Source organism: Podarcis muralis, chromosome 3 (genome assembly GCF_964188315.1).
Source record: "Podarcis muralis chromosome 3, rPodMur119.hap1.1, whole genome shotgun sequence".
In the NCBI taxonomy this organism is placed as follows: Eukaryota; Metazoa; Chordata; class Lepidosauria; order Squamata; family Lacertidae; genus Podarcis; species Podarcis muralis.
The window spans coordinates 15340258-15412346 of NC_135657.1; positions in this window are offsets into that span (position 1 = coordinate 15340258).

The window sequence follows — 72089 nt, forward strand, 5'->3', positions numbered from 1 at the left end:
GGTGGATACTGCTATCAGTAGCTACTATCCATGATGGCTATGTGCTGCCTCTGAATATCAGTTTCTGGGAAACACAAGCGGGGAGAGTGCTGTTGTACTCAAGTCCTGCTCATGGGCTTTCCATAAGTATCTGCTTGGGCACTAGACTAGACACAGTGGCGTAGCGTGGGGGGTGCCAGGGGTGCCGGCCGCACCGGGCGCAACATCTGGAGGGGGCGCGAGTCCAGAGGGAAGGGACAAGTTCCTTCCTCCGCCGGGCTCCCCGCCGCCACCGCCAGCCTTGCGCCCTAGCGCGTGCGCGCCCCCCGCCGCCGCTGCGCTCCACTCACTGCTCGCAGGAGGAGCAGCCGCTGCAGCAGCGCCGACGCCGCCACCGACGCCTGGCCGGGCACGGGCAGCCTCCGCACCCCGACGCCAACGCCAACGCCGCCATCCCCTCGGCCCAGCCATAGGCGGTGGCTGTGGGGGGGCGCGCTCGCACTCGAGTGCTAAAATCCACGGGTTAGGGGGCGCAAATTACTTGCCTTGCCCCGGGTACTGACAACCCACGCTACACCACTGACTAGACAAACCTTTGGCCTGATTCTATAGGACTCCTCTGATGTCCCAACTTCCCCTTAGTTGTAAAATATTGTCAGCACAGCAGTGGTGCGTGAAGGCAAGATGGAAGGAGGTTTTTTCCTGCCTTTGCACCCCCCCCCACCCAGAGTGCTTCCACACATTGCCTCAGGGAAGGGAAAGGACATACCTTCCTGTCTTCTCCTCTTCTCTTCCTGTGCGCTGCCACTATTCCCACACGATGGGTAATTGAAGTGAAGCAGAGGGATGAGAGTGTTTTTCTGAGCCCTCGGATTGGCTCCAAAAATGATCTGAGCTTTCCCAGTTAATCCAAGAAGAACTTGCTCATCTCTTTTAATAAAGAAGTATCCCATCACAAACGCCACCAAGGTCATCCGTTAATTGAATATAGACTTACTGGTGCTGCCTTAAAGCACAGACTGCAGTTGGTTTTGTGCACAGCAATCAAGGGGCAGAAGCACATTGCACACAAGTTCAAAACGTTGTTGTTGTTGTTGTTGTTGTTGTTGTTGTTGTTGTTGTTGTTGTTGTTGTTAAATAAATAACTTTCTATACCATCTTTCATCCACAGGGTGGTTTAAAATATAAAACCACCAAAATACCATACCACAATAACTAACGAAAGCAATAACACACATACAGGAAGGATAAGGGCAAGAAATTGTGGAGAGGCACTTGTACAAAGGTGTCTATTTCAGCCCCAAAGCCAAGGACCAGATTGCACAAAATGCCTGGAGATCCTAGGTATGTTTGTTTTCCTTCATGCAACTACAGTAGGGCAAGAACTAGGCAACATTAAAGGTAAAGGTAAAGGGACCCCTGACCATTAGGTCGTGGCCAACTGGGGTTGCGCCGTTCATCTCACTTTATTGGCCAAGGGAGCCGGCGTACAGCTTCTGGGTCATGTGGCCAGCATGACTAAGCCACTTCTGGCAAACCAGAGCAGCGCACAAAAACGCTGTTTAGCTTCCTGCTGGAGTGGTACCTATTTATCTACTTGCACTTTGACATGCTTTCGAACTGCTAGGTTGGCAGGAGCAGGGACCAAGCAACAGGAGCTCACCCCGTTGTGGGGATTTGAACCACCAACCTTCTGATCAGCAAGTCCTAGGCTCTGTGGTGTAACCCACAGCACCACCCGCGTCCCTTAGGCAACATTACAACCATGCAAAAGTCAGTAGTTTCTACATGCATGCAACACACACACCCCACCTTACCATCAGGGCAAAGAAAGAGTCACAATCAATTTTCAAGGACACCTTCAACCATCAAGGACACAAACTGGGACCAATGAGAAGCATGGCCTGGGAGGAGTCATGGCCTGAGAGAGTCCCAGGGGATGGATAGGAAAGTTTGGAGGGCCATTTTCATCCCCCCCCCCCCAGGACTGAGGTTCCCATCCCTGGAGTAGATTATACTGACATAAAGGAACAGATCATCTAACCTGGTACAAGGCAGCTTTTTGGGTTCCTCCCGTGTCGTTTCCGCAATTGAAATCATTCCACATGAGCACCTCTGGGGAGAAAGACAGCTGCAATACAAGCACCTTCCATTTACCCTCCGGTGGACAGTAGCAGCTGAACAGGGGGGGGGGGCAACTTGACCTGGGAAACAACATGGGAGGGAAATGGGTTTAAAGAGAGAGAGAAAACTCTGTCCCTCCTGCAACCACAAACCAATTTTCTTCACCGTAACTGCTTTTAAGCTTTGAAAACCACATTGGAATCTCCGTTTGCAGATGCCCTCCTTCACATTTAATCTCCTTCAGCCCCACACTTGATAACCCAGCAGAAGATGGGCAAGGGGGTTGTGTGAGGTTTGTTTTCCCTTCTCCGCTAATGCTGTCGCAGCTATGAATTTTGTTCTCTGATCCTCAAGTAGACAGTGAAATGCAGAGCCTAGTAAATTTATGGCTAGCTTCTTCTTTTTATAATGGTAGTTACACGAATTTCTAAAGAATGTTGCTGGAGTAATATGGATGAGGGGAGCGTGGTGCCTCTCCTAAGATGTCCTGCTTGACTTTCAAATTGCGTCCAGCACCTATCTCTGTCTATCAGCACTGAGCAACAAATGTCAACCGTATTTTTATGAGCTCAGCTATGCCTCTTCCCCCCTCCCCACTCCCCTGCCCAACACTTGCTACTTCTCCTCCTGACAAAATGATTATATAGTTCTATTTTATGCACTTCAGCTGTGGGCTCAGCCACTCAAAAACAGCTACACATGTTTATTTGAAAGCAGACAGGGTAGATATTAAGAAAATAAAGTTTTACAACTCAGCTGGGCTAGATTCATGATAGATCATCGCATGATGTTGGCGTTGATGGTCAGGCTGAAAGAAATAAGTCGTATTCCATAGGGTGTCAGGTTCAGGGCTCTTCAACATTCTCATGAATGAAGCTGTGGGAAATCACTCATCTATCTTATATATATTTAAACAAAAGAAAAAGAAATAAGTCAATAGAGAAATGGGCTCTGTTTGCAGAAAGACCAGCAGTAGAGTTCTGGGACCTTACAGTTCAGTGCCCCTTCCAGAGCAGATTATTAGAATAAATGGAAGCCCAGTCTGCTTAATGTTGAAGACAGATTTGTCGAGGTCCTTGCAAAGCTAATGTTGGAAGGACAGATCCTGAAGCTGAGGCTCCAATACTTTGGCCACCTCATGAGAAGAGAAGACTCCCTAGAAAAGACCCTGATGTTGGGAAAGATGGCGGGCACAAGGAGAAGGGGACAAGAGAGGACGAGATGGTTGGACAGTGTTCTCGAAGCTACCAGCATGAGTCTGACCAAACTGCAGGAAGTAGTGGAAGACAGGAGTGACTGGCATGCTCTGGTCCATGGGGTCATGAAGAGTCGGACATGACTAAACAACAACAACAAGGGTGGGCAAGGGTGCTCACATTTAAAGGGGAACCTGGCTAACTCGCAGCTTCGAAAATAATTCGAGAACCGAAACACAGCAGAACTTCGAGATTTGCATTTCTCCAAGCTTTGCAATCCAGTTTCCCAGCTGAATAATGTGTACAAAAATGCATATGCATCAAGTGTGAATCCAAGTGCATGTATTGCCACCATCCTGTCCTAGTCCAATTCAGAAGTGAAGCAGCCAGGCAAGTGTCAAGAGGGCAGCTGCACGTCACCACACATGCTGCTATTGCCAAGGGGCCAAACCAGCAGCCCTCCAGATGATGCTGAACTTGAATGCAGGACCTGAGCCCAAGAACACTCTCCCCACTTGTGATCTAGTTATCTCCCGCTTGGACTACTGCAATGTGCTCTACGTGGGGCTACCTTTGAAGGTGACCCAGAAACCTCAATTAATCCAGAATGCAGCAGCTAGACTGGTGACTGGGCCACCGGGACCACATAACACCAGTCCTGAGAGGTCTGCATTAGCTCCCAGTACGTTTCCAAGCACAATTCAAAGTGTTGGTGCTGACCTTGAAAGCCCTAAACGGCCTCGGTCCTGTATACCTAAAGAAGCGTCTCCACCCCCATCGTTCAGCCCGGACACTGAGATCCAGCGCCGAGGGCCTTCTGGCAGTTCACTCATTGTGAAAAGTAAGGTTACAGGGAACCAGACAGAGGGCCTTCTCGGTAGTGGCGCCTGCCCTGTGGAACACCCTCCCTTCAGATGTGAAGGAAATAAGCAGCTATCTTCTCTTTAAAAGACATCTGAAGGCAGCCCTGTTTAGGGAAGTTTTGAATATTTAATGCTGTGTTGTTTTTAACACTTGATTGGAAGCTGCCCAGAGTGGCTGGGGAGACTCAGCCAGATGGGTGGGGTATAAATAATAAAGTAGTAGTAGTAGTAGTAGTAGTAGTAGTAGTAGTATCCCCACCAACAGGTGTTCAGATCTGCTGCTTTATTAGGGTGAGCTGGTTTGGGATCCAGTCACCATTTAAGCTGCCTGCTGGTTTTCATCCCAATACTCAAAGCTAAGCAGAGTCCTTGTTTAGTGCTCCTTCAAACAAAACACCCAGTGCGGGTGCTTTTGCAAACACATCCACTTAGAGAGCAGCCCATTGCTTTTGTTTTCCCATCACAGCACCCTTATATATTCAGGCTGGGCAGGATGCATCATAAAATGTGACATTTTACACCAGCAGTTAGTAAATTTTACAGAGGCTTACAGCCTATAAATTACCCCAGCTTGTTCCTTTGCTGATTTTATTACTGCAAACTCAACCACGGATAAACTCCGTGCCAATTTCCTGGGGATTTATCTTTTTTTAATACAGACTGAGGAAATTCCTTCAAATATGCCTTCTCCTAACTAACAGCAACACTGACAACTTTTAACTTTTTTTTGATGCTCCAAGGGACTCTTCTTACCCCCATATTTGATTATTAGGACTCCCCTAACTTAGGGCACTTCCAGATGATTTGTTTGCTGGGATGTTAGATGATGTTGCATCAAAGCAAGCTATCCCACACTTTCCATTGCACTTTCCCCTTGCCTTATTGCAAAAAGTTAAATCTTTAGGGAAATGAGTTTGTTGCGCAAGTCTCCAAATCACCTATACTTGCACAACCTGGTATGTAACAAAATCCGATCCAAGAAGAGCAACATTCCAGAAACACCTTTTAGGTTGTTTGCTGATTCTGTTAACTGCTAATCCCTAACCTGTTTTTCTGTCCCTGTGTCTTCCACTTGCTTTGCCAGTAAGGAAAGGGGACTGGTTTTTCATACAAGAAGCCTCGATCGCCAATATATGCAGCAATCCTTTGGACCTTTTCGTGGGGGCGGTTGTTAGCTAAAAGCTATTTGAATATTCAAATAGAAACAAATGCAATTTTAATATCCACTCTGCATAGGAGAATATATTACAAGCCATGCTGGCGTGTACATAACCTACATAGGGGAAACCAACACACTTGTTCATACATTACACCAAACACTCCCCTTTGATGAAAGGTTGCAGCCTTGGGGACTTTTTACTTTAGAGGAAAGGAGAGTAAGAGGTGTCATGATAGAAATATTTTAAAATAATAATGCATTGCATGATGAAAGTGGAAGGAGAAAAAGCTTTCTTCCTCTCTCACAATGCCAGAACTCGTGAGGATCCAATGAGGCTGACGGTTGGAAGATTCGGGACAGATAAAAGAAAATGCTTCTTCCCACAGTGCACAGCGAAGACTATGGAACTCACTGCCACAGGATGCTTTAAACTTCTCTGGCTTTGAAAGAGGGTCAGACAAGTTGGTGGGGATTAAGGTGATCAATGAGTACTAGCCACGATTATTATGTTGCACCTGCGTGGTCAGGGGCCGAAATGCTTCTGAATTCCAGCTGTTAGAAACCAAAGGAGGGGAGAGTGCTCTTGGGCTCAGGTCCTGCTTGAAGAGGGAGCGTGTGACGCTGTGGTCTAAACCACTGAGCCTCTTCAGCTTGCCGATCGGAAGGTCGGCAGTTCGAATCCCCATGACGGAGTGAGCTCCTGTTGCTCTGCCCCAGTTCCTGCCAACCTAGCAGTTCAAAAGCACACCAGTGCAAGCAGATAAATAGGTACCACTGTGGCGGGAAGGTAAACGGCATTTCTGTGAGCTCTGGCTTCCGTCATGGTGTCCCATTGCGCCAGAAGCGATTTAGTCATGCTGACCACATGACCTGGGAAAGCTGTCTGTGGACAAACGCTGGCTCCCTCGGCCTGAAAGCAAGATGAGCACTGCAACCCCATAGTCATCTTTGACTGGACTTAACCGTCCAGGGGTCCTTTACCTTTACCTGTTTGAAGGTTTGCCAAAGGCATCTGGTGTGATGGCCTGGGAATCCGATTCAGAGGATGAACCGGAGGAATCCCAGCCTGCACAGGAGTCCCCGCCTCCAGGGCCGGCTGAACTGGGGCAGGGCCTTGATTCTGAGGCGCCTGCACCTGTGCCGGATCCTCAGGAGCAGGCACCAGGTGAATCCATTCTGGCTCCCGAGGTGGTTGAGGACTCAGTGTCTACAGGTGAGTCTCCCCCGGGGCCCAGTAACCCTTCAGCCTCTCCTGAACTGCAGAGGCTCAGGGCAGAGAGGCGAAGGGAACTGGTTTCTCCCAGGAGGAGTGCTCGCCTTAAGGCCAGGAGAGGCGGGTCTCCTGGGGGCCGGGACAGCCCCTGGCCTCAGAGAAGATAAAGGCCAGTCAGTCCGGTACCAGGTTGCGGGAGCAACGCCGTTGTTGAGTACCTGCTCCTGTCCGGACCCAGACCGGACCCTCCAGTGTTCCTGTCCCCGCTCGGCTTCCTGCTTCGGACCTCGCCCTGCTCCTTGCGAACTGTTTCCAGGCTAGTGACCCAGGACCGGACTTCGACTACGTCAACGGTAACCTTCCCCCCGGGACCAGCACATCTGGGTAGCCACTGTGAGAATAGCAGAGGTAGATTTAGGGGAGCATGGCTGGTTTGCCTGAACTGGGCACTGAGCCTGAAATTTGAAAACCCAAAGTCTTGCATCAGTTCCTAAATTGTAGGGCCCTTGAGGGCAGAGAGCCATCATCTCAGTCTTTGGGAAGCACCATGTACATTGAAAGCACATATAAATAGCAGGAGGAGGAGAAACAATATGCTTGTCCATAACGTCAAGTTTTCCCAGAGCTTAATTTAAAAACTACTGCTTTAGATGTCCCATGGATGAAGAGAACTGGACAAAAATTAGGCTCTTTGGGGTTGGAGGAGTGGGAAGAAAACGAGAATGGTTTAGCTGAGCTATTTCTTAAGGCACAGAGCAAGGGATATTTTAGGAGGGGAGTTCTCTGATCTATGAATTAGGGATTTCTCAAACACAACATCTGCAGCTTAATTTTCCCTAATAAGGAGACGGTGCTTTTCATAGTTCACGGTAAAGGAGGAGAGAGAGAGGTAATAACATCAGGTGAGATAGCAAACTTTTGAAATCATTACCTATTCTGTATTCCACGGACAATTTTTAGTTTAATTAGGCTTTTATGACACCATTGTCATTTTAGTAATGGCTAATTACAAGTGGTAATTACATAATTATGCATTTATGGCGTAAATGTGTGATTATGTGGATTTGCAGTGAATTTGCAATTATACTTAATTATGCTGTTTGCTTCAGTGTAAACTAACCTGTTGCCCCCCTCCAAAAAAATAGATGAGATCCTATAACAGTGCTGTACACATCCCCAGTCTCTGAGTGGTACTGTGCAAGATCTGAGGGGTCCCAGTGCAAACCCCACACATGCTTCCCTCACCACTAAGGTCTTTGGAGGCACGTGGAGGTTTTGTGAAGTTTGGTTTCATTTACACATTTACACATGGATTTACTGGATTGGCAGCTACAGTGGTACCTTGGGTTAAGAATTTAATTCATTCTGGAGGTCTGTTCTTAACCTGAAACTGTTCTTAACCTGAAGAACCACTTTAGCTAATGGGGCCTCCCACTGCTGCCACGCCGCCGGAGCACGATTTCTGTTCTCATCCTGAAGCAAAGTTCTTAACCCAAGGTACTGTTTCTGGGTTAGCGGAGTCTGTAACCTGAAGCGTCTGTAACCCGAGGTACCACTGTATAGATCAGGGTGGCCCAACTTTTCATGCTAAGTGGGCCTCAAGAGTGCTTCCACACACCACCATGTTGTAGGGGGGTGCGCAGAGGAGTGACGCCCACCATTGTTCTGCGTTCCCAAAGCCAGCTAAGCTGGACTCCAGGCTTTGGGAAGGAGGCACAAGGCTCTGGCAGGGTCCTAGAGCCCTCCCATCTCCTTCCAAAAGCTGGGCAAGAGCTAACTAGGCTTTGGGAAGGAGGTGAGAGGACTCTTTCTTCCTGGGTGGGAAGAAAGAAGGAATGGAGTTGAGCGCAAGGAGTCTTGACTTTAATTTAAAAAAAAAAAAGCTTTATGCATCTGTCTAATCTTGTCCCTTTCTAAAATTTATTTATTGGTGTCTGCTTTTCTTTTTGTAAATCTATCTACCAAAGAATAGAATACAGTGGTACCTCTGGTTATGTACTTAATTCGTTCCGGAGGTCTGTGGCAGTTTATTTCCTGGGGTAATATCCTTAAAAAAACCCTCAACAACTTTAACTTCATCAAATCAAAGTTTGGACACCACTGCACTACATGAAGCTCACTAGCTTTCTTTCTTTCTTTCTTTCTTTCTTTCTTTCTTTCTTTCTTTCTTTCTTTCTTTCTTTCTTTCGCTGTCTGTCTCTTTCCCAGCTGGTAACAATCCTGAGCCTCTCCACAGTGCCTGCAAATTGAACCCTCCTGCAGGTAGGACAACATCAGCATACAAAGTTACACTTTAGCTCAGTATAAGCTGAATTAAGAAACATGTTCTTCACCAAACAGGGATCATATTTTAATGTGAAACCTCCCTCTTGTGAGGCAAGCACTACCTTTTGTCTCAGTTCAGTGGCCCGTAACAAGAAATCTTGAGCATTGTCTCTTAATTCCCTGAGAAGCGTTAGACAGGCTGACGTACAGCTCTGTGGAAGCCTTCTCTTGATTATAAACTCTTAAAAATCCTCCTTAATTTAGGCAGGGTCATTGTGCAATTTCCTTCCATGGAGCTCTTCAAACTAGCTGGAGGGTCAATTGCTTTAACTACCCCTTTTGCGCCTTCCATCTCTGAATAACCACACTGAAGTCCTGCTTCAATCTGATTCAGCAGACTGGAAAAACCCAGCCCTTCCTTTTAATTCAGGGCCCCAAGCTGTCCAGACACTTTAAACTCTCTCCTCAACTGACTCACCGGGAAAGGTATGCTTAGCTGCTAACACTTTTGCCACATATTCCCATAGATATACTAGCTATGCTACTTTCATATGTTTATTGCTGCTCATATGTGCAAGGGGTTTTGTTTTTTGGTAGAGTCTGCATGACATTGCTGGCATCAGAATTTTCCCAGTTCCTTCAAATCTACCCAGTTGAGCGGGAAATCTGAAAAGTTTTATGAAATGCAAATTTCCCATTTGCAATATCTTTGCAGTATTAAGCTCTTGACTGAAAGCGCCCTTGTCTCTTAGACTGCATAACACAGTCCTTAATCTCTTTGGCCAAAGCCCTGTTTAAAGAGCATTCCTCCAAGATTTGCTTGCACACAGCTGAGACTAGGCTTGCTTCCAGGCTACCTGTTTATTGAGCATTCATCTAGATTACTTTGCACAAAGTCAGCCAGAATACTCCTTTCACATTCGTTCTGATTTGCTTGCAGGGGGAGTCGGTAACTTTGCATCCAGCAAATGTTCCCTCACACTTTCTAGTGCATTTTCCCATCGTGTTGCATGATGTGAAAAGTCACCTTTAACTGTGGAACCTGAATTTGACAGTGTGATTAAATCCCACCTCAGAATAGCAATGGTTTGGGCAAGTCCCATGTCCAGTCTTCACTGAGCATTTCCTCTCAGGGGTGGAGGAAGGGGGGGCAGGGAGGCGGTCCACTCCGGGTGTCATCACTGGGGGGGGTGACATTTGGCGTGCCACCTGTCTGCAACTCCCAAGCCTACCCCGAGCCATCAGGGGAAGGGGCAGAGCTGTGCCGGTGGCCTTCCCCGCTTCCCCCTTCATTTTGACAGCTTGGGAGGCTTGGGCGGGCAGTGGGCCATTGCCCCCCACTCCCGGGCTGCTTCCTGGGGTGGGAAGCTTCCCCCGAGCTGTCAAAAGGAAGGGGGAAGGGAGGAAGGCTGCTGGCAAAGCGGCTCGGCTCCCTCCCTCCCCCCCCCCCAGAAGCAGCCCGCCATAGGTGGCTCACTCCGCCCCCATGGGCATCTCAACCCCTGGGACACTCAGCCCGCCCCCATGGCCCCACCGCGGATGCACAGCAGGTGCGGCGCTCCGGGTGCCAGAGCATCTAGCTCCGCCTCTCTTTCCTCTGATTTGTTGGCAGGGATATGTCAACAAGAATACATCCTGATTTCATTCTGATTTCCTTGTGCAGTGTTTCTACGACTTCCTGTTCACCATTGAATCATCCTACACTCATCACCCTACACTGCTTCTTGGGAGAAAAGCAATGGCAAACCTAGACAGCAGAGACATCACCTTGCCGAAGCAGAGACATCACCTTGCCAACAAAGGTCCATATAGTGAAAGCTATGGTTTTCCCAGTAGTGATGTATGGAAGTGAGAGCGGGACCATAAAGAAGCCTGATCGCCAAAGAATTGATGCTTTTAAATTATGGTGTTGGAGGAGACTCCTGAGAGTCCCATGGACTGCAAGAAGATCAAACGTCTCCATTCTTAAGGAAATCAGCCCTGAGTGCTCACTGGAAGGACAGATCCTGAAGCTGAGGCTCCAATACTTTGGCCACCTCATGAGAAGAGAAAACTCCCTGGAAAAGACCCTGATGTTGGGAAAGATGGAGGGTACAAGGAGAAGGGGACGACAGAGGGTGAGATGGTTGGACAGTGTTCTCAAAGCTACGAACACGAGTTTGACCAAACTGCGGGAGGCTGTGGAAGACAGGAGTGCCTGGCGTGCTCTGGTCCATGGGGTCACGAAGAGTCACACACGACTAAACGACTATACAACAACAACAACACTCATCAATTGTTAAGTATAATTGGTTTAATTCACACTGAAAATGGGAATGCCTGTGTATTGGTGAATAGGTTTTAACATGGGGGTTTTCCATGGGGCTACATTAAAAGCAAAAAGAGCTGCCTCTGAGCTTTGACTAGTTGATAATTAACTACAGTGGTACCTCGGGTTACAGACACTTCAGGTTACATACGCTTCAGGTTACAGACTCCGCTAACCCAGAAATAGTACCTCAGGTTAAGAACTTTGCTTCAGGATGAGAACAGAAATCACGCAGCAGCGGTGTGGTGGCAGTGGGAGGCCCCATTAGCTAAAGTGGTACCTCAGGTTAAGAACAGTTTCAGGTTAAGAACGTACCTCCAGAACGAATTAAGTTCTTAACCCGAGGTACCACTGTATTGTTGTTTCCTGCTAGCTAACCCGTGAGTGAGTAACCTTAGATCAGGTGACAATGGTATTTGGTTGCAAATCTCCACTTTGAAGGGAGTTGCCTTTTAGTCTTCTCTCTCAAGACTCTGTGGAGGCAAGATTCAAATGGAGATCTCAAGGAAAACAGCTCCAGGAGAAATGGACACTGTTACAGAGAGAGAGAGACCTTTGCTTCTAGGTCTGTTTGGATTATTTCATATTTTCTAAGATGCTGAGTCTGTGCTGGACAGCACAAGTTACTGTGGAGATATTTTTTATGTAGCATCTGATGTTTCTGTTTTGTTTTGAAGAGTTCTGCAAGTAAAAAATTGGATAATATTTTAATGGATCTGGACAATAATGTCTTCCAAGAGGAGTCAGTTCTCATGCTTCCAGTCGCTTCAAACTACTCAAAATATTAATATCTGCAATATCAATGCCTTTCCTTCTCATTTTCCTAATCAAAAAAAGGTCATTTAAAAAAGTGGATTTGTTCCATCAGGGCTCAGAGTACTTTAATCCACTTTCATTGTGCAAGCCTTAATTTCCAGCATGTGCTTGAATCTCCCACAAATTACAGCAGGGCTGACAATGGAACAGACCGTTCTACAAGCCTACAGTCTCCTCCAGATGGGCTGTTTATTCTGATGTGCCTGTCCGCTCTTTATTGCATATCCCTTCTGATTTCTTTGCTGAGACCTTATAGAATGATGAGCATTCTGATTTGCTTGTGCAGTGTGTATATGACTTCCCGCTAACCACTCATGCACCCCACCTCTTTCCTAACCACCGATGGTCTGTTGTTCTTAAAAGTAGATCTGTTGTGCCAGCGTAACCCACGGAGGTGTATCACTTTAACAAGGTTGCACGTGCTCAGTGGGAGAGCTGAAGCAGGGAGCAACAACCATTATGAGCAACTAGCTTATATTAACTCAGAATGGTTGGGGTGGTGCCTGTTGTCTCCTTTCAGTAGGCCTTGAATACTTGGAAGCAGATGGGTGTTATTTTTGTACATGTGCTTGAAATGATGTGTAAAGACGCTCAGAATCAGAATTTTCTATCTAGTTGTGGTGTTTCTATGTTATAAGGGCCCGTAAATATTTCTCTGGGACACGGGTGGCACTGTGGGTTAAACCACAAAGCCTAGGACTTGCCGATCAGAAGGTCGGCGGTTCGAATCCCCACGATGGGGTGTGCTCCCGTTGTTCGGTCCCTGCTCCTGCCAACCTAGCAGTTCGAAAGCACGTCAGGTGCAAGTAGATAAATAGGTACCGCTCCAGCAGGAAGGTAAACGGCGTTGCCATGTGCTGCTCTGGTTCGCCAAAAGCGGCTTAGTCATGCTGGCCACATGACCCGGAAGCTATATGCCAGCTCCCTTGGCCAGTAAAGCGAGATGAGCGCCGCAACCCCAGAGTCGGCTACAACTGGACCTAATGGTCAGGGGTCCCTTTACCTTTACCTTTAATTATTTCTCTGGTGCTTGTTTGAAGAGCACTGTGGAATCTAAGATAGCAGAGAAGACCCAGCAACATAGGTTCAGACAACCTTGGTGGGAAATGTTTATGAATTATTATTATTTTTCAGCCACTTTCAAATATCTGAATGGCTTGTTTTCTCCTGCTACAGAAAGTAGGAACCAAACCAGTGGAGTCACATGACAAGAAGGGAGATTCCGACTAAACAACAGAAAATACTTTCTGATGGTAAGAGCTGGTCAACGGTGGAACAAACTGCATTGGTAGTTGGTGAACTCTCCTTCACTGGAGGTACAGTGGTGCCCCGCAAGACGAATGCCTCGCAAGACGAAAAACTCGCTAGACGAAAGGGTTTTCCGTTTTTTGAGTCGTTCCGCAAGACGAATTTCCCTATGGGCTTGCTTTGCAAGACGAAACGTCTTGCCAGTTCTTGCGAGTTTGTTTCCTTTTTCTTAAAGCCGCTAAGCCGTTAATAGCCGCTAAGCCGCTAAGCCATTAATAGCCGCTAAGCCGCTAATAGCCGCTAAGCCGTTAACAGCCGCTAATAGCCGCTAAGCCGCTAATAGCCGTGCTTCGCAAGACGAAAAAACCGCAAGACGAAGAGACTCGCGGAACGGATTAATTTCATCTTGCGAGGCACCACTGTATTCAGCAGAGAGTGGATGACCATCTGCCAGGGATTCTTTAGCTGCGCTTCCTGCATTGTAGGGGGCTGGACTAGATGACCCTTAGGGTCCCTTCCAACCCTACAATTCTATGATTCTATGATCCAGCAAGACCCAGCTTAAGTGAGAGAGAGATTGTGCGGAAGCAGCAAATAATTTTGTGAGGGACTGCCCTCATAAGCTACTCTTTTATTTTGATTTTTCTGATAGTGATTTAATTTGCATTGTGTGTGAAAATCCTTGTATATGCAATTTAGATTAATCACTGTTAGTGGTCTGCATCCAAGAATTATACTTTATTTGTCTCCGTCGCTGCCTTTGCTGTGAGCCCCTTCAGAGACCCTTAATAAAGATCTTTGGTACACAAAACAACATCAAGAATTGTGCCAAAAATAGTTACACCGGGTTGGGGTCTTTCAATCCACTTTAACTGCATAAAGCTAAAGTCCCAGGATGTGCTGAAATGCAAAATACTGTCAATCTAGAAGTGCCCTCTCTCTGCAATCTGCCTCCAACTTGACTGTGAATGTAACTAAGACAGCACATAACTATGCGTGCCTACTCAGAAGTCAGTCTCACTGATTTCCACGGGGTTTACTCTCAGTTAAGTGCCTATCATTTTAAAACAAAAAACCAATATTGTATGCCATCTGCAAAGCAAACCACCATGTTTAAATGTAAGGAACTAGCCCGCCTGATAATTTGACTAAGTAATTTGACTCTGGACTTAATAGTCTTTTGAGGAACCCACCACCACCACCACCACTACCATGAGAATAAAATAAAACTCATTATGGTCACATCCACAAAGGTAAAAACATAAAACCTAAAACAAATGTAAAGGACCCCTGGACAGTTAAGTCCAGTCAAAGGCAACTATGGGGTGCGGTGCTCATCTCGCTTTCAGGCCGAGGGAGCCGGCGTTTGTCCACAGAAAGCTTTTGCAGGTCATGTGGCCAGCATGACTACACCGTTTCTGGCGCAATGGAACACCATGACGGAAACCAGAGCACACAGAAACACTCTTTACCTTCCCGCTGCAGTACCAATTTATCTACTTGCACTGGCGTGCTTTCGAACTGCTAGGTTGGCAGAAGCTGGGACAGAGCAACAGGAGCTCACTCCGTCACAGGGATTCGAATTGCCAACCATCCGATTTGCAAGCCCAAGAGGCTCAGAGGTTTAGACCACAGCACCACCCGCATCCCTCACATCAACAACATACAGTTAAACTACATTGTTGGAGGCGAATTTTCCCTGGCAGCAGACGACAGAACCACGAGACTGATGTAAAATACTCAAATGAGAGTTTTATTACGACTATACAAACAACAAACACAAAGCATGTGGGTGTTCTCTTTCTGCAGGCAGTTGCAAACTGCAACTTCTTCTCCAGCTGTGCCTAATCAGCTGGGAAACCACACCCAGAACTCATAGAAAACATCCTTAAAGTTATCTGCCCCCTTTTCTTGCTTCTTGATGAATGATACCAAAGAATCCTAAGTTTGCTAAGGGTATTGGGAGTTGTAGCTCTGTGAAGAGTAAGCTCCAGGTCCCAGGATTCTTTGGGGCAAGCCATGTTGAAATTCTGTAAAACCCATCAAAACTGGTAAGGACCAGTTAAGGGGTATCTTAACATTTACTGTTAAGAGTGTGAAACAACTCTAGACAAGGTACAAGGAGGGCTCTGCACATATAGGGGAAAAATGGGTAAAGTAAGTGTTCCAAGGGCTGTGATTGGATGGCAGATGATGATGTGGCAGAAGCTGGTTGGACAAAGGATGAAACAACCAGGGGGACGTATTTTTCCTGCATCATTTATATTCTAATGGAGAGCTTTCTCACACTCTTTGGCCTCTGCCCCCTAACACATTACAGTGGTACCCCAGGTTAAGTACTTAATTCGTTCCAGAGGTCCGTTCTTAACCTGAAACTATTCTTAACCTGAAGCACCACTTTAGCTAATGGGACCTCCTGCTGCCGCTGTGCCGCACGAGCACGATTTCTGTTCTCATCCTGAAGCAAAGTTCTTAACCCGAGGTACTATTTCTGAGTTATCAGAGTCTGTAACCTGAAGCGTATGTAACCCGAGGTACCACTGTACTAAATAACGCCTGGCCAGTGGAGAACCTGGTGTGAGCCACTGTATTGAACCCCCCAAGGGAATTTCCCCCCACAGAAAATTAAACTGTTAAATGGTGCAGTTGTGACCCTAGTCCGGGTTCCCGATCTCAGTGGCCTATGGGGTGCCCATAAGCTGAGTGCCACAGAGCTATCTCCACTTATGATTCCAAAAAAAACCCTAATATACAGAAACTGGTGTGAGTGTCTCTCCCACTGTTTGACTCCAGCCTTCCAGCATAACTTTTTTCTGGAGCGAACAATACTTTCCCTTCCCCTCCTGACTGTATTAAAGATGGATAATGTCATGCATAAATGTAATTCAACTTCTTTACTAATTAGTGCCCTATTTTTCTGTCAGATACTTATCGTGTCCCCAGGGAGGACTTCAATCACAGAAGTACCCAGTGCTTTTGGTGCGCTTTTCGGTAATTAAATCTCTTCTTACATATTTATATACATTTTCTTCCTGTGGCGTCGGGACACGGCGGCTGGTGGGAGAAAGCAGCGAAGATGGAGCTTCCCTGGGTAACTGATGGAACATTTGAGACACAAAGGGTGGCAGAGAGATCCTTATCAGTGTGATGAGAGAGAGAGAGAGAGAGAGAGAGAGAGAGAGAGAGAGAGAGAGAGAGATGCAATTAAATATATTACATTCCCAAAGACTTTTGCTCCCTCCCAGATGAAAAGGGAAGAACTATTAATAAAACAATGCCATGTGCTCAAAGGCAATGTCATCCCATGTTAAATGAAGAGAGACTTTGAGTGTGTTTCACTGCCTCTGGGTACACAGTTTCAAGTCCCATTAACGCTAATAATGCAGTGACGGAATAACACGCAAGTTGCCTGTTCCACCCAATTCATAAAGAAGGCAACCTCATGGTGGGTGCATTTCCCAGAGGTGCTGAGATCCTTTTCACCACCGACCACGTTTACCGTCAAAGAATATATTCAGGTGTCCCCCTCAGGGTGAAACCCCACAAGACAAGCAGCAGGCCTGTGTCTTTAAATGCAGATTTCTAGCAAACACCACTAGAATTTTTTCCCCAATAGAATGCATTTTTAATGCTATTTTCACTGATTTCTGCATGTTGTCTCCTAGTATATGCATTTTTGAGCCCTTCGCTTCGTTTCAAAGTCTGGAGAAATGCAAATTCCAAGGGATAGCTGTGTGTTTAGGTCACGCATAGTATTGGGAAAGTGCAAATTTGGCGGGTTCATCGTTAAATGCAAACAGAATTCCTTTTAAGCTGGTGCCAAAGGAATGGTATTCGTGAACGAAATGATAATGCCCAACATATTTCAACAAGTGGAACTCTGTACGCATTGATTGGTTAAATAAAAATAAAAATAGGTCACTAAGAATGTTTAAGAACATCATCACCATTCTATACATAAATACTCATAAGGAAACTGTCAGAGTACAAAATAGATACAGCAGGGAATTTATGGGCAATGCATCATTGTACAGATTAACTGCAAACTCAGGTACCAAGTGAAGATGGTTATATAACCTAAATGTGGATAATGAGAAACAAGAGGTAGATATTTGCATGCTCAAGGGAACCCCAACATTTGCAGAAGCTGTTCAGTTTCTGTTTCAGTTTCTGTTAATTGGTTCTCGTGGGAAACTTGCAGATTCTAGCTTCGCACAATTAACTCAAGCTGGTGTCAATTTACTCTTGGCAGAAAGCCCAGGTCTGCTTGACCTAGAAACTACTCACTCTGATTGGTTAATGACCAGCACTCTGCTCTGTTATCAAGGGATTGCTAGCTCAGTTTGAGGTGAGGTGTTGTTAGGAGTAGAAGTGCTGTGTATGGTTTTGAGAGAGAGAAAGAGAGGGTTTATTTTACTTTTACTTGTATGCAGAAACTCTGCTGTTTTATTTTTTCCTTTTAATAAATCCTGTAAATAGTTATTCTGAGTCTAGCTGACTAGTCATTACTGCCGCAACTAGCTTCTTCGCTGTGCAGGAAAACTCTGCTACGTTTGGGCTAAAGCCAATAGGGCTATGCCTGACACTCCAAAGTTCCATGAGAAGCAGTGCTTTTTTCTGGAGGTACTCAAGAGTACGCAGTCCCAACACTCCCCCCCCCCCCAAAAAAAAAAGTTAAAAGTGTGGCACTTACTGTAATAACTTCATGGTAAGTAGTGGCACCTTTTTTTTAAAAGGGGAGGGAGGGGAATCTAAGACTCAGGAAGGGGAACTCATTGAAAACAGTTCATTGAGGCATGAGCACGCTCAGTGACTATGGCATACTGGCTGACTGGGAAAGGGGAAGAGGCAAAGAAAACTGTTGGAATGGAGTATTCTGACAGAGGGTCTCACTGGTTCACACACCAAGCAGTCGTGATCTGTTAACTGTAATGTGCAGAACTTGCAACATGTTGTTCCAGCTTCTACTTGTAACTGTGTGGGATTGAACACTTTCTCTGGTTCAGGTGACATTAGTGCCTAGGAACGCCTTTTAACAGCTCCAGGTGGTTTGCCAGCTCCAGTCCCTTTTGGTCGCCCTTGAAAATGACTCAGAAACTTCAATTGGACCCAAATGCAGCTGCCACATTCCTGGCCGGGGTTTCCTTTAGATCTGTATTATTGAGGAACCACCTCATTTCTGTGATTGTTAGTTGCTTTAAACTGCAAGCAGATCCTGAAGCTGAGGCTCCAAAGCTTTGGCCACCTCATGAGAAGAGAAGACTCCCTGGAAAAGACAAGATGGAGGTTGGGCAAGATGGAGGGCACAAGGAGAGGGGGACGACAGAGGATGAGATGGTTGGACAGTGTTCTCAAGGCTGCCAACATGAGTTGACCAAACTGCAGGAGGCAAAGGAAGACAGGAGTGCCTGGCGTGCTCTGGTCCATGGGGTCACGAAGAGTCAAACATGTGGCAAATTGGTAATTTGGGACCCCAGCTAATTGATTTATTGGTCCTCAATTAGCTTTTATGGCAGCCCGGTCCGGCGCGCTTCCCTCAGCTGCGCCATTCAGCTACGTCGTCCGGTAGCTCCAGTCACACCTTAGCAGAGATAAACACAGCGGTGATGAACTGTCACGTCCTTCAATTAGCTTCCAAACAAACACAGAGTCCAGGTTTGTCCATTTCAGCTCTTTATTCCGACATTCCCCCAGGGATCTCTCCTGGGCTCCTTTCCGCCATTACAGGCAACGTCTTTCTCCCTCAACGACCAGAGGGGAACAGAGAAACTCCTCCCAGACTCCTCCCAGCTTCTACAGCTGACGTCAGAATTGAGGCATCCTGGGAACTTCTTAACCTGTTAAGTTCCAAACCTGACACCCCCTCTATGCCTCACATTCTGGCAAGACCTTTCTGAGTTCAACACCTTCCCCTTTGCCTTGTGCCCCTTCCCGGCATTTTTCCCAGGCACCTGTTGAACCCCTTCCACACTCCCAGAATCACACTGTGCGACACTTTTCCACGCACCTGTGACCTGATACCCTACTGACCCATTAGAGCCAGCAGTTGTGTCTTCCCCGTCAGACTCTTCCCCCTCTGACTTGACACCCTGTTTGTGAGCTTTCTCCATTACCGGAGATGAAGCCTCACACCTGGACACTCCTTTAACAACCCTTGGAGATGCCCAAACCTGCCCTGAACCCTGACCCTGGACTTGGTCCCCATCACCGGGTTTTGAACCCTGATTCTGGACCTTATCCCCGTCACCGGATTCAGCAACAGCCCCCCTTCTCCCTTGAGAAGACTTTGCACCCGTCACCTGGTGACGTATTTCCTTTTCCTTGAAAAATTCCTCCAGAGCAGACCCAGTAAACTGTGACCCTCGGTCGCTCTTGAACCCTTGCACCCTGGTGGAAAACTTTAGTTCCACCTCCGCAACCCAATCCTTGATCAGTTGCGCCGCCTCCCCCTGTGATTTGAGAGAGAGACACCAGCCAACCTGGCTGTGGTCATCTGTCAGCGATAGCACATACCTGGCCCCACCCAGACTCCCACACTTCCTGGGTCCTGACAGATCTGTGTAAACAAGCTCAAAAGCTTCCTTGGCTACCCTCCCAAACCCGGGAAAACCAAGTACCTTTGCACCTTTGCATGCCCTGCACCCTTGGGACCTCCCACATTTCCGGAGTTTGTACCCTTTTGTGCACCCGTGCAACTATTGCACGTTTTTGGGAACCTTAGCACACTGCACCTGTGCTTTCTTCAGCATTCCCACCACCCTCCAGAGGTGTCTCCAGAACAAAGAAATTATTCTTGCTCTTCGCTTTTGACCCGTTGTCGCCCCCCTCTGAAAATGGAACAGGTGTCATTTTCAAAGCACATTTTTTGAACCCCTGCGTCATTAGAGCAGATACAGATAACCGACAACAATTCAGTCCCGGCACAACAATTGTTCCTGTTGAAAACAGCCCTGCAGTTCCGCAGTTTGCCTATCAGGTGCTGCCTGATAGTAGAAACCAAAACACCCAGCGTGTCACTGTGTCCTGGCTGGAGTTGTTCTCCACAGTTGCCATGGAAGCAACAAACATCCCGATGCCTCTATCCTTGGCAGCGTCCGAAACCGCAACATCCTGCGTTGCTCTGAAGACTGGACTTCTTCTCCCAGACTGGTTCCCTTGGAAACCCAGCTGGCTGACCTTGGCAACATCCTGTCTTGCCCCTCTGCTCCGGCGGGGGCAACAGCGTCGCAAGCGTCCCGTCAAATTGTACACGTAGCAAAGACGAACTCCAGTGGAAAATCACTGCTTGGGCTCCCAGCTGGCCTTCTTCTCCTTCTTCCGGAAAAGCACTCCTTGCCAGCTCCGCCCCCTCTGAACCTCCAGTGCATTCCAGCACGTACAGTGGAAAAACTTTTTGAACGTGCCTTTGGAAAAGTCCGCCCCCCCCGACCTGCTCAGCAGCACTCCTTGTGGCTAAAGCATCAGGGACAGGGGCTTCAGCCGTCTCTAGGCTTTTGTATTCCTTCTCCAGGGCTCTGGCCTTTTGCTGAAGCTTCCCAGCAAATGCAGCACAATCCCAGATAGCCCTTTCGCCCCCCCTCTGGGGCCCACAGCCCTTCCCAGCTGTGCACCGGCTCTCACGAAGGTGGTCAGCGCCATCTTGCCTTCTTGTCCGAAGCAGCCATCTCCCGGCCCTTGCTTTCCGCCTCCAGCCTCACAAATTCCCTGGAGCACTAGGCAAACGGCCTCTGGCTTCCTGGCACCCAGAACAGTAGACTTCAGGTCAGCAGCCAGGTTGCCCAACTTCTTAAAGTGAGCATGGAATGTCCTCCAAGACCTGGCAGCCTGCCATCCTCTTCCGTCCTCCCAAGGGGCCCCAAGCTGTACTTACAGTCAGTTGCAGCTCTTCTGGCACTCCCTTCCGTGGAGAAACGTTTCCTCGGCACAGGCAAACACTTTGCGTCTTTCAGCCAGCTGCTTTTAGCTCCGCAGCTCTCCTTGCCTCTCAACACCAGGCAAAAAACTCCGCCAAACTCCTGCCGTATTTCTCTGCCTTCGACCGCAGACTTCAGTGACAGTTTTACAAGCGGTAATTACCCATAACCTGTGGCAAATTGGTAATTTGGGACCCCAGCTAATTGATTTATTGGTCCTCAATTAGCTTTTATGGCAGCCCGGTCCGGCGCGCTTCCCTCAGCTGCGCCATTCAGCTACGTCGTCCGGTAGCTCCAGTCACACCTTAGCAGAGATAAACACAGCGGTGATGAACTGTCACGTCCTTCAATTAGCTTCCAAACAAACACAGAGTCCAGGTTTGTCCATTTCAGCTCTTTATTCCGACATTCCCCCAGGGATCTCTCCTGGGCTCCTTTCCGCCATTACAGGCAACGTCTTTCTCCCTCAACGACCAGAGGGGAACAGAGAAACTCCTCCCAGACTCCTCCCAGCTTCTACAGCTGACGTCAGAATTGAGGCATCCTGGGAACTTCTTAACCTGTTAAGTTCCAAACCTGACAAAACACAACTAAACGACTAAACAACAACAATGTGCCATCGAATCAAAAGCGTACCTCAAATTTCAAAATCTTGAAACCATGAAAGCATTTGCTGGCGAATGTAAATGCGCCATCAAATCTAATGCACACCCTAATTTTTGTGATGTCATTTGGCCAAAAAAGCTGCACATTAAGTTCGAGTAAATACGGTATATTGGCACTTGCAGTCAGCTATTACAATGAGATTTTGATTCCCAAAAGCTCAACAACTTTTGTGTCCTGAATCTTTTAGAAATATGGCAACCCTAACTTTGCAGGACCTCCTGGGCAATTTAACTATGAATATGCACTCCCCTTTGGCACCTTATCAGATTCACCTCTCTTCTTCCTTCCTTAACCATTTCTGGCTGCTGGACCTGCATTTGCTATGATGTGCACTTCTGCCTTAATATGAAACAACCGAGCCTGAATCGAAGCCGATTCTCTGCTGGAGAGGAAGGGATCTAAATAATACTCTCCAGAACAAGCCTTTCCGAGATGCTGCTGACGCAGATTATTTCCAGGTCAGCCAAAGACAAAGTGTTTCTTACGACGTTCAGTGGGAATATTTCTCCGTTCCCCAAGAGCCTGCCTCACACTCTCTTACATCTTACGGTTTCTTTTGGCAACAATTTTAGCAGCAAACTCGGCAGCTAACTGGTTTGAAAGAAGACGGTGCGTTCTCTTCTCAAGAAGGCACATGGGTACTCTTATAAAATGGTCTATCGGTGCCACGGAGAGCTCCCCACATCAGGGACAGAGCAATGCCTCCCCCATTCGTTTCAGCCGAGGGGCACATCTGCACGCAGGAAAGGAATGGAGGGTGCTGCCTCCTTGGCTGATTTCTCTGCCATATATTGTCAGGCGCGGGTGCCAAGAGCAGGTCAGCAATAAATCACACAGCATCAGTGAGTTAACTCTTTATTCAAGGAAACAAGGTTGACTCAGGAGGCCAGGCTAGCGAGCACCACAATTCATCCTGGTAAATCTTGTCCCTATGAAGCAGTTGTGGGGACTGAAGGTCCCTGCCTTCCACAGCTGTCTAAGCCTCCTCCTCTCTTGGATCCTTCCCGAGCAATCTGAGACTCCATCACTGTGCCTGTATTTCCTGCTTCCTCTTCATACGTCTTCTGGTTCTGGGAGATCAGGGAGTAGAGGTGGTGGTCCCAGCAGGAGGGGGAGGCTCCAGAGCTTCTTCACCAGCCTGACTCATCTCTGCCTCTTGGCTTCCCTCATCTCCTGCTTCAGCTTCTGATTCTGGACTGCTCTCTGCCACAGATTCTTCCTGCTCACTAAACCCTGTTACATGCTCAGTTTCTGAACCTCCTTCTCCCAGTCTGTTCCCTCTTCTCATGCTGACTACTCATCTTCGTCCCACCACCAATCTCCTGGCTCTGAGTAGTCTTCCCTTGGGGATTCCCCAGCTGGTGCCTCCCACCACTCCTCGGCATTCAACCAGTCTGTGATATCTATGCACTCCAGCACAGGTGGAGCTCTTGGTCTTTGGTGTTTTGATTGATGGTGGGTTAACTGTTATGTATCCAGTGGTCTGTGTTTGCCTGAGGTTGAGTCTGGAATAAGGATTCTGAGCCCCTGTGTTTTGATTTGATACATGATATCCAATCACAGAACATTTCAGGATTTTGGCCTCTGCCATTGGCCCTTGAACTCTGAGTCATGATTCGCAGCTTGGCAGTTTAAACAGCCAATCGCGTTGGAAGTGGGAGTGGCCCAGGCCTTCAGAAATGTATATAAGCAGTTGATTTGCCCCTGTTTCCCAGTTCTGTTAGTTCAATAAAGGATCTTGCTGTTATCACTGTGTCTTGCCTCGTGGGAACCCACCTACGCTTCACTAACCATGAAGGATCCATGATGGCCACCAACTTTGGATGGCTTTAAAGGAGGGTTAGATGAATTCATGGAGGATAAGGCTATCTATGGCCACATGTTCTGCCTCTACCATTGGAGATGGTATGACTCAGAATACCAGTTTTGGGGAATCACAAGTGGGGAGAGTGCTGTTGTGCTCAGGGGCCAGGATTCAGCAAAGTCATTCAACTAATGACCTATGCTTGTGCAATGGGGTTTCCCCCTGGATGACACACACACACACACACACACACACACACACACACAAACTGGGGTTGGGGTGTTGGGAGAACCCCACATGGGAGGAGGGGATCATTCCATCCTGCAAGTCAGAATGCTTAGTGCAACATTGAATTCTTCCCAGGTCCTACTTGTGGCCTTCCCATAGTGAGTGGGTGGCAATCAACGAAGTAGACCTAATGAAATTAATGGACCTAACATACTTGTGTTTAGTAATTTCAGTGGGTTTACTCTGAGTAAAACTTTGTTCCTTATGTTCTTAACTGTAGAGGTCTACTATCATCCATTTGTGTGTTTTTTTAGAGTAAAATGGAACACTTCCCTTTGAGATGAGCAAAGAAGTTTCTAAAAAGGGGAGGTGGAATTACTGGTTTTCTCCCATGACCTGGGTGCTGGTGGTAGTTTTTTTTTTATTAAAAAAATCTTTAGAAATGCTTCTCTTTCCTAATGAAGAAATTTCAGCAGCCCTAATTAAATCTCCAATAGAATTAATAGAGTGGGAGGAGCATAGCAAAATTTATTTTCTAGCAGGCATGCTCTAATTAAGCATGAGTTTAAAGCATTTTTTAATCAAAGGGAACCCAAAGAAATGAGGTCAACAGAAGGGAATATGAAAGGCTCAAATTCTGATTTAATTTACAACAGGCTAAATCACCATAGCCTGAATACTGAATAGCTTCTGAACGGATTGTATGATCTTGCTTTTAGGGTGTTCTTTCAGGGTGTAATTAAGTGTTTGAAAGAACAAGTTGCTGCCACCAGAGATGGTTGCCCTGTTCTCTCTCCACCTCCACCCACAGCTAGGGAGGCCACTTAACACATCGCCCCCAACACCTCCTGAAAAGAAGAGATGCATCACTACAACGGAAGACAAAGCAGGACACCATTTTGCATGATCTTTGTTATCACGCGGTTGCCAGGTTATAACACCTGTTTGCCCAGGCGCTTGAAGAGTTTTCACCTATTTCCTTTCAAGTTTTAAAAAAACTCTTCTGCTGTCGCCATTGTTGTTTTAGACGTCTCGTTCATCAAGAGGATGTGTTTTGAAATTTTAAGTTGCAGGTTTATGGTTTATTTTAGGAATTGTACTCTGCCCCAGTATCTTATGGATGAAGAGCAGGTTATGTCCACACTGATGCAGTGGCATAGCGTGTGTTGGCAGTGCCCGGGGCAAGGCAAGGAATGTACCCCCTAATCTCCTTGTGGGACTTGTGTGGGAGACAACAGGCCGACTTTGCTGCACCCCTATGGCGGCCGCTCCTCACTGAAGTTGCCTACCAGTCATCGTGTTCACCCTCTCCTCTCCACGAGCTCCCAGTGGGGATGGCAGTTGGTGCGCCTTGGTGGGCTTGGTGGCATCTCAGCAGCACCTGAGCCACAGCTGTGGCGGGCCTAGGAGGAGGGTGGCAGAGAGCAGGCCGAGGCACCAAGCACAGCCCTTCCCCAGGTGCTTCTCCTTGGCTGCGCAGCACGAAGGCGGGCACCACTGGGTCCCAAGTGGGTGGGCGGTATCAGGAGTTCAGCCTACACTCGAGTAGGACCCTGGCATGTTCTCTCTCTCCTGGTCGATCGTTCGGGAGCTTCATAAGCTTTCTTCAGCCCGAACATCTCAGCGACCGATGCCAAACGACACCGGCACACTTAGGGATCTGCAGAGTTTGTGTATCATGCGTGTGACAGACCTCAGCAACTCAGCATTTTGGCTAATCTACTTTATTTACATATAAACACACACACGGAGCACTGCAACATGGCTCCCTGTCTCTCTAGCATCAGACAGCAAAGAGAAAAAGAACAAAGGACAATAGTCCCACTTCACAGAACACAGTAACACAAACATCCTGCCTCCGTCACTTCCCACTTTGTGGAGTCAAAACACATATCGTCATGTGAAAGACAACAATCCTATGACTGCAATCATGGAGCAGGAATTCTAACAGGCGGCTCTCCTTTCTGTGCTCCCACTGCAGAGCCCACACCTCACCTAAGGAAAGGGGAGGGGGGAGGCACCGGGAAAGGACCGGCATGAGCCTGGAAAAGTCCAGGCTCTGGCCGGCAGGAGTTCTGCCTAGGAGCGAGCAGCTCTGGAAGACAGCAGCCGTGAAGCTGACTGGGTGTCCTTGGACCAGGCACTGTCTCTCAGCCTAACCTTCCTCACAAGGTTGCTGTGAGAAAAGGTGTGTGCTATAAATGTAGTAACTTGTGAATGAAAAGGCTCTTCGTCAGCAGATGTAGGAATTCCTATCTTTTGATACTTCAGCCAGGTAGTGCGTTCTGTTTTCTGTTTGTGAGAGAGACAGAGAGACACTTTGTATTTTGTTTCATTTTCCTACATTCATTAAGCTGCCTTTCTACCCATTTCTTCAACATCTGTCGTTTGGATATGCAGGATCGCCCTCTCGGCTCACCCCAGAGAGAAAGGGAGCCATTCTGCATCTTCTGATCTTGAATAATGTTTCATTCCCCAGCGGGTGATTGTCGAAAGTGGTGGTACTATTCTTTAAAAGCTCGTCTGTAAATGCTGGTGAGGGTTAACTACAAATCAAACTTCACCGCCTCTATCTGAACGAGAGAAGGAGACAGAAAAGAGAAAGAAAGGCGTACAGATTAACTACAAGAGCAGAAGGGATGGCAAAGGCATCAGTTTAGAACTGGTCAGAAAGCTTCATCCTGGATAAGGATGGGGGAGAAATGAGCTCCAGTTCGCATCTGAAGCCAAACTTGCCAGATTTGCAGTCTGCTCCCCAAAAATAAAATGCAAACTGAAACACAGTCCTTCTTCAAAATCCACATCTTTCTTAATTTTGCAATGTAGTTCTCCAGCCAAGCAGTGTGTACAAATATGAATATATTAGGGTGAAGTGTGCATTAAAATTTGCATCTTCATGAAAATTTGCATTACAAAAGAGGGAAATGCAAAACACTTGCATACAAAAATGTGTTTGTTAGGAGAGATTTGAACTAAAATGCACATGAATTTTCATGGAATGTGGGTAATTGAATTCAAGACTGGAAAACTGAGACGCTGGGAGACCCAAAACTGACAGATCCATCCATCTCCCAATTGGGATATGTTGTTGTTTGTTGTTGTTTAGTCGTTTAGTCGTGTCCAACTCTTCGTGACCCCATGGACCAGAGCATGCCAGGCACTCCTGTCTTCCACTGCCTCCCGCAATTTGGTCAAATTCATGCTGGTAGCTTCGAGAACACTGTCCAACCATCTCGTCCTCTGTCGTCCCCTTCTCCTTGTGCCCTCCATCTTACCCAACATCAGGGTCTTTTCCAGGGAGTCTTCTCTTCTCATGAGGTGGCCAAAGTATTGGAGCCTCAGCTTCCAGTGAGCACTCAGGGCTGATTTCCTTCAGAATGGATAGGTTTGATCTTCTTGCAGTCCATGGGACTCTCAAGAGTCTCTTCCAGCACTCTGGGTATAGGGCGGTATATAAATTATAATAATAATAATAATAATACACACCTGCACATGCCATGGCAGACTCCAGACGTCTTCATTTTGCCAAGGCTAGCAGGTCACTCTAATAGCTACCAGGAAGCTGCCTGTCAGCTCTTCAGAACCTTAACTCCAATCAGCAAGAACTTCCTTTGAGATTTATGTGAATCGCTACCTACTGAGAGGCGGAGGTTTTGCAGAGGGTTGTGTGGAGTTTAGCAGGAAGATTTGAAAGGACTGATTTACTCTGATTTTCTTGTTTACCAGTTGGCCACCGCTATAATTTATACCTCTTGTTGTCGTTTCTCGTCCGGCCGCAGCCTAGAAGCAAAGGCAGCAGCAAGATCTTTTCCTATTTTGAAACATCAGCACCACCAAATGGCTTTCTCGTGCTTTGAGCGCTTTCTCTCTCCTTAATTCGGCATCTTAGGGAGCAGCCTCCCAGAGGTTTCGTGGATAGAACTATCAGAAATTGCATCCAAAGAACTTTGCACAGGGAAAGAAAGCTGTGCCTTAACCTCCATTAAGTCCAGCGTGTAGACTCAATACGTAATTGGTGACTAATGAATAGCAAACAAGACAAGCGTGAGTGGGATGCAAACTGCCACCCAAAATGACAGCTATGTTTTTGCATTTCTTTACTTTTTTCTTTTACTTTTTTTGCAGGGGGAGAACAATAAGCCTGGGGGGAAATATGGCAGTGCAGTATTTTAGCAGAAGGCATTGCTTGCTTGCTGCTGGGACCCTGACTAGAAGCACTTCACAATAAAAGGGAGCAGAAAGGGGATGGGCATCCAGAAAAAAATATTTTGCAATCCCACCCGCCATAGTACCCAATGGGGTTTGACTATACATGGTTTTGGCTTTAGATGGACTCGCGGAACGTAACCCCTATGTAAGTTGCAGGCTTACTGTGCAGAAAAGTCCTCAAAGGCATTTACCAAAAAAAAGTTTTTTAGAAAATAAACATCAGTTTTAACTGCAGCAGACATTTAAACCCCAAAAGAGTAGCCTTAAAATCAATGTCAGGTTAAGAAATGATTATGAGATAAGGAGATTAATAACAGTTTTGATGCCAGCCCCGCTAGGGAGGGAATTTCATCACCAGGTGCTACCACCAAAAAGGCCCTGGATTGCATTCCTGCCAACCAAATCACTTTGGGTGGGTGTGTAGACCATGTGAGAAAGAAAATGGCTGTTCCAAGGTGATCCAGGGACTCTTGTGGCCGAATGTGGAAAATTTATGGAAAAGTGGGATAGATATAAAACATATGTTCAAAAATACAGTAAAGGTTCGCTATCTACGCTAGCATTTGATTGACGTTGGAGTGAGACTGAGTTGAGAAATAAGACTAAGAGCACATATTCATATAGGAATGTATTAGATAATATGTAAAGAAATATACAATAAGAGTACATTCATTTGTAAAAAAAGGAATATACAACAGGAAAGACAGGAAGTGTAGTGTGTTGGTATGTATATGATTTGGGGGGGGTTGTTTTTGTTTTTTCTCTTTGTTCTTTCTTTTGTTTCATTTTCTTTCTAGGTATATAAAATGTGTATATAACTTTTGTATACATATTGGAAATTATTTTATAGTAAGTCCTGTAATGTAATATGACAATGTTTACTAGTGTAATATAAGAATGTTAAGAAATAAATAAAATGCAAATTCCAAAATAAATAAATAAAGAGTATGTGAATGGATTCTGACATATGCTGGCACTGCCCACTTGACTCTGCAGCTAGCTGAGATGACACACAGCTGAGGAGTTCGGTCCAGAAGTGTTGGTAGATAAGGATGCTGAGAGTGTCCTCCTAGAGATAAAAGGTCAGCGTCTGAGAACATCCTGGATGGGTCTCAACAAGGAGGAAAGAAACCAGGATAAGAGCACAAGAAGGGCCTGCTGGATCAGGCCAATGGCCCATCTAGTCCAACATCCTGTTCTCACAATGGCCAACCAAATGCCTCAAGCAGGACCCAAGCTCAGGAGCACTCTGCTCCTGCAGTTTCCAACAGCTGGAATTGAAGAGCATTTCAGCCTCCAGCCATGGAGGTGGAGCAGAGCTATCATGACCAGTAGCCACCGATAGTCTTACCCTCCCAGAATTTGTCTAATCCTCTTTTAAGGTAAAGGTAAAGGGACCCCTGACCATTAGGTCCAGTCGCAGACGACTCTGGGGTTGCGGCACTCATCTCGCTTTATTGGCCGAGGGAGCCGACGTACAGCTTCCAAGTCATGTGGCCAGCAGGACTAAGCCACTTCTGGCGAACCAAATGCTGTTTACCTCCCCACTGGAGCAGTACCTATTTATCTACTTGCACTTGATGTGCTTTCGAACTGCTAGGTTGGCAGGAGCTGGGACCGAGCAACAGGAGCTCACCCCATCGCGGGGATTCGAACCGCCAACCTTCTGATCGGCAAGCCCTAGGCTCTGTGGTTTAGACCACAGTGCCACCCGCGTCCCAGAATCCTCTTTTAAAGCCATCCAAATCGGTGGCCGTCAACTGCCTCCTGCAGCAGTGAGTTCCGCAGTTTAACAATGCAGCAAATAACTACTTTCTTTTGTCTGTCCCGAATCTTCCAACATTCCTTGGATGTCCACAAGGGGGGGAGTTTTCTCTGCCCATTTGCCCCCATTGCCAGGCATACAGGGGAAACTGCCTTATAGTGCTCCATGTAGCTCAGTATTGTGCACACTGGTGGGCAGCAGCTCTCGAATTGCAGCCCTACCTGTAGATGTCAGGGATTGAATAATGAACCTTCTGCATGCAAAGTCCATCTCCTTTCCCAAAACCACCACTGAAGTTATGGAATATGTATTTACCCCCCCCACACACACACACACACACTGATCATGACAACTTCAGCCTGGATCGGGTCAGATCCAGCTGCTTGTCCTCTCTAGAGCAAAACCATGAAAGCTCTGGGTGTCTAGATCTTGATCTCCATGTTTTACAGATTCCCAGCCCAGGCACAACGTAAAGGAGAGCTCTTGAGAGAACAAGCAGCTAATCAGGTTACTGACCTTACAGCCGCTGCTGTCATTACTTTTTAGAAGGATGTGAGATTTCTTTGCCAGAGACTGGTCTTAGGAGGATGAGAGAGAGAGAGAGAGAGAGAGAGAGAGAGAGAGAGAGAGAGAGAGAATGAATGCTAACAAATAAACTAACCTTTCCCTTAGGAAAGGCCTGCTATTAACATCCCATTTTTATTCTTCTGTTGTATCTGAAACCTCACTTTCTCTCCTCTAACTGTCCACTATTATTATTATTATTATTATTTTAAAAAACAGACTTTCTGTGCCTGTGGTTTCTTAGGAAAGGGACAGCTTTCGCAGGTCGTTAATTAAAAAATCCACCCTTTAGCTGAAATATTGTGTATCATCATGTTCCTCGTTCTTCAAGGACGAAAATGTTTTGGGGGTTTTATTTGTTTTTTAGAAAAGGAATGGCAAGCGGAGGGAGAGATAACGACAGGGCAAGAAGCAGAAGGCATGGAGGCTTATAACACAAGAGATACCAGTATTATACACCAATTTGAATTTTTATACACACACACACAAATAAGCCTGAGAATTGCTTCAGGGAGAGAAATATAATAAAGGCGTATTTAGTATAAAACCCAGATTGCAGTCAAATCCTTCAGAGCTGGAACAGGCCTTCTCCAATCTGGTGCCCACTTCAAATGCTGTGCTAGCTGGGGTTGATAAGGACACAGGAAGCTGCCTTAAACGGCTCAGGACGGCAATACCTCAAGGACTGCCTTTCCCCCATATAAACCGTCCCGGACTTTGCATTCATCATCTGAGGCCTTTCTTCATGTGCCTCCCCCACAAGAGGTCCAGAGGGTGGCAACACGAGAACGGAGTCTTCTCTGCAGTGGCTCCTCATTTGTGGAATGTTCTCCCCAGGGAGGTTCACCTGGCACCTTCATTATAAGAAGAGAATAGTTTGGATTTGTTATCCCGCTTTATCACTACCTGAAGGAGTCTCAAAGCAGCTAACAATCTCCTTTCCCTTCCTCCCCCACAACAAACACTCTGTGAGGTGAGTGAGGCTGAGAGACTTCAGAGAAGTGTGACTAGCCCAAGGTCACCCAGCAGCTGCATGTGGAGGAGTGGGGAAGCGAACCTGGTTCACCAGATTACGAGTCCACCGCTCTTAACCACTACACCACACCTTTGGGTGCTAGGAACAAATGTTCCCCTTTAGCCAGGCCTTTGGCCGATTGACAACCGATCTGTGGGTATAGGGTGGTATGCAATTTTTAACAACAACAACAACAGCCTTGTAGATCAGGCTAGCGGCCCATCTATAATAATAATAATAATAATAATAATAATAATAATAATAATAATAATAATAATAAATTTTATTTATATCCCGCCCTCCCCAGCCGAAGCCGGGCTCAGGGCGGCTAACAACAATAAAACAGTACAAAAGTACAGCATAAACAACATTCTAAAATCATTCATTATAAAAATTAATTAATTCAAGCCACTGGCAACCATTGGGCCAGAGCTCGGCGAAGATTGCCGAGGGAGGGAGTCAGGCTGTGCCCTGGCCAAAGGCCTGGTGGAACAGATCTGTCTTGCAGGCCCTGCGGAAAGATGTCAAGTCCAGCATTCTTTTCTCACAGCGGCCAACCATACCGCCTCCAAAAATGGAGGTAAAACATAGTCATTGTGGCTAGTAGCCATTGATGGTACGTCCTCCATTAATTCATCAGCACCTTCTGGGACTGAAGTTGTTCAAGGGATTGAAGTTGGGATTGAAGTTGTTCAAGTTGATCATCATTGAGGGGAAGTGTGATCATCATTGGACGAGAAAGTATTCACCTGCTAGCAGAAGGACATCATGGAGGGAGCCAGTCTAGCTTCTCCAGGGAAGGAGTTTCAGAGAAGCAATTAAAAAAAAAAAATCGGGACTGGAGCCGGGGAAGAAAGGGTTAACTTCTTTCCCGCCCACCTCCCTGCTGCAGTTCTGATCATTCTGATAACTTTAAGTAGGACCCCTGACAGTGCAGATGGAGCAAGCTACTGAGTCCAGTAGCCATTGGTGATATGAAGAATCAGGTGAGCTCCTTCTTTTAACCAGAGTGTGTAAATTTGTACAAAGGAACCGCACAGCAGAATAAATAAAATGATCTAATCCGTTCCTGAATTTCTTATCCTTTTTTCCTCCCCCCCCCCTCCAAGCCTTGGAGTCAGCTTGGCCTAAGAATCCCATCTGCTTGATTCCCCCTTTCAGCTCACTTATCGTAAGACATTTTTTAATGCTCTAACCCAACTGGTAAAGATTGTGAGCTTTATCCAACCAGTGAACCGAATGAAGTAATAAGGTATCAGTGCTGTGCATAATCTTTCTTGTACCAAATGAGGGAGAGGGAGGGAGGCAGAGGAGGGGCCCAGCCCAGTTCTAATGTGAATAGGGACTAAATGTAGAGAAGGGGAAATGAAAGCAGCAAAATTAAACCCTGCGGCTTTCCCGACATTAACTACAGCAGATACAGATGTGCTTTTTCTACCTGTTCATTATCATTTATCCAACAAATGCATAATCTTATTGCACCCGCACACCCTCGGACACACTTTTTTCCCCCAGAAGACTATGGAAGTAGGGAAGCGTCGTAACTTCTACCAAGGATTCCCAAATAATTTAAATTTGCAATTCCTGTTCACAAATCAGCAGAAAATTCATAAACTGAGCCGCTGGAAACAAAAGCATTCTGACGGCCGTCCACAACAGAGGACTCCTTCATAAGCTCCTCCGAAGAGGAGATGCCACAGTTCAGGATCAAAGCTGGTGTTTAGCAGGGGAAAAGTGTAATAAAAAAATTAAGGTCTTCTATATATAATAAATGTTCATAAATGTACCAACCAAGCACAAACATAGATATGTGGACCACATGTCTGGAGCAGCGCAGGAAGACCGTCCTGAAACCATTTTGACTCCCAAACTGAACAAATATTTTCTCTGCAAGGAGGGAGGGCAGGAATTGGGTAATCACCATTTCAAAGGAATGGGCACACTACCAGGAAAGGCAGTCAGATAAGGCATTATCAGATAACCCTGCAGACAGGAAAAACAACATTCAAATTTCTGTTGTAGACCACCTTTTCTGTGATGTAGGTATGATGTTTGTGGAGGGTGGTCTTGGGTTACACCCCTTCTGTGATGTATGTATGATGTATGGAGGGGTGGTCTTGAGCTCCAGGGCAGGGAATTTAAAATGTGTATATAAAGGCAGGCACACCTTGGTTCTGGGTCCTTCTCCTTTCCTGCGTGTGAGGGGAGCACCCTGTTGCAACAGCTTTAATAAAGATCGGGCTTACTAGCTGCTTTGCTTCTCAATATTCTCTGGTTGGCCTCTGTTATTTTCTCCTACCAATAGGGAACCCATGTAAGGACTCTATATGGGCTCTTGGATACCCCATAAGGGGAAAAGGGCAGCTTTTGTTTACCACAGAGGTTCTGGGTTCAATCCTTGCAATCTTCAGGTGAATTATCTCACGAAAGTAGACTGAGGAATACAACAGCAGCATGAATGTTGCATGGGTCTAGAGTGGATTTGATTTCAGTCTCGGTGTTGGACTGCCAGTGTTTTATGTCAGGCCTCTGTCCCAGGGGGATTTCTGAGATCTGTCATTCTTGAGAATATGTGAGGGTGGGCGAAACATGCCCTCCAACATACTGCAGAGGAAAACTGGGATTTGCATCTTTTGGGGGGGGGCACACTCTCACAGGAGCCAGGTGACTTGCACAAGAGCATGTTCCCTCAAATGGGTGTCCTTCTCAAATAGATGACGATACCTTCACCCTGGTATGGCGCCCCTGCGTCACATACACAGTCCAACAAGACAACGACAAGAATCCACCAACAGCATATGAATCAATATGGCTAACCTGATTCAAAAACACCCACCCACCCCACTCACACACGAAAATAAAGATCACCACAGCCAATCACAAACAAGCAACCGCACCCCAGGCCAACCACAATTTCTCTCACCACCAAAGGAACACAAGCGAATAGCAAAGAGAACCTGCACAAACAACGCTGACACAAAAACCCACACATACATTAAGCAAAATAGAAATATTGTCCTCCACCTCTTCTCCCCTTTTTTCTTCCTAATGTAACCCTAATGTCTCAACAAATGAAACTGACCTATGGAAAATGTAACTTGAAAAAAGAGACATTGCGCATACATTTGTAAACCAAGAAAACTTTAATAAAATGTTTTTTTTAAAAAAAATATGGGTGTCCTTCTGGGCCATAGACATGTGGGAGCCTGAGAGCATAGCTCCCAAAAACTTGGGGTTGGGGGGGGTCTCTCACAGGAGGCAACGCAGGAGATCCTGGGATCCAAACAGAAGCTGGGATAGCTTCTCTAATTCCAGTGTATCCCACTTAAAGAAGGACAGTTGAGCAAAATGAAGGTGTTAAGGGGCTGGTTGCCTGGGGTACCAATGTGTTAGTAAATGGGGATACTGTGTAAGCATACCTGTTTTGGGGTTTGAAGGATGTGGGTGGTGCTGTGGTCTAACTCACAGAGCCTCTTGGGCTTGCCAATCACAGTGTCCCATTGTGCCAGAAGCGGTTTAGCCATGCTGGCCACATGACCCGGAAAGCTGTCTGTGGATGACCCTATAGTCACCTTTGACTGGACTTTACTGTCCAGGGGTCTTTTACCTTTATTTTTTTACCTTCATGGGGTTTGGTCCATAAAGGTGGACCAACATCCATCTATATGGATGTTGATGTTTTCCATACTGTACTCAATTTTTCTTGTCTTCCATATTCTGTTTTGCTTTCTGTCACTAAACCTCTTTGTGTGTGTTTTCTGATGAAAAGCAGCGTATAAATGCTTGAACTAAATCAATACCTCCCACCTAAATTAGTTATTTCACTCTCACTCACTAAGAAAGGGTCTCTGTTCTCCTCTGCCACCTGCAATCACTGGTCCAGGGTTGAGGAACCTGATGTTCACCAGATGTTACTGGACTACAAATCCCATCACCCTTGGCCACTGGCCATGCTGGCTGGGGATGATGGGAGTTGGAGTCCAACAACATCCAGGAGAAAGAAAACTCTGATCCTAAACCTCCATTGCCTGCACTGCTTTGTGGGATATATTCAGGAGAAGAAAAGGTTGAGGAGTAAACCCTACACACATCTGGAGTGGAGTCACTAAGATAGTGGGATGGTGCCTTGTACTCCTCCTTCCTGCAACTCCTGCAGCCAAGCTGGTGCCAAACACATTGTTCTGCTTTCCTTCGGACCACATCAAGGGGGTCTTATTGTTTGGGCAGCCCAGGACCTCCATACACACTGCCTAGGCTTGTGCCAAGGGAGGTCACTTCAGTGCTGCTAACACAGCAATTTGGCTCCACCTGCAAAGGCACACTCCATTGTCTCTTGAGAAAGATGGACACCAAAAAGTTTCGACTCTCTATTGTGCATCCTGTCCTGCCATTGTGGAGAACGCAATCTTTTTTCTTTTCTTTTTACTTTTTACTTTGTTTTGTAAATGCAAGAAAATTATTAGATGGCCTTTTATTAAATCTAATACATTTCTTGATTTGTTTTAGTGTCTTCTCATTTCCCCTGTTATTGTTTTAAATTCACTGGGGATCGCTTTAAACTAATCTGCTCATCATATTGCGGAGAAGCCCTCATCAATAAGCACCAAAGGGATGATTAAAATATCACTCCATGTAAAACAAATGAAGTCAAAATTACTGTGGGGAGTAAATTGCCCTTGCAGAGACATAATGTCAATGCCTTCATTTAGGCAAGATTTGTTATTGAAAAACAAAACTCTCTTGGAGTCCTAAGCAGGTAGTGGCTAGAATAATTACCATGATTAAAGGGGGAAAAGGATAAATGGCTGCTTCTCATCATATATATTCCCCTCTTCAAATCCCTCCACTGGTCTTTACCTTAAAGCAGGCATCCCCAACCTGCGGCCCTCCAGATGTTTTGGCCTACAACTCCCATGATCCCTAGCTAACAGGACCAGTGGTCAGGGATGATGGGAATTGTAGTCCAAAATATTTGGAGGGTCGAAGGTTGGGGGTGCCTGTGTTAAAGCTAGTGCAGAATCTGCAGTTAGATGATCAAGGGTCTGGAAACTAAGCCTTATGAAGAACGGATGAGGGACCTGGGTATGTTTAGCCTAGAAAAGAGAAGATGATGATATGATAGCCATCTTCAAATAGCTGAAGAGATGCCACATTAAGCAAGCTGGTCTCCTGCTGCTCCAGAGGGTAGGGCCCAAACCAATGGATTCAAATGACAAACAAGGAAATTCCGTCTAAATGTTAGGAAGGAATTCCTGGTGGTAATTGCAGTTCAAAAGTGGAATAGGCTATCTCAGAAGATGGCATTGGAGGTCTTTAGCTGTGGTTTCTATGTTGCAGGTTTCTATGTTGCTAGATGACGCTTGGGATGCATTTCTATGACTCCATGAGTCTATGATGCAATTGGACTACAAGTCCCATCGTCCCTGGCCACAGGCAGTGCTGTTGGGGGTTGATGGGAGTTGCAGTCCAGCAACTTCTGGAGGGCTACAGGTTCCCCATCAATGCCTGAAGGTCAACTTTTTAACATCTCTGCACTTTATGCCCATTGCTAAAATGGGAGACATGTTTTCTGGAAAGTCCTCTACAGGATTAATTTCTTGACAATGTGATGCACACCTTGTGTGTCTTTTCTTGAGTTACCTAGTTGTTTTGCTGCCTTCCCGTTGTGATGCAAACTGCGGGTTGCATCCAGCCTTAGTCTCTGAGCAGTACGGCAACACTGCAAGTGTTTGCACCTACTTCATGTTGCCGTTTCCTTGGAAACTCAATGGAAGGCCACAGCTCAAGAATATGGCACATTCTTTGCATGCAAAAGTCCATGGTTCAGTCTCTGGCATCTGCAAGTAGAGCTGGGAGGGACTTGTTTCTGTTAGGGCAGCTTCCCATGCTCCTTGTATGAAGGTCTCTGGAGACTGTGGAGTCCTTGTGATGTATGGTGTGAGGAGGGCTCACACAACATGAATACGTAGGCAGATTTTGCTGCCCCATTGAGGTTTACTAGGGGACCCTCAAAGTTTTGACGATGCAGCACAGAAAGTGAGTTTGAGCCTCTGTGTCTCTTCTCACCTCAGCTCAAGACAAGGCAGGCCCCAAGTATATTGTTCTTTTACTGATGACAATACCTCCAACCTGGGCAGGGGAAAGGCCTGCTGCTTTTAGTCCACCTTCTCTATGCATCTCCAGCTAGGTAAAGGTAAAGGGGCCCCTGACCATTAGGTCCAGTCGTGGCTGACTCTGGGGTTGCGGTGCTCATCTCGCTTTACTGGCTGAGGGAGCCGGTGTACAGCTTCCGGGTCATGTGACCAGCATGACTAAGCAGCTTCTGGCGAACCAGAGCAGTGCACGGAAATGCCGTTTACCTTCCCACCGGAGCAGTACCTATCTATCTACTTGCACTTTGAACTGCTAGGTTGGCAGGAGCTGGGACCGAGCAACGGGAGCTCACCCTGTCGCGGGGCTTTGAACCACCAAACTTCTGATCAGCAAGTCCTAGGCTCTGTGGTTTAACCCACATTGCCACCCGCGTCCTTACTTCTCCACCTAGTAGTACGTATATATGGCGACTTCCTGTGGTCCTTATAAGAAGACATGCAAAGAGGTACTTAACAAATTTGGCTGGAGCCATTAACAACTAGGGACTCAGCCGTACAACTAAAAACACAATGGATCCTCGGTTGTCGAACATAATCCGTTCCGGAAGACCGTTCGACTTCCAAAACATTTGGACAACCGAGGCGCAAATGGCTGTCAGCAATTTCAATGGTGAAAATTGAGAAACATGCCTCGGAAGCCGTTCGATTCCAAGGAGCGTTGGAAAACGTCCGTTCAATTTCCGAGGCACATTCAAAAATGGAAGCAATTACTTCCGGGTTTTCAGCATTCGGGTTCCGAAATTGTTGAATTCTGAGACGCTCAAAAACCGAAGTTCCACTGTATAACATTTTAAGTGTGTTCTAAGTGCATTAAAAAAAAATTAAGCATTTTACAGCATGTTTTTTGATATGTGTAGATTCAGCCTAAGAGACTATTAGTTTGATTGCTTTAGCTGTCTTTAGCTGTAAGTTAGAATCCTAACTTACAAATATAAAACTACAAGCTTGGCGGCAGGGTGGACCCCCAAGATGACATCCATCCTAACCCCACCCAATCCTATAACAATACATTACCACTTCCCCAGTAGAAAGAAAGCACTGATACCTGCAGTTAGGAAGGGGGAGTTGTGAAGATTTCCCTTCATAGAAAACGGGAGATGCAACTTAAATGGTGTCTTCTGCCCCTGCTTATCATTGCATCTGAAACTGCTGTGTATTGAGAGCCGATTCAGCTGCAGACATCTTTAGGGCTGCACAAAATGCATAAATCCCAAGTGGGCCCTGTAATAATTAAGCAGTGAGATGCACTGGACCAAACAGAGCAGTTGATTAACAGGTGCCAGATCTGCCTCGCATCCTCCCGCCACCAGCACGCTTGAAGGGAGCATCAATCAAAGCAGGATATCATGCAGCCTAGGGAGATTATGAAATGGGTGTTTAGAGTATTAAAATACTAGCGTGAGATACATATTTGCTGCTACTGATACAAATGTCGATCTACGCCCCCGCTGCGGTAATTCTTCACCATTTGGGTTTCATGGATGAAGTAGTCATTCATATATATATATATATATATATATATATATATATATATATATCTTATCCCAAACTTTTATTTTTGAAGACTACTCATCGTTTTATCTCCCTGCCTCGGCCCCCTTCCACAGCAGGTTGCTATGGTTACCCATTTCCCTTCTGCTCTAATACGCCAGGTGTAGTATAACCCTGGGCATCTCAGGTGCTAAACATCATGTGTTCAGCACCTGGTGAGGCCAGAAAAGTATTCCAGCACATAGATCCCATATGGAGCGCACATTGCACTCGGGCTCCTATTTCATTTGTATATCCTCTCTCCCCGGCATTTATCGGTGCTATATATATATCCCTCTCCACGTAGAGGCTGCTGCAGCTTCCAGCGACTTCTCTGCGCAAGCAAAACTTATCCATTATCGCCGTTATTGTAATCAGCATCGTTGTGGGTTTTGGAAGAGAGATATGGGGCTCTGCCCCAAGGAAGTTACAGTCCATTTTACTGCCCAGAGCAGCGAGTGAGGTCACACCTGCACCATAGCTTTAAAACACATTTCAATTCACGTTAAAAGCACTAGGTTCCTCACCACCAAAGAAGGAGGCGTGTTACAGGTGCTGGGAACTGCAGCTCTTGGAGGGAATGAACTGCAGTTCCCAGGATACTTTACAGGAAGCCCTGCATGGTAAATGTGTTTTAAATTTGTTGTGTGGACATGATCCAAGTTGCTTGCAGGAACTATCCACTTGGAAGGGGGACCACTGGTGTAATTTGATGGTTCTGAAGTGGGACCTCCAGCGTGCACTGAGCTATATGGATACACTGAGAGAAGGACTGTGTTGTCCCCTCAGTTTCAACAAGAGGGGAGGTGAGAAGAAGAGAAGGGAATCTCAGAGTGATGCTCAACTATACTTACTCAGAGTAGACATTGCTAAGAATAAGTTGGGAACAGGTAAAAAGGTAAAGGACCCCTGGACGGTTAAGTCCAGTCAAAGCCAAGGGAGCCAGCATTTGTCCACAGATATGTGGCCAGCATGACTAAACCGCTTCTGGCACAACAGGACACCGTGATGGAAGCAAGAGCGCACGAAAATGCTGTTTACCTTCCTGCTGCAGTGGTACCTATTTATCTACTTGCACTGGTGTGCTCTTGAACTGCTAGCTTGGCAGGAGCTGGGACAGAGAAGCGGGAGCTCACTCCGATCGCAAGGATTCAAACCGCCAACTTTCTGATCGGCAAGCCCAAGAGGCCCAGTGGATTAGACCACAGCGCTACCCACAGGCCTATGCTGGGAATATGAGCTTGGAAGAGCACATCTTTCTTTGAGACTGTCTTGCCATGTTATGCCTAAAATCCTCCTGACACAGCACATAAGGAAGGTACTGAAGCTTCACTCCTGGTGGGTGTAAGTTGCCCTTAACTCACTTCCATAAAGCAGCGTGCTCAACACACAAGCCTGGTAGACTCTCATCTTCGTATTGGTATTTGAGTCAAGTAGCAACTCAGTTGTTGTTTCCATTGACCCAACCATTCCAAGACGGTTGGTCTAACCTCCCACAGAGAGACCATTGAGACGAATGTTTGTACCTACCAACCATAACAGTTCCCAGTAAACCACAAGGCTGATTTACGGAAAACGGACATTTTATCATTCAGTACATCTTATCATTATCACCTTAGCTGTGGACAGGGGGAGAAAGTCCGTTAATCAAAACTACCTAATTTACAATTTGCAAAACAATATAAGACCACATCCTTCTTAAACTGTGGTGCCCAGAATTGGACAAAGTATTCCAAGTGTGGTCTGACCAAGGCAGAATAGAGTGGTACTATTCTGCCCTCAAGGGACGAAAATCGAAAAGAAATCAGTATTCCTTCTCCCCACCAAAAAACAAACAAACCCCACCCTTTACCTTTAGTCCTTTTTGCTTTATGAATAGAATTTCAGAGGTCTCCTATTTTGGGTAGTTAAAAAAGCTTCCAGCAGAGGATGATTAGCATGGTAACGGATTACATCATCTGTAGCAGAGAATGCAATACATCTTTCTCATGGCAACAGAGGGAGAGGAGTCGTGACCCCCAGTTGTCCAAGGACTGGTTAAGTGTTCGTATCCTCACAAGGGGGAAGAAAAATTTAAATGGTGGGGGGAATAAGGAGGGAAGTCTCTTGCTGAGTCACTTTGGAAAGTGTTAAACAACTTTCCTCTTGTAGGTCAAATCGACCTGGCGCTGTTCTGCTCATTCCCTCCGGTTAGACTGCAATAATTACAGGTATGCTCCTCTTTCATCTTGAACGCTAAGAAAATCACACTTGGTAATAATAGCCACGTCTTCGGTTCCAAATAATCACACTTGCTAATCGCTGACCTTCAGCCGTTCACAGGCCCATTTCATTAGATCTAAATCGACTGATCTTCCCTTCATGCGAAGTGAAAACAAGCAGCTCGGCAGCCTGGATTTCCCACCCCAAACCCTCCATTTCTCCAAAATACTTTCATCGCTCTGCCATTTACTGTTGATTCGGAGCTAATCAGCTCTAAAAATCAATTTCCCCAAATGAGCCCATTAATTATATGCAGCGTCATGGACCGGGAACACAGACGAGCGCAACTGAAGCCATTGGACCATACAATCCTTCCTCTCCAATCCTGGTCTCTGTCCCATGTTTCTGAAGTGTACAATTGCTCTTGCCTCACCATGTTCCCCACCAGGCAATTTATCTGGTCAGGTGGTCACAGTGGTGGCACAAGTAGGCAGAGCAGCAGGTGTAAATTTTATCTTGATACAGTAGGCTGGTTTGTATATATGGCCACACATCCTTCTCTTTTCTCCAAACAGGCAAGCGAGAGACATGGCGCACGTTCAGGGACACACTCAAGCCTGGCAAACATATTCATGGTGGGTGTGAAGCACGACGGGCAAGGGCGCATGGCCTAGGGAGAAAGGGGTATGGTTTGGGGAGAGAGCCAAGAAAGTCTGGAAGGCTGCATTCAACCCCCCAGGCCTGAAATTTCCCATCCCTGCTCACTGTCAGGGCTGCAGTCAGCATGAAAGATGTCAGGGCTTCATTGTCAGCGAAGTTAACTCTTTATTCAAGGCAACGGCATGTTGTTGTTGTTGTTTAGTCGTTTAGTCGTGTCTGACTCTCCGTGACCCCATGGACCAGAGCATGCCAGGCACTCCTGTCTTCCACTGCCTCCCACAGTTTGGTCAAACTCATGCTGGTAGCTTCAAGAACACTGTCCAACCATCTTGTCCTCTGTCATCCCCTTCTCCTTGTGCCCTCCATCTTTCCCAACATCAGGGTCTTTTCCAGGGAGTCTTCTCTTCTCATGAGGTGGCCAAAATCTTGGAGCCTCAGCTTCACATCTGTCCTTCCAGTGAGCACTCAGGGCTGATTTCCTTCAGAATGGAGAGGTTTGATCTTCTTGCAGTCCATGGTTACTCTCAAGAGTCTCCTCCAGCACCATAATTCAAAAGCATCAATTCTTCGGCGATCAGCCTTCTTTATGGTCCAGCTCTCACTTCCATACATCACTACTGGGAAAACCATTGGCAACGGCATACAACTCAGCAAAACTTTCCATCAGGTCTTGTCCCTATAGAGCAGTTGTAAGGATTTGAAGGTCCCTGCCTTCCACCCTCTCTAAGGTTCCTCCTCTTTCGGATATTCCCTGTAACCTCAGTTCTCACAGGGAGGGAACCACCAGAAGGTCCTTGGAGCTGGACCTCAGTGTCCTGTCTGAACGATGGGGGTGGGGATGTTCCTTCAGGTATACTGGGCCGAGGCCGTTTAGGGCTTTAAAGGTCAGCACCAACATTTTGAATTGTGCTCAGAAACGTACCAGGAGCCAATGTAGGTCTTTCAGGACTGGTGTTATGTGGTTTTGGTGGCCACTCCCAGTCACCAGTCTAGCTGCCGCATTCTGAATTAATGGTAGTTTCTGGGTCACCTTCAAAGGTTGCCCCACATAGAATGCATTGCAGTAGTCCAAGCGGGAGATAGCCAGAGCATGCACCACTCTGGTGAGACAGTCCGCGGGCAGGTAGGGTCTCAGCCTGCGTACCAGGTGGAGCTGAAAGACAGCCGCCCTGGACACAGAATTAACCTGCACCTCCATGGACCGCTGTGAGTCCAAAGTGATTCCCAGGCTGCACACCTGGTCCTTCAGGGCCACAGTTACCCCATTCAAGACCAGGGAGTCCTCCACACCTGCCCACCCCCTGTCCCCCCAAAACAGTACTTCTGTCTTGACAGGATTCAACCTCAATCTGTTAGCCACCATCCTTCCTCCGACCGCCTCCAAACACTCACACAGGGTCTGTGTGTTCTTGGTGACTGGGGGGAGGGGAGTTTGTCGCAGCAGGAGAGGGGGACTCCCTGGATTCTTCAGCAGCCTCTTGACCTCCCTCCTCTGCTTCCATCTCAGAGTCTGAACTGCTCCCTGTCACCGGCTCTTCCTGCTCACTAAGCCCTGTTGCCCCTTCAGCATCCAGTCCCTCCTCTCCTCCTCCCAATCTTCTCCCTCTGACCTCTCTTCGGTGTCCCACCACCAAACCCCTGGCTTTGAGCTTTCCTCCTCTGGGGTTTCCCTTGGAAGTTCCCTGGCTGGTACCTCCAACCGCTCCTTTTCATCCAGCCAGTCCTTGGCATCTAGGACCTCAGGGGCCTTGGCATTTGCCCAGCTGCGGCGAGTTCCAGTGCCAGGGCTGAGCAGGGCTCCACTTAATGTTCTTATGTTCGTCAGGCAGCCCACTAGACATACGCCAGGTGAACAAAAGACTCAGCCCTGAACTAGATATCCACTTAAGCAGAGAGTCAGCATGACGGTTAAACATGCTGTCGAGTGATTTGCAGAGATACTGCCTTAATCAGAAGAGTCCAGGAAACTTTTGTTATAATAGACTATTTGCCAAGGAAGATTGCTGCCTAGGAATTTAAGGCAAGAGCCTTTTGAGCAGTAACAGATTTATGAATTGTATTGTGGTTTTCCCCCTACCTGGGTTTACTTTAAGCCAGTTTTCAATTCACAGCCCGAGGAGCCAGAAGAAATTTAGATATTAATATTGCTTTTCCCCCCATTACCACCCCATGGCCCTTAACGCTGTCTAAAAGCAGACTAATTTGATTTTGTGCTGGTTTTCAAATGCTACATTTCTGCCACTGGGAAATGGCTTTTGCTAGGGGATAATGTTACCTTGGACTTCCAATATTCGCTTTGCTTGACCTTTCAGTCTGAGATATTAAAAATAAAATTGAGTTATTATCTCTATTTATTAGACGACTGGAAGCAGAAATCCTTTTGTTCTCCCAATTCCTCCACTTTTCCTCACACCATTTGCAAAGCTGTTCAGAAAAGGATAAGGCTGAATTAAGAGGTGTGAGGCAATTTTATTGGGATAATCTTATAGTCCAGTATTATCCTCATATTATAGATAGCTGGCAGGGCAGGGGGTGGGCTGAGGCATATAATTGTAGCTTTTCTGTATGAGTTCATGGGTGAGGTGAGATTTAGACATGGGGATCCACCGTTCAAAAACAGCTATAAACGAATCACTTGAACACACTCATACATGTTGCACAGACAATACTAATCTGTGATTACTTTATTTCTGTATCCGGTTTACAGTAAGTGGCATTGAATTTCAATGGAACCGCACTTAAATGATAGTAAGAACTAGAATGTTCTGCAAGTAAGTTTCTGGGGGGAAACATTTCGTCAGAACACCAGCAAATAAATCAAACCTAGGGCAACAGGTTATATATATATATATATATATATATATATATGTATATATGTATATGCTTTCGTAGATTTTCACGGGTACAGGAATGCTAGTAACAAGAAGCCGAAAGCACCAGCCTGAAGATGACGAGTGAGACCTCGTCGAAACGTCGCCTAGACACCCCAACTTTTACACGGGAAGATACCCGAGGACACCAAAACCTGCATATATGTATATATATATACATGGTCTATTAATAGACTTACTTGGACAGAACAAAGGCCGAACTAGTTCAGTATTTGGTTCCCATAATTCTATCCATCTGTCTAATTATTACATTGAACTCAAAGTGGCATCCATGGTTCTCTTCCTCCCCATTTTATCCTCACAACAACCATGTGACCCACCAAATGAAACACAAATGTAGTGTTGGTGGTAAGGAAAAATAGGAGAATTATTTATAAGGCAAATTCTTGGATGTCAAGATCCAGGTTTGGGGCAAGTACTATTTGGTGAGAGAACAGAGATTTAGCAGAGATTTAAAATCACAAAACATGCAGCAAAGCAAAGCATGGAAATATAATCTGTTAGATCTTTAAATATGCCCTTGTGGCTTCCTTCCAAAGTTTCCCTCTTCCCTCACATTTGATAAGTTAAAAGTGGTTTACTTACAAACTCTTGAAAGGTCAGGTTCATGTGTTTTACCATACAGCATTCAGAAAACACATGGACTTGGCTTAGTTACAGTGGTGAAAGGCCCTAAATGATTGGTATAGGAACAAGAGAAAAGCTTGTAAGAGCCATGCGGTCTGAGCTTCTCAGAAGACAAAGGGAACAATAAGCTTGATTATTTTCCTCCCAAGATGAAGGGAAGTGACCTAGCTAAGTCTGGCAGGATAGCTTACTCTATAACATTAATTCCTTCAAGACTTAATTAGGCTTAAGCATGCTGGTTGTATGAGGCCATTTATCTCATATGCAGTACTTCCAGAGTCACCACTTGTATCAGCTGCGGTTTTAACAACTGTAACTTGAAGTGTAACTTTAAGAATTTGAGCTTTCTTTTCCCTCTTCCCTCCCCATTCCTCTCCCCTCGCTTATCATGCCTTTTTAGATTGTGAGCCTGAGGGCAGGGACCATCTTGAAACTGGTTTTTGTAAGCCATTCTGAGATCCTCAGGAGGGTAATGGGCGGCTCATAGATGCTGTAAGTAAGTCAATAGATAAAAATGACCAGCCAATAAACCTTCTTGTGTTCTTCCTCTCCAAGTGGGACCAAAAAAACGGGAGGTGGAGATGGTGAAAACAGATAACCAGTGAACCACTTTGGTTACACAAGCCAGCTTTAGACTCTACAGCCCAAGCCACCACATTGAACGGATCAAGACGCCCATGGGTATACATGTGTTACAATCCAACTGGGGGGGGAGGGAGACTCAAAAGTGCAACTTTGATTTAGTATTTGGGATGTCTCGCCTTATACTGAAGAGCGAGCTGTAATTATTTAGTCTTAAATAAGTAATTACTTTTTCCTGCTTCAATTTTCTGAAAATAATTGTATTACTCATGGTTCATTAAGTGCTTCCAGCAGAATACCTGATTTTATTTAATTAACTAGACAGAGCTCTTTAGTTACTTTCTTTCTTTACATTGTTGATTAAGCATTACTTTCAGAAGATTAGCAACTCTTTTCTTTATTTATTTTAAAGAAGCACCATGAGCTTTATTGTAATAGATTCTTTTTCCTTCGGCTTTTGGAAGAAGAAGAAGAAGAAGAAGAAGAAGAAGAAGAAGAAGAAGAAGAAGAAGAAGAAGAAGAAGAAGAAGAATTTATTATTTATACCCCGCCCATCTGGCTGGGCTTCCCCAGCCACTCTGGGCGGCTTCCAAAAGAATATTAAAATACTATAATACATCAAACATTAAAAGCTTCCCGAAACAGGGCTGCCTTCAGATGTCTTCTAAAAGCCTGGTAGTTGTTGTTCTCTTTGACATCTGGTGGGAGGGTGTTCCACAGGGAAGGCGCCACTACCGAGAAGGCCCTCTGCCTGGTTCCCTGTAACTTGGCTTCTCACAGTGAGGGAACCGCCAGAAGGCCCTCGGTGCTGGACCTCAGTGTCCGGGTAGAATGATGGGGGTGGAGACGCTCCTTCAGGTATACTGGACCATATACTGGCTTTAAAGGTGAGCACCAACACTTTGAATTGTGCTCGGAAACGTACTGGAAGAAGAAGAAATACAATCACAATAGTCCTATTGTCAGAGACTGCCTCCCGGTCCCAGCTCACAGAGGACCAACGCTAGCCAGTAGAACTGTACAAAAGTCTTTATTGAAGTTTAGTTTCCATTTTCAAGCCCTAGCGTGCGTCTCTACGTCTAGACCCTAGACCAGCGAAGCCTCGTCTGAGTCTCCGCCCCCTGTACACCAGTTTAAGACTCTAGCCTTACTCCACCTTCTTCGTTTCTCCTTCCGCCTCTGGGTCCTACTACCCCCCGGGGTGCCTTCCTTCCTGGACGCCTCGGAGGCGGACCCTTCGGACTCTTCCCCCTCTCTTCGGCGGGCTTTGGGACCTGGCTCCCTATCCGGGCTGCTCATTGCGCCACCCTCTCGCACATTTGAACTTGGCGCGTGCGCGCTGCCCCTGACCTTCCTTTTGACCTTTCCTCGCTCTCTGATGCAGGCGTGGCTAACCCTGACTCATGTCCTTCCGCTGACGGAAAGCTGCCTGCTGCCGATGCTTGGGACTCCTCCCCCTTACTGCTCTCCGGTGGGGAAGCTGGTCCCGATTTCCAACTGCTGCTTTCTGAGTCCCCTCTGGCCCCTCCTTCCTGTGGTGTTCCCTCTGGCAACCCCCTAGCTCTGACCACGGGAGCCCCTTTCTGTGAATCCTCTGATTCGCTGGAGAGACTTAGAGACCTCGGACGGCTATCATCGCTGACCTCTCCCTCAGATTCCTCTCCCTCGGTCTGTAATTCCTCCCTTTCCTGTCCCTCTGCTCCTGAACCCCTGACATCCATCCCCCCTCGAAGCCCCCCCTTCCCCCCTCCCCTCCTTCCGGTGTGGGTACTGGGTGCTCCGTCGTAGCGGGGGTGCGTGCAGGATACAGTTCATCCCCCATGTACTCGTCGACGTCGCTCTCCTCTGCTTCCATCTCTCTGCCTCCTTGCTCGAACCCCACGTCTTCCCCCAACACGTCCATGTCCGTCTCGCCTCCGTTCCCCTCTGCGGGTGATGCCTGCCAAGGACCCCCCAGCCACTTCCTGCGCCACCGCTCCTCTGGTCGATTGTCCCACCAATACGAGCGGTCTGAGGCAGACCCCGGTGGCGAACCCTCCGGGGAGCTTGTGACTGGTGCCTGTTCCTCGTCCGATGCGAACCCCTGGAATGTGCTGGCTGAAAGTGTGGGTGTGAAGAGCCAGTCGTCGAAATACTCGGCTGGCATGGGCCTGTGTGGGAAGAGGGCATGAAACTCCTCTTTGAGCAGAGGCTCCTCCAAGGCATAGTCCGGTACCCAGCTGTTGGCACTGGCCGGGGTACCCTCTTTGGCTAGGAGATATTCTACTCCCTCTTCCCCCCATCTCGAGTCTAAAATCTCTGTGACCTCGTTGATGTGCCCCCTTCTTGGCGACCCCCCCTTTCTGGGCCCTTCTCTGAGCGGGTCTGGTGCTGTGTCTGGCTCCTGAAATCTATGAGGTGCTTTGTAGGGCGTGAGCACCGATCTATGGAACACCGGGTGCATTCTGGAACCCTCCGGAAGAGCCAACCGGAAAGCCACTGGATTGACCTATGCCTGGACTTGGTAAGGTCCTAGCTGCTTATGTCCTAGCTTCTTCTTCGCTAACGATCTGGTCGGCACTGCTTGCGCTGCTAACCAGACCCAGTCTCCCACCTGTATGTCTTCCCCAACTCTTCTGTGTCTGTCGGCCTGCACTTTGTATGCGTGCTTTGCTAGTTCTAACTGCCTCCTAAGCTGTTCGTGAACCTCCTGCAACTCCGACGCTAAGGCTTCCGCTGCCTGTGGCTCCCCCTCCCCCACTCTCTCTAAACCCGGGAAGGTTCTGGGATGCCTCCCGTTGTTGGCGAAGAACGGCGTCACCCCCGTCGACACGTGCTTCGTATTGTTGTAAGCGAACTCGGCGAGTGGCAGGTAGTCCACCCATGTCGTGGGCTGCTGATTGGCGTAGCATCTCAGGTACTGCTGCATGATGGCGTTGACCCTCTCCGCTTGTCCGTTGGTCTGTGGGTGTCTCGCCGACGCTAAATTGACTGTGACGTTCAGAATGCCCATCAGCTTCTGCCAGAAGTTCGAGATGAACTGTCGCCCCCGGTCGGACAGAATAGACCGTGGTAGACCGTGGACTTTGAACACGTGGTCTATGAACAGTTTGGCGGTCTGCTCTGCCGTGGCTACCTTCGCACACGGAATGAAGTGTGCCATTTTGGTAAACATGTCCACCACCACTAGCACTGCTGTCTTTCCCCTCGAACTGGGCAGATCCGTGACGAAGTCCAGGGCCACCCTCTCCCACGGTTCAGACGGTGTCTGCAGCAGTTCCAGCAGTCCCGCCGGCGGTTTGTGAACTGACTTGGCCCTTTGGCAGGTGTCACATCTCGAGACGTAATCCGCTACTTCCCCCCGCATCTTGGGCCACCAAAAGTCTCTGGCTACTAGTTCGACAGTCTTTTCTTTGCCAAAGTGCCCGGCGGTGGGAGCGTCGTGTAGCTGCTGCAGTACCCTTGCGCGGAGGTCGTCTCCCGGCACGTAGAGTGCTCCCTTGTGGAGGAGCAACCCATCGCGTATCTGGAACTCGTCGGCCTTCGCTGTGCCCCTGTGCACCTCCTCCATCTTGGCCTGTGCGAAGGGGTCTTCCCGCAGCGCGCGACGTACGACGTCCAGGTCCACGGTTGCCGACGCGCATGCCCACGCTTCCGGTGCGAAAATGTGCTTGGCCGCCGACGGTGCCGCCTCCTCAAGGTATTGCGGCTTTCTGGACAATGCATCCGCCATCACGTTGTTGTCGCCTGGAATGTACTCTATCTTGAAGTCGAAGTCCGCGAAGAACTCTGCCCATCTAATGTGTCTCTGGTTGAGGAACCTAGCCGTGCGCCAGTACTCCAGGTTCTTGTGGTCTGTGTGGACCTGCACTGTGTGTCTGGCTCCGATAAGGAAGTGCCGCCATGCCTTGAACGCTGCATGGATGGCTAGCAACTCCCTGTCCCAGATGGTATAATTCTGCTCCGACTTGCTGAGCTTCCTCGAGTAGAAGGCGCACGGCCTCCAGTCCCCCTGCTGGTCTTGTTGCAACAGGACGGCTCCCACGGCTCTGTCTGAGGCGTCTGTCTCCACCCTCATGGGTCTGCTGGGATTCACATGCAGCAGCTGCTCTTCGGACGCGAAGAGACGCTTGAGTTTCTGAAAGGACTGCTCCGCTTGCTCCGTCCAGATGAATTTCTTCTTCTTGGAGCTGAGCGTGTCGGTGATGGCCGCTGTCTGCATGGCAAATCCCTTGATGAACTTGCGGTAAAAGTTGGCAAAGCCGACAAACCGCTGGACTTCCTTCCGATTGCGTGGGCTTTTCCAGTCTAAAACTGTGCGAACCTTGGCGCTGTCCATGGCGAGCCCCTTGTCCGACAACTTGTAGCCCAGGAAATCCACCTCCGTCATGTCGAACTGGCACTTCTCCAGCTTGGCGTACAGCCTGTGCTCCTTCAGTCTCTGCAGAACTTCCCTGACATCCCTCTCGTGCGCCCCTCGCGATTCTGAAAAAATCAGGATGTCGTCCAGGAAGCATACACACTTCTTGTAAAGGAGTCCCGCCAGCACATGATGCATAAAGGCTTGAAAACAGTGAGAGCCATTTTGTAATCCGAAGGGCATAACTCTGTATTCGTAGGTGCCCAGTGGCGTGAACATGGCCGTCTTCCACTCGTCGCCTTCGCGCATGCGAATCAGGTTGTACGCCCCTCGTAGATCCAACTTGGTGAAAACGCGTCCTTTCCTCACCGTCGCGAGCAGGTCGTCTATCTTGGGCATGGGGAAGGCTGAGGGCTTGGTTTTCGAGTTTAAAATTTGATAGTCCACCACCAGCCTCTTTTGGGGCGTGTCCCGCTTCTTCACAAAGAATACTGGACTGCCTCCCACAGCTTTTGACTCCCGGATGAACCCGCGCTTCAAATTGTGATCTATAAACTCCCTGAGTTCCTGCAGTTCATCCTCAGACATGGAATACAGTTTCCCAGTTGGCAGCGTCGCCCCCGGCAGGAGGTCAATCTTGCAGTCATAGGGTCTGTGAGGAGGTAGCTTGTCCGCCTCCTTCTCGCAGAATACCTCCAAAAACTCCGCATACTTGAGGGGTACTGCTTGCAGCGTGCCCAACTGTAACTGCGGGTCTTCCTCTTCCCCTTCTGGGCTAGGTATAATGCAATGTTCCGCACAGTAGGAGGAGCCAAAAGTCAGTTGGCGCTGGTACCAAGCCAATGCTGGGCTGTGCCTGTGCAGCCAACTCATGCCTAATACTACAGGCGTGTCCGACAGTTGGGTGACATTGAAGCTGATGACTTCCCGGTGATTCCCAATTTGCATCACCATCGGCGGCGTCTGCTGTACCACCTGCCCCCCCAGCAGTTCCCTGCCATCCACCGTGACAACCTTCAGGGGCAGCGTGGCTGGCAGTAGCGCTATGTTGTGTTGTTGAATGAACTCCAGTCCTATAAAGTCTGCATTACTGCCAGAGTCAATCGTAATAGGCACTTCTAAGGTGAGTCCATTGGGCAGCTGGAGCGATGCGGTGAGCTGCACCACTGGTTTGGGCGGGAGGGGGTCTGTGGGCTGCAAAATCTCTGGGGACTTCTTCACTGACTCGTCTGGCTGGGCCCCAGTGCCTCCGTTTCCAGCCAGACTCCGTCGTTTCCCTGCTGTGGTTCTCTCTGCTGAGTTGTTTCCATTACTGTCACTGAAGCTGCAGTGTGCTTGTGGAGCCTCTGGGGACACTCTTTCGCCATGTGCTGTCCACTATCACATATATAGCACTTCCTGTTCCCTCTAGGCAGCTTCGGTTTGACTGCTCCCGGTGTTAAGGCTCTGGTAGCTGAGTGAGCCCTAGCACCGCCAATTTCCATCGGCTCTTCGCCCCCTCCCTGTGGAGGCGTGGACTGCGCACGCGCTGCATCCCTGGGCAAGAGGGGGGGCACTCTCGCTGGTGTGCGTCCCCAACGCCCTTCTTCTTTGCTCCATGGGCGTTCTTCCTGCCTCACCCCAATCGTTAGCGCTCTTTCAACCACTTGCTGAGTGGTTTTGGGTCTCTCTCCCCGTGCCATCTCATCCTTGATCTGTGGGCTCAATCCCTCCCAAAAAAGGTCTCTAACTGGCGGAGAATCCTTATCCCAATTCAGCGCGTTGACCAATGCAAAAAACCGGGAATGATACTGCCTTACACTTGCTTTCCCCTGTCGTAGCCCATGTATGTCCTTCCGGGCAATGTCAATGTCTATGTTAGATAAGAAACAGGAATCCATTGCCTTAATGAATGCATTTGCGCTTTGGAGCGCTGGATCCTTATCCCTCCACAGATTGCGCAGCCATGCTTTCGCGTCCCCATGCAAATGGGACAAGATAAACCCCACTTTCTCTTGCTCATCTCTAAAGTCTTTATCCAGCAGCTGCAGCGCAAACAGCACGTCTGCTCGGAAATTGGGGTACTGCTGTAAATTCCCATCAAAATGAGATACAATGCTGCCTCCTCTCTTCCCCAACCCAATCCCCTCGGATCTGGGTCCCGGTAGCCCCTGCTTCACAAGCCCTTCCAACCTGGCTTGAAGATCTTTGCAGGCAGCCGCCGCTTCTTCTTCTCTCTTCCTGGATGCGATTATTTCAGCGCTGAGTTGTGTCACCGCTTCTTGCAGGGAAGCTATTTGCTGTTCTGTAGTCATCTCGCCTGACTTTTGTGAGCTCGCAAGGCACCAGTCTTCTTCCCTCCCTGCCTCGCTCCCGTAGCGATGCTTGAGGCGAAGAAAACCGATGAAATGAGGGACGAGGCTTACTGTCAGAGACTGCCTCCCGGTCCCAGCTCACAGAGGACCAACGCTAGCCAGTAGAACTGTACAAAAGTCTTTATTGAAGTTTAGTTTCCATTTTCAAGCCCTAGCGTGCGTCTCTACGTCTAGACCCTAGACCAGCGAAGCCTCGTCTGAGTCTCCGCCCCCTGTACACCAGTTTAAGACTCTAGCCTTACTCCACCTTCTTCGTTTCTCCTTCCGCCTCTGGGTCCTACTACCCCCCGGGGTGCCTTCCTTCCTGGACGCCTCGGAGGCGGACCCTTCGGACTCTTCCCCCTCTCTTCGGCGGGCTTTGGGACCTGGCTCCCTATCCGGGCTGCTCATTGCGCCACCCTCTCGCACATTTGAACTTGGCGCGCGCGCGCTGCCTCTGACCTTCCTTTTGACCGTTTCCTCGCTCTCTGATGCAGGCGTGGCTAACCCTGACTCATGTCCTTCCGCTGACGGAAAGCTGCCTGCTGCCGATGCTTGGGACTCCTCCCCCTTACTGCTCTCCGGTGGGGAAGCTGGTCCCGATTTCCAACTGCTGCTTTCTGAGTCCCCTCTGGCCCCTCCTTCCTGTGGTGTTCCCTCTGGCAACCCCCTAGCTCTGACCACGGGAGCCCCTTTCTGTGAATCCTCTGATTCGCTGGAGAGACTTAGAGACCTCGGACGGCTATCATCGCTGACCTCTCCCTCGGATTCCTCTCCCTCGGTCTCTAATTCCTCCCTTTCCTGTCCCTCTGCTCCTGAACCCCTGACACCTATGATCTGTCAAAGGTACTTGCCTAGTTCTGGAGATTGCTTCATGTAAATCTGCCTTAGACCTAGTGAGGCCATTGGTCCCTTTAGCTCAGAATAGCAGCTTTCTGGGGTTTCGGGGCCATAAACCACACCTTTAAATAAGTGTACTTAACCCGGATCATAGTTGCCAACTCCCTGGGGCCCTGGGTGCCTGAGCACCCATAAAATTCCACATAAATTTGAGTGCCAGGGCCATGCACGCTGCATCGCACCCATGGCCCCCAGGAACCTGTGGTCGCAGAGCCAAGTTGGCATTCCTGACCTGGATGGTTTTATTTTGCCGAAAAAGCACCCTCTGGCTGGGCTGGTGAGAGGTGTGGCTAGAAGGTGTGGCCTGCTGAAAGACCTGAGGACCAGATAGAGAAGCCCTGAGGGACACATTTGGTCTCCATGCCTGAGGTTCCTCATCGCTGCAGCAGAGGCACATTTGACAGGAGAGGCACAACTGTTGGGATGTGTCCAGGGAGACGGGGGCATTTGGCAGGCCCCCAGCTGGCTCCAGCCGCCAGCCGGCAGCTGGGCGAACTCCGGTTCTCAGAACAGCATCAATCAGCAACACAAGCCTCAGAGACCTTTGTTGTTGTTGTTGTTTAGTCGTTTAGTCGTGTCCGACTCTTCGTGACCCCACGGACCAGAGCACGCCAGGCACTTCTGTCTTCCACTCTAATCAGCAGAGTGAATAACTTCTCACAATGTAACTGGCAGAGAGAGACATGTGTAAGCATTATTTACAGGCATTTATTCAGCATCAGGAACAAAGGGAAAAACATGTCTGCTTCCCTTCGTGTGCAAGCAAACAGCAGTATAGCAAAAGCAATATACAAACGGAAGTTCCCAGCAAGCCTGTGCTGGAAGGAAACAGGCATGTGACACACAACAGTCATGCCTGTTCCTTTTAAGGTGGAATGGAACTATATCCTAACAACAACTAGCGGGTGGCTAATTGGAGGTGGCTTTTTCAGCTTCTTTCCAGTTGTGATCTGGCCCCTACAGCAACCCCTGAAAAGGGTTGGAGGAGAATCAAAGAACCATGGAATTGTAGAGTTGGAAGGGATCCCACGGGCCATCTAGTCCAACGCCCTGAAATGCAGGCATCTCAGCTAAAGCATCCATGACTGGGAAATGATATACAATGAATTGAAAAGGATGTTCAAAATAACTTTTATTTAAAAAACAAACAAACCAGAAGCTTTTATTTGGAGAATTATAGGGACAGAACGACCTAAATTGTATGGAAATGTATTTATGTATGCTACAAGAAAGCTGCTTGCCCAAAAGTGGAAAGAAGCAGAAGTCCCAGCAAAGGAGGAATGTATACAAAAACTTATAGAATATGCAGAAATGGCGAAACTTACCGGAAGAGTAAGAAATCAAGATAACAAACTTTTTACAAAAGAATGGAAATGGTTTATTGAATATTTACAGATAAATTGTAAACAGATAAAAACACTAGCAGGATTAGCGTAATAACCTGCAGTTTTATAAGAGTGTGTATTTACAGTAGATAATTAAAGGAGCAAGTTAAATGAATTTGGATATGCAGAAGTATTTAAAAATAAATTTAAGGAACCGCAGAAAGCGAAGTCAAATTTTGAAATGTTAAATTGATCGTAAAACTAATGGGATGTATAAATTTGAAAAGTATAAATAAAAAACTAAAACTAAAAAAAGAAGATGCATCCATGAGAGGTGGCCACCTGATTGTCCCTTTTTCCCAGGATGACAAGGAACTAGTTACAAAGCCACCTGACAGTAACCTCATCCAGTGACCTCATCCAGATGTTGTGTTATAAGTCCACTCACCCTCATTGGTGGACAGTGTTGCAGCCAGGCCCTGGACCCACAAGTGATCCGACTAATGGCAGGCCCAGCTGTCAGATACTGGCCAATGACGGCAGCCCTTGGACAGGCATTCCCAGCCAATGGGGACACTTGGACCCCGCTCCCAGGGGTCATTAAATTGCAGCCTGCCCAGCAGTCTTTCCTGCTTTTGTCGCCAGATGTTGTGTTATAATTTGCTCCTACCAGACATGGGACCTTGAAGGGAACAGTGGGTAATAAATTAAAATAATTATAATAGATTGTATACATGGGTGCTCTTTTGCCTATACACAGATTAAACCCATGAGCATCAGCAGGGAGGAGCCATCAATGTGAGCTGCAAGCAACCGTTAGCTGTCTGAACACAGTGCTTTGAAAGCCTCATATTTTTAATTCCAGTGATGCCATATATACAATTTCAGCATCGTTCAAATCATGGTGGGCAAGGGCTGTGCCATTAAAAAGCACTGCTTAGTTCTCCTTTCCCCTCTGCTCCAATAAACCATTGATTTAAAACTTTCACAGACTATTTGAATAAAGCTTTGCAACAGAACCACAGTGCATTGTGAAGGTTTCAGGTTTTCTTTCTCTTCCCCCCCCCCCCTTTCACAGCTGCCCAAAGATATGGATTTTTTTCCTTCCTTTTATCGGCTCCATCTGTGAAATGTAATGAATTCTTGTTCCTCTTTATAGGCGCTGTCCTCCTAACTTAAATCTTCCCCAAGAACCTGTTTACCAGCACTTACGATTCAGGCTGCGGGATCATAAATTGTCTGTTATGAACAGGAGATCTGGGGCTGTAAAAATAAAAAAAAATCCAAAAGGTTCCAAGTAGATGCTGAGCAAGGAAAGTAGATTACGGGCATGAAAATTCTGCTAAATTGCAGAAAACCTGAAAGGTACACTTTGGGTATTTATCAGCCCTTTTATGTTATTATAGAGTGTGGGAATGCCATACGAAGGCGGGCTTTTGTTTCATAAAGATCTAATAAAGAGGCTGCTCTTTCTCGGACTGAGTGCGATCGTGAGCCCAGTTTTGTTCGCGAGGTGATTTTTCACTCGGCGTAAACTCATTGATTTCAATTATGACACTCCATCCAAGGTGGCTCCAGACAGCTCCATTGATCCCATAAACTGAATTACAAGGACGGCAACAGCCGTGCCAGTCTCTCTCCTCCGCTTTTGTTCTGTAACAAGCAACAGCGGCCAACAGCAGTTAATGTCTGAGAAGAAGTTTGGCAGGACTCAGAGCCTCCCTGGAAGTCATTCTGTATGGCCTCATCCCAGGGCCAGATGACAGCCAACAAGACGAGACTCAGTCTAGAAGGCTTCCTTCTTCTGGGTGGGGTTACACTCCCCTTGAAGGCATAAGCAGCAGGTGGGGCAGAGCATACAAACACCTAATACTTCCCTGTTGGGGTGGGGCAGAACAGCGACAAAACTTCCCAGTTAGAGGAGGTCATTTTTGCTTCCCAGATTGGCTCTGACAGTACATTTGCACTGCTCCTGGTTCCCTGTTAACTCGTCCCAGTAAGCAGCAGCGACCTACCTGCTGGGAAGCCAGAGTAGCACCTCTGCCCCACACAGATAGGGCCTGAACCACCAGGGTTTTTCTTATGTGGAAGCAGGTGTGAACATACGGGGAAAGCAGGGAGCTCCAGCAAAAGATAACCCACTTTCCATCACTTTTGAATGTCTATATAATGTGATGGAAGTCTCAGAAGATCAGGGGTGGACTTTGGTAATCTTTGGTAATATGGTAATACCCTGAGCAAGGCCAACACTTGGCACCACCAAATGGATCTTCTCAATTATGGATCTTCTCAGTGCTATTTGGCTAGAAAAAGAGGTACCAGAACTCACCATGAACTTGTTCTCTTATAATTGCAATGGCGCCCACCTGAGAGGTGCCAGAACTCAGTTCCAGCGAGTTCTGGCTGGGGAAAAAAGTGCTGGACCTTCTCAATTTTGCGCCCCCTCACCTCAGCTCCATGTTCAGGGGAACAGCCCGCATTGCCCTAAATCTGACGCTGCAGAAGATCCAATCCAATCAGCTTTTGCTATTCCTGTCCACAGTTTTCACTGATCGAGAGTATTCCTCAACCAAAAACCCTGGGAGAGCTCACCAATTCGGAGAAACTCACTATCACAGGTTGGCTTCCAACATTCAAGGTTCTGAACAGTACAGTGTACAATGTAATAAAAACTCAATGGTCAACAAAAACAGAACACCAATATGAACAAACAAGGGAATCCAGCTGAACCAAAGGCCAAATATAGGGTTGCCATATTGAAAATCTGGACAAAATTGTTGAGATTTTTTAAATTGTGGGTTGGTGGGTGGGTGTTACACCCCCCCTTGCCATACATCATTCTGGTGCCCATGTGACTAGAGTGTTGGACTAGAATCCAGGAGACCAGGGTTCGAATCCCTTCTCAGCTCATAGGGTGCCCTTGGACCAGTCACTGTCTCTCAGCCTAACCGACCTCACAGCAGAACACCCTCAACCTATGCTGAAAGGAAGATGGGAGCTCCACTGCACTCCTCCCTCCTTCGTCTGACATCTAGCAGCAGCTACAGTGGTACCTCAGGATGTGAACGGGATCCGTTCCAGAGCCCCGTTTGCATCCTGAAGCAAATGTAACCTGTGTCCACACATCTGCGTGTGCGCGGGTCACGTTTTGGCGCTTCTGCGCATGCACGTGATGTCATTTTGATGGTCTGCACATGCGCACGCGACGAAACCTGGAAGTAACGCGCTCCGTTACTTCCGGGTTGCCGCGGAGCGCAACCCAAATTTGCCTAACCTGAAGCGTATTCCTCCCGAGGTATGACTGTATTCCATCTGGCTGCTATGGAGGTGAAGATCAGCAGGGCTGCTCCATCACCTCTGCCATCACCTCTGCTCCATTTAGTTCTCCCTCTTCTCAGAGACGCAGGGCGGGAGTGGGGTCAGCGATGGCGCTGCCATGCCAACATGCAATTCCGAAAAGATTCCACTAGTCGTGGGATGTTTGGAAAGTAGGATGGGAACTAACGGCTAAACAAATAACTTTTGCATCTCTCAACAACTCAATGTTGTAGGTAAGGCTTCTGTGGCCTTGTAAAGGCTACCAACTGACAACCCATTGGTCCAGTCCCCAGTGATTCAAGTTCAGCTGCCCTTGATCCAAATTCAATCCACTGTACCCAATTCGTTCTCCTTTCGCCCTGTTTGTTTCCTTGTGTACTGAAAAGGATTCTTCTTTTCCTAATTTACTTCTAAACCATTCTCTCTCTCTTCCCCACCCCCCTCTCTCACACACAGGAAATAGAGGAAGAAAATTACAGCAAATAATGTGACATTCCAGGAGCTTTCCATGTGGGTATTAACATCTGCTAGAGAGATAACATTGTCATCGCTGGAGAATAATGCACCAAGTGGAGACATGTCAACGTGATAGGAAAGGGATCTGTGAGATTGTTAGAAGAAACTTTGAAGGCTGAATTGCATACAATTACTGTCATATCCAGACAAGCAATTGGTTATGCGGCCTGGCTTACAGTCTGTATGGAAATGAGCCGAATTGTGGGTAAACGGCGATGTTATCCTAAGCCTGGAAGGGGTCCCAGCTCCAAGATATTCCAGTGACTGGCGGTGCATCACAGCAAGCATGCGGAATTAAATTTAGCGTGAGCGCTTGTGGCCCCCTCCAACTTGGTGGCTGTCAGTGGATCTTGCCAGTCACACCGAAAAGATAGGATCGCAAGGTACAGAGTTTGCAAAACTCGGGAGGAGGCAAGGAGTTGATGGATAGAATTAGGTCAGTGTGATCCGAGCCAACCAAAAAATGTATAGAAGGACGGGAGCAAGGGAGGGGGAGAGAAGGATCAAGAATTTACTGTGTGTTAAAGCAGTTGTTGTAAAGTTAGAGAGAGGGGAAACATATTTTAAAAGGGACAGGGCAGTATCCAGCTAAGGCAACGATGAGGAACCTCTAGTTCTCCAGTTATCGTTGGACTACAACCCCCATCATTCCTCATCAGTGGGCATGCTGGCTGGGGCTGATGGGAATTGGAGTCCAGCAATACCTGGAGGCCCACAGATTCCCCATCCTTGATTTAAGGCATTGGTGCAGAACCTCTGCCTGTGGCCTCTTTGGCTTGGCAGGGTTCATGATTTGGCCCAAGAAGCCACTTTTCCCAAGCCACACCCACTCACCCTACACCTAGCATCAGGTGTGCATCAGGTAAAGACGCCTCATGATTCCAAAACCAGGCTCGCAGATATCATGGATCTGCTTATTAGTGGCACATGCAGAGCTCTGTGGCCTACCCTTATGATTTGATTTATTTATTTATTTATGATTGATTGATTGATTGATTGATTGATTGATTGATTGATTTATCAGATTTCTATACCGCCCCTCATCAGAAGATCTCAGGTCAGTTCACAGAATAAAATGCAGGATAAAAACAGGTAAATAAGCAGAATGAAACAGCAAAACGATAACTCCCTTCCCACAGGCACATTTAAAAGGCTGTAGAATATTAATCAGCCAAAGGCATTTGGAATATTTTCACCTGGCACCTAAAAGTATATAATGAAGGCGCCACTACAGAGAAGGCTCACACTTGTGTTGACACGCTCAAGACCTCTCATGGAGGAGGCACACAAAAAGGGCCTCAGAAGATGATCTTGTGGGAATGTTCAGGGATGCAGGAGAGGATATATTGTTTGATTATTGTTGTGACGTGGGGTTTGTGATTTCAGCTCTCTTGACATAATATGCTGGAGACAGTTCTCTAGTAACACTTCTTTATTAAAGCAAACAAGACTGAGACCTGAGGAGGGAAGAGCTACATTTATAGGGACAGGGAACTAGCTAGAAAGGATACATTTTGGAGGGAACAATATCAGGCAATCACAGTCCTGCCTTTTGGAGGAAGCCAATAAGACAGAGGATCCAAATACAGCAGCTTAAATGAACCAATAGTAGCTGTACCCTCTGGAACCCAAAAGGCAGTTACTTTACCCTAATGCAAATACAGACAATAATAATACAGATATAAAATCCTTTGACTAAATACACAACAATTATAGCCTTTCCAACTTGTGTTAACAAGCTCACAATTTAGCAGAGTAACATTCCCCTTTTTAAACTCACAGCGGATGCGTTTGCTCAGGCTCGCTAAAGCCTCTATAATAACTGTTCTGGCATTTTCCCCTTATTCCCTCATAAAAGATAAGACACGACACAGTCTTCTATAAAAGTATAAAAAGAGTTTACTCACATTCTGTTCACAATCGGATCCCAGAAGGCAGACTTAGCTTAGAAAAGTGAACATACACCTGGAAACTATCTCATAAGGAGACAGTTCCTTTGTCCTCTCTTGGCTGGAAGACAAGAGAGCATCTTTGGCTAAGCAGATGTCGCTTCTTTGATGCATGTAGTCAAAGAGAGAGAGAGATGGCTGCCCTGTGCTTTTGTCTTTACCTGCACAGGTGAGGCCACACCCACCTCTAGTCACATGCAGAGGAAGTCTGTCCCAGCCCAGAAGGAAACAGGAAGTTTACCTGCTGGCTGGACAAACATTCCTCCCCATGTGTAAACATGTTCACTCTAGGAATGTTGTACTTGACTGCTCTTGTGTTTCACATCCCACAGATCTCAGGGTCTGGGTCGGTTCGTATGGGGAGAGGCAGTCCTTGAGTTATTGCGGTTCTGGGCAAGTTAAGGCTTTATAGTTAAAACCAGCACACCCCAAATCTAATTGGCAGTCAGTGCAGTTGAGGCAGGATCTATGTAATATGCTCAAACCGCACAGACAGCAGAAAACTTTTCACTTCATGGCCGTGTCCCCAAATGACTAATTGCACAACCCGAATTGGTCGGTATGTGACTGAATAAGTGACTCCCCAGCACTGCCTTCTGGGAATGCCCAGTGCAGCAATGGGTCAGTGTGTCTGGCTGTTAACCAGATGTTTGGTGGTTTGAGTCCACCCAAGGATGGCTGTGAGCAGAATTCCTGGATTGCAGGGGGTTGCATGAAATGACTCTCAGTGTCCCTTCCAAATTCTACAGTTCTGTGATTCTCTGAAAGGACTGGAGCCTCCAAGCTTTATTCTGACAAGGTGACCCAGAAGGATACAATGGCTGATGGTACTGAAAGCGGCTAAAAGAATCAGTATTATTACAAATGTAAATAGGCATCCATTTTCATTCCTACTTTCTTCCTCCCTGTTTCCATTCTGCTGCAGTTTCCGGCAAAAACTATGTTTTGCTTCCGGCAAAAACTATGTTTTGCTTCCGGCAAAAACTATGTTATTAGCCTTGCCTGTGGCAGAATTTCACATCATTTGCTGTAACATTACCACTTTATTCCACCCTATTCCTTTAATGGAAAGGAAACGCAGTGCAAATTGGGGGAGGACTCATCAATTACATATTGTCTGCAGACTGGAAAAGAAAAAAAAACAGAGAATGGAAGATTTATTTCCATGCTGGACATGGGGCAAATAAGCAAATGTCGACAATTTTTGCTCCAGTTTCCATCAAAATTATGGAATTTTTGCGCTGGAGGCGCACACACACACACACACACAAATTCAAAGGACTAAGTTTCTTTACTCAGAAGTAAGTCTCGCTGATTTTTATGGGACTTACTTGGAAGTAAATGATGGAAGAGGCGGATCTGTTGCAGGAGTTGCTGCCCTGCCGCAGAGAGAAATGGATTATCTAATCTGCTCCCTATTAGCTACATTTCTTAGCGAGCCCAACATGTTCTCATTTATCAGTCTTTTGTGTGTTCAGCATCTTAAGCAAACTCCTCAAATGCATAATAAATGGAATGCATCCAGATAAGACTCTTGGAAGGGTGCCCCCCCCACACACACACACTGTGCTTGAATTATGAATAAAACGAATGCTCACAACAAGCAGGAATAGCGAGTGCTTAGGGAAGTGAATTTTAGGAAGGGCGGGGGAATAAGCTTACATCTCCTAGTGGCACCAGACGCCATGTTTCAAGGGGCTTGTCCCAGTTCTTGAGTGGCTGGAATAATTCATCTTTCCCCACCAATGGGATTCATTTGGAACATTTGGACGCAAACCCCACTGACTTCAGTCAAATTGGCTTCTGAATTTAGTATACGGAGGAGAGCAGCAGAATTTAGGGCTGTGTGCAGGATCGGGCAAAAGCCAGAGACATGAGCCACATTGGGCCCATGGGGGTGGGTCCAGGCCTTGGTTGAGTGGGGGGGGGCATATTTATTCATTTGTTGCATTTCCACCCCAGCTTTTTCTCCAAGAATCTCAAGATGTTGCTCATGTACACCACACTAGCACACATGCAAGTTCTTTGCCTCACAGATTTCTGGGCACTGCAGTTTATCCCTGTGGTGACCACACAGGGTCCCCGGACGTTTCACCGTCTATTGATCCCTGTGCCACCACTTTATTTCTCGCTGCCACCACCCAGGCCCTACCTGGTACAATACTGTGTCCAGTCAGAGTTAAATTGGAACATAAACTTCTGTTTATTTATTGCAGTTTAACAAGTGTGTGGTTTCATAAACGGTATCGGTCAATTACAATCATGGGGTGCCTATCCAGACCTATAACTTCCGCTACCTGCTCTCACTCACTAAACCACCTCTCGGATATTTACTTGTCTTCCTAGCCCCTAATTGTTCCTGACTCAGCTGTTCCTGACTCAGCTTATTTCGCTAGACTAACTCAACCTACCCACAGACTCTATCCCAATTCACTCCCACTCCAACCAACCTCCCAATGAACTCCTCCCTTCACACCTCCCAGAGCTGGTTTTATAGTCCCTCTGACTCCACCCCCTGGGTTCTGATTGGGTAACCTGTTTAACTATTTCATCTCCAGCACTCTCATATGTTAACGTCACAACCCCTCTCAGAGTTATAATTCCCAGCAACACTTAAGAAACTACAGTGCCCAGAATGCTTTGAGGGGAGGAATGTCTTTTAAAGGCATAGCGTGTGCAAAGCCTTCTACTGTGGAAGATGGGATGCATTGATTGATTGATGAAGTAGCGAGGGAAATTCATGTTTCTAGTCCTTCAGCTTTTGCTCAATTCAAAATATTTAAACAAATGTTAATTGCTGAATAGCAGCTCCCTCTCCCCCCTCCAAATCCAACAACAACGGGTGATCTATGCCTCTGTCTCCCTGCAAAGCCATCTGCTTTCGAGAGGAAGCCCTGTGCTCTTAGCAAAGGAAGGCTTGAAAGGGCACCATTTGCCCTACATATAGCTACGCTTTCATATTCACTGAAATGTCTAGGATTTCAAAGGGAAAAGAGAATCGAGACCGAAAGGACATGCTAAATGGAATTATGCAGCACATCCATCAGATTAGCTCAGCAGTAATGGGGGACGGAGGGTAGCAGTACGCCAAGCAGAACAGAAGAAAGTGAAAATATTGCAGATCACAACCATTGCAAGGTCAGAATATAAATTAATTTCGCTACTTATTAAAACAGAATAGGTGATTCAAAAGAGAGGGGGAGATGGGGGGGGGGACTCGGGAATAGCGTAAAGGTTTGCTATAATGTGGTCTTTCTGAGCTGCTGCTGCTTCGGTTATGACTGCCCTACACAATCTGTGACCCACTGGACCAAACCTCGCCCATAGGAGGTTTATGGAACTGCCTGCTGAGCTGCTGCTTGGTCTGCGTTCAGCTTGGCAGGCCGCAAGTTGTGCAGATCTGATTTATGAGGAGAAAATGCTGAGCCTGTCCATTGGCTCCAGATGTAATGCAGCTGGCTGTGGGGGAATCCGTGGTGAAGGGGGGGAGAGAAAGCCTTTTTAACATGTTCAGGGGTACCCTTGTCTTCATCCATGCAGTGTGTGCTGGGGAAATATTATTCTATTCTATTCTATTCTATTCTATTCTATTCTATTCTATTCTATTCTATTCTGTTCTGTTCTGTTCTGTTTGTTCTGTTCTGTTCTGTTCTGTTCTGTTCTGTTCTATACTGCCCTTTCTCCTATAGCAGCCTATGGCAGCTCATAACAAAATACAATACAATAATAACAAACAAATGTTAGAAACTGAGATATAAAAGCTAGGAACTAAATGGCACCTTCATCCTAGGTTATGAGCGCAATGTCTGGCACGGTTGTTTTATAACAAGAATAAAAAGCTGAAAATGAGTGAACTGCAGCTAAAATATCACGTTCATTTTTCACATGGTCTAGTCCTTCCCCTGCTCACCCCCCTAATATTCTTAAGAGGTTCCCTTCTCCAGTCTTCAGAGAGGAGCTGGAAGTGGGGAGGCAGAAAAATGTCCACCTTTCCTTCCACTCTGCAGTTTTAATCTGAAATCTCAGGCACAGTACTGCGCCCAGAGCTCAGAAACCAATGAAATTCCGTTGCAAAATGCGCCTAGAACAATGGAAGTTTCAAACACCGTAACAAACAATAATTAAAGCATTATTATTACAGTCATACCTCGAGTTACGGACGCTTAGGGTTGCGCGATTTCGGGTTGCGCACCACGCCGAACCCAGAAGTACCGGAATGGGTTACTTCTGGGTTTTGGCACTTGCGCATGTGCAGAAGTGCTAAATTGCGCTTTGCACATGCATAGAAGTGCCGAATCGCAACCTGCGCGTGCACAGACACAGCGCTGTGGGTTGCGAACGCTGTGGGTTGCGAACATGCTTCCCGCACGGATCATGTTCACAACCCGAGCGTCCACTGTATTATTATTATTATTATTATTATTATTATTATTATTATTTCTACACTGGCCTTCATTTGAAGTTCTCAGGGCAGTCCACAGCATAAAAATATAGAACAAAACCACAAAGTACATAAGGAAAACAAAAACAACCAATAATCACACACAAGCACAGACACAAACACATTTAACAAGACATAAATCAGTCAAAGGCCTTGTTGAAGTGGAACGTTTTCGCCTGGTGGCTAAAGATATATAATGAAGGCACCAGATGAACTTCCCTAGGGAGAGCATTCCACAAACAGGGAGCCACTACAGAAAAGGCCCATTCTCATGTAGCCACCACAAGTATGACAGTGGTTCTTCTCCTGTCCACAGGCTTGCTACCAGAAAGTAGTTCAAGGAGTTGGTTGCTCACCTGCATGCCTTTGGGGCTGTGGGGGTTCCCACAAGGGTCCATTTTGTCTCCTTTGCTATTTAACATATATATGAAACTACTAGGAGCCATCATTCAGGGGTTTGGAGCATGGTGCAACCAGTAGGCTGATGACACATGGTTCTATTTCTCCATTCCTTCTGAATCAGGAGACGCTGTGAAGGTGTTGGACCAGGGTCTGGAGGCAGTTCTCATGGGCTGGCTGGACACAGAGGCACCAGCTGGGGAACACCCCCAAGGGAAGAAGGTTCAGAGCCTGGGGGATGGTAGTGGGGTGACACTGAGCGGTCAGAGGGAGAAGAGAGAAAAGCCTGCAGGAAGGTGGTGTTGGAAGCTGAAAGGAGGGAGCCCAAGAAGCAGAGATGAGTCAAACTGGTGAAGAAGCCAGGGTTGTCTCCCACTCCTGCTGCGACAAACTCCCCTTCCTGCTGGTCTCCCAGAACGAGGAGAGGTGTGAAGTGGGACAAGCAAAGGCAGATGCGCTGGTATAGTCTCGGATTGCTTGGGAAGGACCCAGGGAAGGAGGAGACTTAGGTAACTGTGGGAAGGCTGGGACCTTTAGTCTCCACAACAGCCACATAGGGGACAGACCTATGGAGAAGAGTTGCTACGCTCATGAGCCCTGCCACTCCTGAGCAGACCTTGTTTCCTCTAATAAAGAGTTAACGTCTTTTACTCTGCGTGATTTAGTGTGATCAGTGAAGGGCTGGATGAGGAATTGGAACCTGAGGCTGAATCCTGATAAGATGGCAATGCTGGGGATGGGTGTTTTCTGCGTTCAGGAATTAGGTGTATGGCTGAGGGAAGGAGGTTCATAGTTTGGGAGTACAGTGGTACCTTGGGTTACATACGCTTCAGGTTACAGACTCCGCTAACCCAGAAATAGTACCTTGGGTTAAGAACTTTGCTTCAGGATGAGAACAGAAATCGCGCAGCGGCGGGGCGGCAGCAGGAGGCCCCATTAGCTAAAGTGGTGCTTCAGGTTAAGAACAGTTTCTGGTTAAGAACGGACCTTTGGAACAAATTAAGTATGTAACCAGAGGTACCACTGCACGAGGTTGTAGACAGGATGCATTCAGCGCTGAGGCTGACTCTGTGCTCTTGCTTGTCTGGGTCTTTTAAGCTTGCAAGTCCAAATACGTGAAGATGGCAAGAAATTCTGGTTAATGTCCTTTCTCCCATAATAGCATTTAAGCTATCATTGTTATTATTTTTCTTGAGAAGCATGTTCAGCGTTTATTTAAATGTCTCATCGGCAAAGACCTTATTGAAACACTGCAGGGCAGAATATTAAGAGTTTCGATATGAGGTTTGGGGGTCTCATTTATCTTGGTTAGGTCAGCATACAGTTGTGTTTCATGGCAGATAACCCTGAAACGCTTAATTCTGCTTGGCATAACTAGTAACTAGAATGCATTGCTATTTCTCAACTTTCCTGACATTTTCAAAACTGCTTGGGTGAAGCAGTGGCGAAAGGATTTATTTGGGCGGGGGGGGGGGGGTTATAAAACTTCTGCTTAAGACTGCAAGGCATAATTTAAATCAGGGCACACCAACCAGCCGACCAAGGACTATATACAATCACTAGAACAATTTTGTCTAGCCCTTGGCAGCCCTGAGCAACTTATACAGAAAAGGAAATTGTAATGAGAGGGAAGAGCGGAAGAGCTGTAGCTCAGTTGTGGGGGATCCGCTTTGCATGCAGAAGTAGGGTGTGTCATTTTAGGGGGTAAAACATATTTTTTTGTACATTTCTTCAGTGAGGGGTCTTAAAAATATGCTTCTGGGTGGGAGGAATTCAAATCTGCTATTATTTTTGTGATTGGACAACATTTAGCTTGGTAAGGCTACGTTTGATGAAGAAGCACATAAACTGCTTTTGGAAATTTATTATTATTATTATTTACCTTCTGAAAATGGCCAGTCAATTATATAAATAGAAAAGAATGTAAGCTTTTTTTATATGCAGTAACGGCAGCTAGAATACTATTAGCTCAGAAATGGAAGCAAGAAGAATTGCCAACGATTGAAGAATGGAAGATGAAGTTGATGGACTATGCAGAATTAGACAAATTAACAGGAAGGATCCGAAACCGGCGGGACCAGAAATTTACCGAAGACTGGAGTAAATTTACGAACTATATGAAAAGTATTTGTGATGATCAGACGACGTTTGCAGGTTTGCAAGAAGTTCTGTGAGGGGTATTGTTGGAAATATTGTAAAAATGGAAAAGGGGAGATGATAAGTTAAGAGAGGTAAAGACAATATAAATTAAGTAATGCATAAAAAGAGGTTAAGACGGAAGATCATCGGAGGTGCTACTGGAAGTCCAAAAAAAAGTGTATTTGTAATAATTTGTGTGGTACGTTTTATAATTTGTATGTTAAAATTAATAAAAATGTATTTAAAAACAGAGGAAAAAAGAAAAGAAAATGGCCAGTCAATTGCTCAACAACAAGAATACTCAACAGCAAGCACTTGGCAATTGTTGTTAACAATTTCTAAGCAGTTTTACACACATTTCACTTACCAAGCAAAACTAAATTATATTAATTGAACCAAAATATCTTTTGAATTCCCAAATCACGTTACAACATTTTAGCACCCCTCATTTTTGGAATCTGAAAGTTGAAAAATTCAAGATAGCCAAATGCAGAAAGTCCTAGGTTCATTCCTCAGCATCTCCGAGTAGGATTGGGAAGGACTTCTGTTTGAAACCCCTGAGAGCTGCTGCCAGTCAGTGTAGACCAGAGGCGAGCATATGGCACACGCATGACATCATGGGCACGGCGTTGCATTATCAGGAGGAGGCTAAGCAGGGAGCCCAGTGCAGTGCAGCTTCCATTCTTGTGCTCAGGAGGAGCCTGCCATTGAAGAGTGCTGTGCACTGCTTCCTCAGCCCCCTCATTTGTTGGAGGCCTACCAAGCCAGGCCCGGTGCCCATGGGGTGGTGCTGGGGTCTAAATCACTGAGCCTTGGGCTTGCCAATCAGAAGGTCGGCCGTTCGAATCCCCATCACGGAGTGAGCTCCCGTTGCTCTGTCCCAGCTCCTGCCAACCTAGCAGTTTGAAAGCACACCAGTGCAAGTAGATAAATAGGTACCACTGCAGCAGGAAGGTAAATGGTGTTTCCATGTGCTCTGGTTTTCGGAATGGTGTCTTGTTGCACCAAAAGCAGTTTAGTCATGCTGGCCACATGACCCAGAAAGCTCCCTGGGTACAAACACAGGCTCCCTTGGCCTGAAAGCGAGATGAGTGCTGCAAAGTCCAGCTAGGGGTCCTTTACCTTTTTTCTTTTTTTTTACATTCCTTGTAAGCTGATGCGTGTCTCTCTTGCACATCCATGTCTTTTATTTTCTGTTTAACCCTAGATTTTGATTGCTCTGGATCCGAGGAGAACGAACAACGCTGTACGTTCTCATAGCTTATAAGACTACAGAAACCAATTTCAAAAGCCAGGCAAAGTAAGTGGGGGAACAGGAAGGAAGGAACTCTGAAGGAATGGAAGAATGGGGCAAGCAGCTTCTGGAACCATCAGGGGCCACATAAAATGAGAGTGGGGGCCGCAGATTGCCCATCTGTACTGTAGATAGGGATGTCTGAGGATTCCAATGAAATGGAAAAGGAAGTGTCCATTGCTGCAGTTTGCATGTTCATCTGTGGTCAGGAATGGAAATCAGTCGAGCAAATACAATAAGTATTTGTTTACATTGTTGTCATTTTTAAGTCTGCAAAAACTATGCACTTGATAAAATTTTTACATTGTTCTGATGTTTCATTTGCATTGTAACATACATCCATTAGCAGACAGTGAGCTGAATGTGAGGAATACAGGTCAGAAAAAGAAACCGCTGCCTCCTGTGTGGTGTAGTGGTTAAGAGCGATAGACTCGTAATCTGGGGAACCGGGTTCGCGTCTCCGCTCCTCCACATGCAGCTGCTGGGTGACCTTGGGCTAGTCACACTTCTCTGAAGTCTCTCAGCCCCACTCACCTCACAGAGTGTTTGTTGTGGGGGAGGAAGGGAAAGGAGAATGTTATCCGCTTTGAGCCTCCTTAAAGGGAGTGAAAGGCGGGATATCAAATCCAAACTCTTCTTCTTCCTTACATCCCTGACTGGAGATAGTACTGAGCTGTATCAATCATTTGTCTGATTTGGCCCAGCAGATTTCTTGAAACAAAAGAAAAAGAAAAACAAGAAAGGAGGAAACAAAACGACAGATACAACAAGAAACCACCCATGCCATGAAAAAGCATCACTTGCTGATTTCTGCATATCAAACTTCCATTAGAGGAAAAGGAGTAGAGGCTCTTTTTTTCCTGGGCAATTGGCAACCCGGCGGCAACTTCCTATGTACTGACAGCATTTTATTTTTTCAAATAAAAGGAAACAATGCCTGGCACCTTGCAAACTCAAAAAATGCTGCAAGAATTACAAAAGCAGCTTCTTGAGAGCTTGTCTTTCCCCTGGGGAAATTCCCGTGATTTTTATTTACCTGAGTTGCTCTCATCATGTTCTGTTATTGCTGGGAGAGCTTTAATAATGATGAGACTTCAGCCGCGTGAAGAACGAGGCATTTTTATACCTGACTGAACTGATCAAGCCCCCCCACCCCCACCCACATCCCACTCTTAGGTTCGGGTTTGTTTGTTTTTTAATTTAGGTGTTGCACAAGCAATTTAGAAAACTCTGTTTTTGCCAGAGCTCTGGATTGTTTTTGGCAACAGTGAATAAACAGTGAATAAAGCAGATTTTTAGGCGTTGAGAGTGGGGGGTGTATTACCATATCAAATGCACACATGTGTCAAAATTGTGCCACTCTAGTGATCTGAGGTCCGAATCACGTACCCTCCAACATTTATCCAATGAAAATAGGGACAACCTATTTTTTAATTTATTTTTATTTTATTTATACCCTGCCCATCTGACTGGGTTGCCCCAGCCACTCTGGGCAGATTCCAGCATATATAAAAACATAATAAAACGGATAGTTGTTTGTTTCCTTGACATCTGGTGGGAGGGTGTTCTACAGGGCGGGTGCCACTACCGAGAAGGCCCTCTGCCTGGTTCCCTGTAACTTGGCTTCTCACAGCGAGGGAACCGCCAGAAGCCCCTCAGAGCTGGACCTCAGTGTCTGGGCTGAACGATGGGGGTGGAGACGCTCCTTCATGTACCGGTATGCTGGGCCGAGGCCGTTTAGGGCTTTAACAGCCAATTCCTCTTCCCGAGGAACCAGGCAACTGGTCGGCCACTGTGAGAACAGGATGTTGGGCTAAGTGGGCCATTGGTCTGATCCAACAGAGCCCTTCTTATATTCTTATGACCTCATTGAGTTCTGTCTTGGCTGGACTAGAATTGCTGAAATCCAGCTGCCTGAAACCAGGTCTGCCAGATTATAAGAATGTCACACTTACTGGAACCCAGCTTTGTCCCCAGCGTAGTTTTCATACATTATATATGGATATATGAGTGACACATTACAGATTTTTAAAAATATTCTTAGCATCATTGTGAAAATGTCCTTGGATTGATTGATTGATTTGTCTTTAAAAAGAAAAGAAAAATGCATCTCCCGCAATAATTGTAAGTGTTGCTGGGTTTTAATTTCAGTACTGTGGCTTATTATATAGGAACCCACGAAAACGCTGTTAATAGGAGCTCTCGTTATCACAAGCGGCTATTAAGCCTCCACTGAAAAATTAGCAAAGGGAAATCTAATCACGTTGTGGGGTGCCATGCGCTGATTAAACATGTAATCATTTTCGTTCCCCACAGACTAAAAGGAAATATACAGTGGAGCATTTGGAAAGGCTAAACGATTTGTAAGCTAGGGGGGGTGGGAGAGCCGATTCCCCGAAGCCTGACAACCCACCTCTTTTCCCCCTGACCATTAGGTCCAGTCGTGGCCGACTCTGGGGTTGCGGCGCTCATCTCGCTTTACTGGCCAAGGGAGCCGGCATACAGCTTCTGGGTCATGTGGCCAGCATGACTAAGCCGCTTCTGGCGAACCAGAGCAGCGCATGGAAACACCGTTTACCTTCCCGCCGGAGCGGTACCTATTTATCTACTTGCACTTTGACGTGCTTTCGAACTGCTAGGTTGGCAGGAGCAGGGACCGAGCAATGGGAGCTCACCCCGTCACGGGGATTCAAACCGCCGACCTTCTGATCGACAACCCCTAGGCTCTGTGGTTTAACCCACAGCACCACCCGCGTCCCATCCTCTTTTCCCCACAGTGGCTTAAAGGCTGCTGTTATAGCACTATGGGGAGTCTGGTCTGGATTATGTATTTGGGTTCCAGGTAAGCCTGCGCTTTTATATGGCAGAAGGAACTGCCGGACTGGTCTTTGGTTCAATCCCCGGCCTTTCCAAATAGGGTTGGGAATGTCCCCTGACTGAAATGCAAGAGAGTTGCTTCTAGTCACCCCAGGGTGTGCGGAACTGGATGGACCAATGGTCTGATCCAGTATATGGCAGGTTCCTGTGCTGTTCCTATGTTCCCAGCCAGCGTGGCCCCAGCCTGTGGTCAGGAATTGTGGGGTTTATGGTCCATCAACATCTGAAGATGGATTCAAGACAGACAAATAGAAGCACTTCATCTCACGGGATCCCTAAA